This window comes from Drosophila hydei, unplaced genomic scaffold, assembly GCF_003285905.1.
Source record: "Drosophila hydei strain 15085-1641.00,03,60 unplaced genomic scaffold, DhydRS2 tig00000243-arrow-arrow-pilon, whole genome shotgun sequence".
NCBI classification, from domain to species: domain Eukaryota; kingdom Metazoa; phylum Arthropoda; class Insecta; order Diptera; family Drosophilidae; genus Drosophila; species Drosophila hydei.
This window is the reverse complement of record NW_022045693.1, coordinates 113,072-184,795: the sequence shown is the minus strand read 5'-3', so window position 1 is coordinate 184,795 and position 71,724 is coordinate 113,072. Positions and strand designations below refer to the sequence as shown.

The window sequence follows — 71,724 nt, the reverse complement described above, 5'->3', positions numbered from 1 at the left end:
TGTCAGTCATCTGTTAGAATTCAACAGAGAAGTAAAAAATAAATTCAAAGTTTATCAAAATTTATATTCAATTGAAAATTTTAAAACTTGTGCTAAACCGGCTGAATGTCTGAGGCAGAGGACGAAGAGGCTCCGGAAGGAGAGGATATCGAGGCAGCAGACGAAGGCGAAGGCGAAAAGGGGGATGTGGGAGCTGAAGAAGGAATTGTCGAGGACAAACTGGATGAGAGCGAAGAGGATCCGTTTGAGCTGCTTGACGAGTCGAGCGAGGATAATGAGGAAGAAAAGCTCATGTATCGGGAGTATCTCGATTTGACGAAAGAAATCGATTGCCAGAATGCAATTATAAACGATCTCAAGGAACAAACACGGGACCTGTGCGAAAATCCCTGTCGGACCCACCAGGACAAGGCCAACTTAAAGAAGATTCTCATCTGCCTCGATCAAGAGAAAATCAAACTGAAGACCATGATAAGACGCGCTATCCACCTGCAGAATAATGGATCGAAGAGGGCTTACGGAGATATAGAGCTGGCCACATCGTTCATAGAGGAAAACTTACTACAAACTTCCATTAGTTGCTCGAAGACCATCAAATATCCTTCACCCAAACGGAAGTCCCTAACCGCGCAGCAAATTTGCGATGCTTTAGAGGAAGCGGAATCCGAGTCGGAATCTGAAGCGGATTGCTGTTGACCAAAGCTGCAGTTGCTAATATGTCCTATTGGAAATGTGAAAGAGCTGTTCGCAAATTTAGACGTAGATGTACTTTTAATATGTTACAAATATTCCATGCTGAAATTAATTCTTAAAAGTTCAAATTATATCGCTATGAAAAGTTCCTTGAATTTGACGAACAAGAAAAGTTATTTAGAAATTGTTTCCCTTAGTAAAATAGATAATTCCATTATATCAAGAAAGGAATATTCCTGGAAAGTATCTGGAAATCTCTTTCCTCCAATAAACATACCTTAATTTAGTATTTCAATAGAATTTGTTCTTCCATAAGCTTTAAACAAGCATTCACAAAGATAATTCACATATTTTCTGTCCCATTTCACTTGAGAATCCCTACAAATGGGATGGTGGCAGGGGCTAGTTGAGGGAGCCTGAGGATGGGGCGCTGGCGTGGCGTCTGTTTGGGGGGAACCGCTCATTGAGCAATTCATTCAATCGACGAATTCAATAAAGTACAACTAATAAAAATCAAGCGAATGGCAATGAGAATGCGAATTGCCAGAGAAGGCTTTGGGGCCAAAGCGTAAGACACAAGGCACAAGATGAGGAGGAGGCAGGCGTGGAAGAGAATTACAATTTTCTCGCCATTTGTTTTTGTGCCACGCAACACGTTTTGCTGTCATAATTCGCCAGAGCGCAAGAAGAAGACACCCCAACGCAAAAACAACAAATAGCAAAACCGAGAGAAAAAAGGGCAGCAACAAGAAAATCGCGCGCATTTTGCAGAATGCGAATGCGAAGGGGAGTCTCAAAGCGACGTTAGTGGTCCATCAAATGCTTGTAAACAAAGCCAGCAAACGACAACGACAACGACAACGACAACGACAACGAGAACGAGAACGACAACGAGGAGAGAAGCGACAGCAGAAGAAGGAGAGGACGACAGGGCAATAACATGGCTCTGTCTGTGGCGGGCGAAGTGCATGCAATGGCAATGGGCACAAAAACAAAAGCAAAATTGCGAATGCGAACGGGAATGCCAGCCAGCCAGCCAGACAGAATAAGGGGATCAAAGCAAAACTCGCAAGACAAACACAAAACTGAAGGAGCGGCAATTCTGAAACGCTTCGCTTCTCGGGGGGAGGTTGGCTTAGGCCCAGGGGCAGTCGTCGATGCGAAGTGGTAATGGCAAATGGCAGCGAGTACAGCACAGTTGGCGTCTGGCCTGTGCTCCTGTCTCGTTGTTTTTTTTTTGCTTTTTTGCTGCCACGCCCATGCCCATGCCCATGTCCATGCCTATGGCCCTTTTGGCATCCACGTTTCACATTCACAACGTTTCGCTGGTGCGCGTGTCTCTCTCGCTCTCTCTTTCTCTGTCTCTCTCAAAACAAAGTCAACTCCTGAAAGGGGAACGTTTTTGGCGCGCAAATCCATAGTAAATGAAGCCAACATTCAACTGACGTTGACTGCAGCAGCGACGCGAGCAGCGAGCAGCAAGCAGCGACTGCGCTACGTCGCGTCACCTTGCGTCCATTCACCTCTCATAATGTGGGAAGGAACGAGCGAGTATTGTGCGGACAGTAGAGGAAGCGTAAGCGAGAGAGGGGGGAGTTGTGGGTTGGGTGCACAATTTCATTTCATGCGCTTCGATTCGATTCCATTTTCCATTTCGTTCTACACACTTTGGCTTGTTTGTATTATTGTCTGCGGCCTTCTCACGGCCAGGCATAGCGCCCCCTCTCTCCATCTCTCTCACTCACGCTCTCTGCTCCATCTGAGTATCTTGCAAATTCTTTCAGTTGCGATCTACGAGTAGCTCAGACATAATTATTGTCGATACATGAGCACAAGATATTTACAACGTAGAATCAGAAGTTGAAGTTCGATGCACCATGAACGGAAGATGCAGCACCCAGAGGCAAGCCACGCACACACACACACACACACACACAAATATATACCCAAGATACATTTGTAGATAGAGAGATATAGATACAGCTGCACATTGCCACAGAAACAAATGCGCATTGAGTAGATGGCAGCGTGTTGATGTTTTTATATCTATCAGATGCCGATGCCCCATTTGCCATTTGCCATTTGCTGATGTCGTCTTCGCCATTTGCTGGTTGCCACTTGCCACTTGCCGCATGCCGCATGCCACATGCCGCCACAGATCCAAGCGATGGCAAATTGTGGCCACCGAATGGGTCATTTGAGCTGTCAGTAGGGACACTTCTTGGCTAGGGGCATTTCCGTTGGGGCATTTACCATAAAACTTCTGCAACGAGGGTTTGGAATAGCTTAACGAAGATACAACTATAAATGCTTTAGTTGAGAGAGAACGAGAGACTAATATACCCTTGTAGATAAAAAGATGATGATTGACAAAAGAGACACGCGCAGAGATAAAGATACTGCTTTACTAAAAGTTACTCAAGATAAACACATCTTAAATATACGAAACTTTCTGGTTAGAAAAGATACTTTCATAGAAAAAGATACTTAAAGATCCTTTAGTGATGATGGATTAAGTAATATTTGGTCGTGAATACCAAAAAGATTCAAACCGAAATAAATATAAATATAAACTTAGAGAAAGGTTTACGTATTTTATCTTCTAGATTCAAGATTTAGGATACTTAAACGCTTCAGTCTTATAAAATATAAAACTCTGCCTCAGCTTCACACTCTTTTACCTTTCAGTTGGTAAGCTTTCCCCTCACATCTCTTATTTTGCTGTCTTTAATCCTAACACCTGTCACTTCACAAATAGTTTTATCTGTGTTGCTCATACGCAATGTCTGACACTTTGATTTTTTTTATATTTTGTAACTTAGTTTTGAGAACTTTTCACTTTTCGCTTGTCGCGCGTCTCTTCAAACTCTGACCTTTATGGTTTTCTAAGCCGCATTAACTGTAAACACATACTTATCAAGCTATGGCACACAGTTCCCCCTCCCTCAAAATAAGGGACTCTAAACAAACACCAACCCCAAGCCCAGACGCCTCACATCTGACCCCTTGGGCGTACACGTGAATTGTTCACATTTTCTGATTCCAAGAAAAAGTTTTCTAAATTAATTTCGCATAAAAAGTGCCAAGCAAACAGAGCAACAGCAACAGCAACAGCAACAGTCGCAATAACAACAGAAACAACAACAAATTCGAGCGCAGCATCCATAAAATTTGATGTGGCGCAGACGCGTCAACGCACGCACGAAAGGTCACGGGCGCCGCTCTTTGCAAGGGTCAAAGCTCAGAGACGCGTAAATTTTGACATTACGTAGACATAGACGAGGATGAAGCGCAAACAGGATAACAAGCAGAGGCAAACGTATTGCCTTCCAGCTTCAACTATAAGATATAGCAAATAGAATATATAGCAATTATCTTATTGAACTATAAGCTTTTAGTTATAGCAATTAGTTCTTCTAGAGGGTCTTCTCTTAGTGCATCCTTATACTAGTTCTACTCCTATTTCTAGTAGTTCTTCTCTTATTTATTGCAGTATTACTTTTAGTTCTACTTCTAGTTCAACAACTCGTTCTATCTTTTCTATTAGTTCAACTAGCTCAAGCTCTAAAATATAATCTCTGCCAAGCTGAGGCAAATCTTTAAGCTTAAGCGGCACAATTATCGGTTGAATCGATGCATTCAAATATTTATTTCACATACTCCCTAGCCCTGTATAAGTCATATAGGGCTATAGCTATACAGCTAAGTGTTTCAGGCATGCTTATGCTTCATCTGTGCCTATTCGAGTGTCGTCTCTGTTTTGAGACCTCATCTTTATCAGCTTTCATAAGCAATGCTCCGCATAGCTTATGGATCAGACATAAATTCGCAGACTAATCCAGAGCAATGGAGGCTTTTTCATGCATATTTATTTATTAGCTACCCATTGCTGAGCTGTGTATAAATTGTAGGCCTACGCCCCTGGCACCCATGCAACACCCTCCTGCCCCAACTGCCATCCCATGACACCCGCCCTCACGGCCATCATTCAAGCAGCCGCCGACGTCTGGAAAAGTTCTGTTTCTTTTTTTGGTCTTTGAGTCTCTACTTTGAACAACAAATCACTTGAAGTGGAATATTGTCGTCTGTGCTGATGTCTACGCACGAAAATCGGCAGCAGGCACTGACAACGGAGCCACCCTCGCGTACCATGGCAAAAGCTGCCTGCTCTGGCACTCACGTGCGCGCCACGTAAACTTTTATTTTGCTCTCATTTGCTTTAGCGATTTTTGAACAGCGACGGCGAATTCCATGTCTGTCTGACAGTCCTGGTCCTTTTGTCCGTCCCAGAGTCTTTGTTTGTTTTGTCTGCTGCTGATTTGGCATCGCATATGTTGGCAGCAGCCAACCCCCTGGCCCTCCTCCAGCCCACAGTCAGCCGGTTTCTCCAACCACTTTCTTGGACGCCTCTGCACAGACGAAGACGACATTTGGGATTGCTTTGCGATGTTTTATTTATCTAAAAATGAAAAGGCACACACACACAGACAGACCCGCAAATCTAAGGCGGTTACAGCCCCTGCCTAGAGTAAATACAAGTCGAGTGCCAGCGGGGGGGTGAGAGGGCTAGGGGAAGTTTAATGTCGCTTTGATTTGTGGCAATCGCGCGCTAAACGCCGCAATTTTTAAAGTGAAATTGCTCGAATTGTTCGTCGTCTGGAACTTAAAGAGAGAAAACACAGCTCCTGACAACGCCATGGACAATGGCAATAGCAATGACAATGACAATGGCAAAGTGACTAGATGTGTTTGCTATACACGCAGCGAAAAGTCATGCAGCTGGACTGAAAAAGGAAAAACTTTTCATCTATATATCAAACATATAGTGAAAGTCTTATAAATAGATCCTTAACCAAAAATAACTCAATTATGCCAAACTTCTTCCTAGACAACTTTAATCCAAGCGTACTTTTCAGACTTTGTTAATTTGAGCTCCGGTTTTTTGGTTTTTGATCTGGTTCCGGTGCGCACTCGTTTCCCTTTTCCTTGCCTTTTTGTTGTTTTGTGCCTCGCGAGCTGTTGTGCTTGTTCCTTGTTGCTTGTTCCTTTGGCTGTAAATAAACATGTTTGGCAATATGTCGCCCAGAGTCCTGCCAAAGAGGACCTCGACTACAACTTCGACTTGAACTGACAGCCAGTCAAAATGTTGCCCTTGCCGTGGAAGACGGCAGCCGACAGCCGACAGCCGACGGACATCTTCGAGCATTGTCAGTCAAGTTGTTGTTGCTGCAGTTGTCTCCATTGGCAAATGCAAAGTTTTGCATACAAATTGAAATAAATTAATGCCTCTGTTCATTTGCCAATCTCGGCTGGGGGAACCAATTTTGCCTATTTGACAGCTTGACACACAGCATTTTGAGAGGATCGAAGAAAAGCAACGAAACGAGCTGTGAATAGATAGGAATTTCAGTAAGAGGATGAGCTTTGAGAGAAATAAGGAGATTTGTAGGGTCGTAGAAGAAAGGAAGCTTAAGGAAAAGCATGTACGGAAAGACCCTTGGGGCAAAGTAGTGAATTAAAGGCTAAGTATTTGTGTGCTCCAAGTTTCTGACTTCAGAGAAACAGGAAAAATTTACTTGCTATCAATATCTAGTTCGCTTGTGGCTACTCCAAAGAGAGTTAAAATTTGTGATGTGCTTATAATGATTAGGAGTAGATATTGTCTACAATTAGTCATACTGTTTAGCTTCTTAAGGCAGTGAATGTCTGGCTTACTCTCCGCCCGCCTGAAGTGACAGGCGAGCAAGTCAATGATCTAAGAAATTCAAATTTCTAGTCGCCGACACTCTATTGATTATATCAACATGTGCAATTAACTCATAGAGAAGTAATTAGTTTTTATTAATTTTCAAACAATTAACCCGCATGCATGTGCATTTAACGAGACTACCCCAATGTTTTTAGCTGGTAAACCACTTACGAAGTCATTAAAGCGATGCGAGGGCCCCTCCGAGTTTAGCTCAATTTCGATTAATTTCCTCTGGCTGCGGCTCTGGCTAAAGTCGAATGCAATGCGATTCGAATTGCTGTGTGCAGCGGGCATTGAACTTTGCCCGTATGAAAACAAACATCAAAGCTCTGAACTCGCCGTTGCCAGGTGCAAATGGTCAGGGCAGGTGCAATTTTTGGCGACAACAGGGAGCTGAAGAAGCAAATGCTGCTAACTGGTCCAAAACAGACGAACAGCAAACAGAAATTCAATAAACATTGAGGACTGGACGTGAAGCAGCATTTAAATGTCGAGAGCAGAGGGCTGAGTGCAGTATTGGGGGATCTGGAGGGCTGGAGGATGGCAGGTTTGTAGCTGGGCAGAGAGATTCGCTAAATATTTAATAATGAAACGCATCATCTGGCAGGACGAGACGGAGGACAATGGAGGTTTCTGGCTACAAATCTGTTGGCTGAATTGTTCACTTTCGATGTGGCATGTGGGGGAGGCAAGCGCTGCAGACAGCATCCATCGAGCGGGGGGATCCGTCGCACAGAATTTAACGATTTGTTTTGTTTTGCGTCTGTTGCTCGTGAATTCGCAATGTCAATGACGCCGTCGACGTCGTCTGCTCCCATAAAAATCAACCCTCGGCCCGAAAAATAAATCGCAATAAATGCAAAGCAAAAGGCGCGGTGGGCGTGGCTGTGGCACGGGCTAGTCTGTTGCGAAAGGCAGCGGGCGGAGGAGGTTTAGGAGGTTTAATGGGCACTCGGACGCTCGACGTGCTGCAGATCATTGTCCTTGACGGAGTTCATTCACACGACGAGCTGCCGGCATTTCGTTGATGATTATTTTGTTTTTGGTTTCGGTTTCGGTTTCGAACTCGAATTTGCGAATTTCAATATTGGGGCGCAGTGACTAACCCTCCACGAACCGAGCGAGTCATAGTAGCGTGAGTAACCCTCTGTTGACGCTGACGGTCTGTCTGTCTGTCTGTCTGCCTGGCTGTCTGGTGGTGTAACCGACCTAGGACTTGCCATGTGGTATTGTCTGCTGCTGCTGCTGCTGTTGCTGTTGCTGTTGCTTCGTCTGCATTTGGCGGGAAAAACAAGGTTGGACTCGTCATCATCGTTGGTGGTAGGCAGAACGACAACAGAATTTATATAGCCAAAACAGAACATAAAATACGCCCAGACAGACCCCCCTCTCTCTTTCTCTGTCTCTCTGTCTCTCTCTCTCCCCGTCTGTCTGGCCTAGCCAAGCGCAGCGCTGGAGGCGCAAAATGCAAAAAACCAGAACGCGTTGAACAGGGGAGCAGCAACACAGGAACCTGAACCCGAATCCAAAATCCAAAAACCCGAAACGCAAAGTGCGTGTGTGTGTGTGTGTGTGTGTGAGTGAGTGTGTGCGTGTGTAGTTGATACAAAAGCAAAGCGAAAAAAGCGACGATTCCAAAGTGAAGCAACATCACATTACGTGCAATAATGAGGGGGAATTTTTCATGTCTGTCGCGGCGCAATAGATGCAAGGTGAACAGGCCTGAGAGGAGCAGTCAGCGTGCAGGAGAGAGGCTACGAGACTAGCCTACGCCTATGGATTGGGGCTCGGTGTGGCTCGTAAGCTGATATTGAGGTCGACGACTGCTAATTTGTGGATGCGTCGTCGTCGATTAAAGAAGAAGCGAGGAGCAGAAGAATCAGTAAGAAGAATGTGAGAGAAGAGAAGCCACAACAGCGTCAACATGTGAACCCCCAAGGCAACACGAGGTACAGTTTTGAGGCGTGGCAACTGAGCGAGAGAGAGAGAGGGGGAGAGAGGGATGGGTATGGCACATGATATTAAAGAAGGTAGAATGTGAAATAGTAAATATGAATATCAGGAGTTGATTGAGCCACTTAAGAATGTAAAATTGTTGGATTAAGAAAAGCGAAAAGCTTAGATTTACGAAATGTACCAAAGCTTAGAAAATCTTTTAGGCGAGGGTCGCCTGCAGAATCGTTGGTCTCTCAATAAGGATTGCATTGAAAGGGACTAGTTGGAGAGTATATGAGAGCTTTATAAATAAAGAATGTTATAGGAGAATTTATAATAAAGAATCAATTAAATATCACAAAACCGATCAATGTATATCTCTAACGAGGCGCCCTTGCTATACATGACTAGTCGAAAAAATGATTGATCTAACAGTAAAATATTTTCTTTGATTAAATTGAAAGTATCTTTCTCATCTTCAGCCTACCCTCAGCTTACTTTATTATCAACAACTTTATTTGTCTTTAATTTGTCCAATTTTTTCTGTCAACAATCTCTAATTTTGGGGTAATTCATAGACTTCCTCTCGCGCCTCGCTGTACGACAAAACATTTTACGTATCAAATATTTTTGTCCCTTGCTTCACTTCCTTTACAATCTGTACTTCATTCAAGTATCGCTATAGCCATGTCCACATATTTTTCTTAAATTATTTTTTAATTAAAATTTTCTTAGTGTCATACAGAACAATCCAACAAAACTGGACGTTAGGAGAGAGAAAAAACAATAACAAAGTGAATTTCCATATTAATATCAAATTTCCAGTGTGGTGAGGAGTTCGCTGACTGTCCGTAATTTATGGGGTCGACTCTTGAAGTCTTGTTCGCCTCCCCCTTGGTGCCCCGCCCCGCCCTGGCCCCTCCTCAACGCCCATGGCGGGCTAGGCAATTAAAAGCGTTTCGCAAGAAAATTTGAATTGAATGAAGAGCGCAGCGCCTTACGCACCAGGAAGTCCTTGCCCAAGCAGGTCTAGCAGCGAGTCCTTAAGCATAGGCATAGACCAGACAAGGGCCCGCACATGGTTTTGTGCTCGGGTTCTGGGTTTGGGTTTGAGTTTGGGTTTGGGTTTTGGGCTTGGCCTCGCTCTGGTGGTGGTTGCTTCAGGCGCTGCGCTCTATTGCCTGATCCCTGCTCGTCGCGCCGCCAGACGATACCCACAACCCGAAAAGAAGAAATGCGAGGACTTGAAAAGTGCGTTGATATTTTGTGCGTTGTGCGTTGTGCGTGGCCAGGAAGCGTAAGCGACAACAGCGTGTCGAGGTCCTGAAGCTGAGACGCAATTGGGCCGAAGGGCGGCAGCAGTCAGGCAGACGGACTGCAGACAGACACACAGAGGGAGAGACAAACAGGAGCAGTGGATTTTGCCTCAATATGTTGCACTGAGAGAAACGCTTGACAGACTTACTCTTCACTAAAAAAGTCCTGCCTTGAAATCTGCAAGACAAATTGCCAAGTCTCTCAGAAAAGAGCTAAAGAATTTTTTGATTATTAGAATTTCTCTTCAGCTTCCACTTGAATTTTCTCTCAGTGCATCGCAACAATGGTCGCTAGCGAGTTTAACGAACTTTAAGCGCTTCCTGCCTGACTGTTGAGGAACTCCTCCTCCTCCCCCCTGGCTTCTGCTCCTGCTCCCTCTGGCGCTGCGAACCCTGGTCAGCTTTCATTTCACATTTTGCTGGCGATTCAGCCTCATAAGCAATTTGCCAGCGTCCAGTTTCGGTTTCATTTCAACTTGGACACGTAACGAGCACATCCTGGGCACAAGCACAGGCACAGGCACAGGCACAGGAACCGTTATGTGCTCCGCACCCCGTCCAATAGTTGCTCCTTTTTTTGTGTTGTATTATTTGGTTGCCATTCTTTCGCCGTCTGCCTTACGTGATGTAACAATGCGGTAGGTTGGGAATTGCGGCGGCTGCTACTCTTGTTTGGCCGGAGCTAAATAAATTTGCAAATAATTTACTAGCGTCTTGTGTCTGTCTCTTGCTCCTGGCTACGCTCCTTGTTCATACAGCCTCGGCAGCCGCTTCCCGTTTGCCTGACTGAACGTCTCCAGACGTTCCCAGCGATCAAGGTCAATGTGCGTGCTGTGTCAGTAACCTTTGCCCATTGTCGCCTCCGCTAACGCTACAGCTACAGCTACAGCTACAGCAACCCAGACCTGGCACACCCCTCGATCTGCACATCCCCATGCCCAGCCGCTACCCTCCCCTCCACTCAGCTCCTCTGCCCGCCTGCCTTGCAGCCCTTGTCGTTTTTATTATATTTTGGCTTGTACTTACGCTGTGTGTGTGTTTGAGTGTTTCGCTTCTTTTTTTCGTGCCTTCTTGCTCGCATTTTGCGTCGTCTGGACGACAAAAAAAATTCTATATATTATTCGAACAGATGTGCAAAATGTTGGAAAGTCGCCTGCGCCTTCGTCTTGGCCCGCCAACTGCTGCCCAACTCCCAGTCTGTTCGTTCACGTTTCCATTGTGTTGTTGTTGTTGCTGCTGCTGCGGCTGCGGCTGCTGTTGACTCTCGAGCCAAAAGGCATTTGATTTGCCATAATCGCATATTAGTCGTTTGGCCCACGTTATGTATTTACTTTATGTGTCTGTGCTGGCCCACGTAATGGCCATCCAAATGTCTGTTGTTGTTCTGCTGCCGCTTCTTCGTGTTGTTGGCCCACAAACAAAAAATTGAAAGCTGGCTTATCACAAATCAGTTATCAACTCGGTCACATGGCAGCTGTACTTACGAGGGGGCGCATGCTTAAGATGATCAAATGGCCCATCAATTGAACAATTTGTAACTGAGTTGCAAACGTGGCGACTTTCTTGACACTGCAGATACTTTGGCATTAGCAGAAGATACTTCGATAAGATTACGCCTGAGCACAGATACTTAGTAAAGATATTTGTAGAAGTTAGAGGTTGGTGAGCTGAGAGTTGATCGGCAGGAATTTTGGCTTATCGATTAGACAAAAGCAAGAAAGATTCATTGATAGGCGGAAAGAAACTTTGTCAATGGTCAAATATTTTAAATCAAGGTTTTCAGATACTCTGAAATCTTATCAATTTTTAAATACAACATTAATATACTTTGAGAATGTGAAGAGAATTAGTCAAATACTAGACACCTGTAGCTTAATTCGAATCTATAAATCATTTTGCTAACAAAATCATTGCAAATTGAATAAATCGCTTCACAAACTGTTGCTTAATTCACTTTCTAACTTCCTTGGCCATAATTTAAGTTAGATCGTTGGCCTCTTTATCGCCTATCTATCACAGCGCGATGCAAATGCAAACTTTTTGGCTAATTAGCGCCCTGTCCTCTGCTTCGGTTTTACCCTCTCTGACAAATAGTTTGAATAATTGCGCTGCCAACTAGCTCAGTCAGCCAGCCAGGCAGCCAGGCAGCCAGCTGGTGGTTGCAGCCGCACACCCGCTGCCCCTCGTTTGGGGCAGCATATTAGAGTCAATATATCATTCATTATCCGCCATGAAAAATTAGCAATCGCATTTTGTCTGCCACGCTCGTTTAAATGCAAAGAGAAAAAAAAGTGGGAAAATAATTTTTGAAGAAAGTTTTATCAGTTTGCTGGCAGCCAAGAGACTGAGGCAACTGAGCCAGCTGAGGCAACTGGTGCAGCTCAAGAAATGTGCAACAAGAAGACGCTAGAGACAGGACAGGACCAACTTTTAAGTTTGCCGGCGACGGTTGGGCGCATAAAAATTAGGTAATAATGATGGCCATAAAATATGATTTGGACAGCCAGCCAGTAGCACTGGCTCTAGCTGGAGCAGCAGCTCCAGCAGTCAGCGTCAAAAGTTTTCCAATAAAATCAGACATACAGTGCGAGGTCAAATGCGATGCCAACATCGATCATCTGTCCGGAACAAGAAAGGTGGGGGAAGAAGCAGAGATGAGGAGTGCTCTGGAAATGTGTGCCAAAGTTGGCAAATGAATTAAAAAAGTTGACGTCTTGTTGGTAATTAACTGAAGGATGTGCAGCAGCAGCGGCTGCCAGGCCTGCATATAATTCATAATTATTGCAATGCGGCAAATTGGACGCCTAGCCAACATAAAATTGACAAATGTGTCTGTAAACTTGGCTAATAAAGGACATAGAGCGAGCAGAGACACAGCTCACAGACTCCTCCTGTCTATTGCTGTCATCGATGAGCGCCCTCCCACCCCTCGCTCCTGCTCTCTGACTCACCTAAGAGAGCGAGCGAGAGATTGGCATATTTATTTATGGCATAGGCCAGAAACGTCCTTTGACTCTTTGAAAACGTATTTTTTGGCGCAACTTCGGGCACAAGATTTATTGTATTCACAGCAAGCGAAGCAAGACAAAAAAAAACAAGTTAATGAAAATTTGATGATGGCATTTGATAAACACAAAAGCCCCATATATCAACAACACTCTGCGACTCGCACTGGCGGTCATTGCCATGCTGGGACTATTAGAAAGCTTAGGCGGGAGTCCCTCCAGTTCAAACCCCCAATTCTCAACCCCTCGACATTTGGATTTTAATGGGTTTTGCGCTGGGCAGCTCAAGAATTATGACAATGCGGCGAGATATTATCGCTAATCGAGACTACTTGAGAGTTCAGTTAACCGAGACCAATGGAGATTTAACTCTAACTCTGTGTGAGTGTTGGCCATAAAGCGCTGGGTAGCAGCTAACAGCTAGTAATTTATGGTTAGTATAAGTGCAGGCAAAAGACGAGGACGACAGCAGCAAAGGCGACGCTGGCCAAAGCGCTGTTGGCTGAGGAGCAGCGGAGGCGAGCAGCTGCTGAATATTAATATGAAACAAGTCTGAGTGTGGGTGTACTGTGTGTGTGTGTGTGTGTGTGTAGTAAACGAGCATATAATAGCATTCAGTTTAGGCTAATGCATGTGACCATCAAATTACATTTCACCCAGAGACTAACTTGATTGAAAGATTGCAATGAAAGCTGTCCTGGCTAAAGATAGACCGAGGTAAGACAGGACTTGGACTTGGATAGGACTTACACTCAGATGGAGAATCCTTTGCTGTGTCTTTATATATTATGGCTTGCTTTCAATTAGTCATACAAGGAATATCAACTTCTTTACAATATTCTCCCACGTCTAAGGATTTCTATGAAGTCATTTTCACATGTCCAGCTCTTATGTAGTTCTATAAGCTGCAGCTAATTGGTGGAAAATATGTATGAATATTAGTTCCCAGTAATACTTTGTCAAATTGTCCTTCAATCGTCTCCCCACATTTCATCTAGAATTTCCACAAAATTCATTTGCTCAATTTATCTGGAAAGAGCTGTGCATTCAGCAGTGCTGCTCATTAATTTCAAGCTGAGTATTTCTCAGAGCACATCCTTGACATATATCATTGACAAATCGTGTGATATTGATTAAGAGCGACGCTGCAGAATGGAGAGGGCGAGCGAGGGACGATCTAGCTGCAGGGACATTAATTTGTGAGATTAAATAGAACATATCCAAGTGAGGCAGACTTCTGAAATGACCGACGCAGTTCCAGGAATGCGACCAGGAGCCGTAAGAAAGGACACGGCGGACACAAGGCCCTGAGCTCTGGGCGTTAATGTGCGAAGTGTGTCTGAATGAATTTCAGCAGAATTTAGCTGGACTCTGTCCGTGTGTATCTGTATTTCTATCTGTCTATGCATTTGAATTTGGCTTCTCTCCCTCTGCTTCTCTCTCCCTCTCTCTCTGGCGGCATCTATTGAATGCGTTCAACTCGTTTCGCAAGGCGCATAGCAAAGGATAAAGGTAAATCACCTTTTGTTTGTTGCCCTCGAAATGACCGAGTTCATTGTCAAGTTCAGGTAACGTCTGCTCAAGTTTATGTGTGTAAATGCGTATGTGTGTGTGTGTGTGCTTTGAGAGTCTGTGAATTTGTTGCGCTTGCGTCAAAATTTGCTACTCAAGCAGCAGGCAGGCCTGGCCAAGCCAGGCGAGGCAAGGGCAAAGCTGGGAGCCTGAAGCCCAGCCTGCAGCTGAAGTGTGGCCATGTCTGCGGCTTTGGGTTTAGTTTTTGGCTCTGCTCTGGCTTCGGTTTTGTTTTGGTTTTGTTCGACTCGAACTCCGACTCCGACTCCGACTCTGACTCGACTCAGTCTCCAGCCATACATTTGGGATCCGGTTGCAAAAGGATGCTCCATAAAACAAAAAGCTATGCGAAAGTGACATTTATGTGTTTTTAATTCCTTCACAGAATATGTGTGTGTGTGTGTGTGTGTGTTGGGCTCTTGTTATGCCATTCTAAGGAATTTGCTGCCTTTCGTCTGAATTTACCTTGCAAAAGCGCATTGACCTGCAGCCCAGCAGCGAGCCGTAGCAAAACCAACAACTGGAAAATAGTTTCTTGTTGGCTTTGTTTTTTTTAACCTTTTTGTATTTTTGCATAGAGATGCTCGAAAATTTGAGCTTTTATTTCGGAAACTTAAAATTTGCTGCTGTTCATGCACTTGAGTGGGAGCTCTTGAAATTTTGAGTGTTTGCCCTCTACGAATTGATCAAAGTTGAAGTACTTAATATTGGCCATTAAATTTAATTAAACTTATTTCAAAAGGCCAAATGAAAGGCATTGAAAGCAATTTATTAATGCATATTTTTGAGAGCGCTGACTAAACCATTGAGTAATATTGTTAAGAGAAAATCAATTCATTTTGAAGTTGTTAAACTCTTAAATAAATTTTTGTGGGAAATATAAATCTTCATGAAAAATGCAATTAAATACTAAAGTCAATGTACTATTAAGTAATACTCAACAATTTAATTTTTTGCGAGTTCTTAAGGAGATAAATTCTCTTTCTCTTATTCTCAAAAAATGAGGATGAGAGCTTCAAGTAAACAATGGGATTTTTTAGTTCGAACATTTTTATCTGTAATATTGAATGTAGAAGCAAACTTCAGTTTAGGCAAGGCAAAAAGAGGTATTCCGTACGCCCAAATTGTTAGAGGTTTTAAACTTTTTTGAAGCTCGTATAACTTAAAAGAAGTATTTGATTTGATTAGATTAAAAAATATTAAAGCAAATAACAATTGTACAATAAATATGTATACAAAATGATATAAACAGAAATATTTATCTAGTGCCATAAAAAATCTTGCCATACACCAAATACCAAACGCTATACGAACGCAGCTTCAGCTTCTTCATTATCGCCCGATCAGTTCTTATGAATGCGCCAGCAACTTAATCTGCTCGATCCGATCATAAACAATCCAAGTTCGGCTAAAAACTCCAAACAGCCAAGTGAGCTGTGTGTGAGACGCCACTTAAAGGCCACTGAAATAGCCAAAAACGCGAAATTCCTCGTTCGTTTGTTTTGATCCTTTTGCACCTTTCGCCTGAGTTGGCTACCTGAGCTGGCAGCATTGGGTCATTGAATGCAACGCTTATCAAGTCTGCGTCCTGCACGTCCACATTGATTACAAACTGTTGAATGAATTCCATGCCACACGGCCGTGCCCCTTCTCCCCTCCACCGACCCCTACCCCGCCCCTCTCATTCAGCTTCTGCCCTTTTGCGAGCTGAGAATTTTCGGACTGCTCTTTTTGAGTTGAGCCGCCGTCGCTGTCTCGACCTGGTCAGAATTCCAAGAAGGACATCTTTCTTTTTTTATTGTTTGGCTTTGTTTTTGTAGTGGTTGTTTTTTTTTTATTTTTTATTTTTAATGCCGTTTTCATTTAAAGCATTTTATGGCATTTTGTTTTAGTCGCCGCTTCATTATGATTTTTATGGCCACTTTGACGCTGCGGCTGGCACTTGAACACTCCAAGTGGAGCTCAGGTGAGTGGCTGCGCCTACGCAGGCCAGCAGCCAGAACTCTGAAAGGCGTGAGGGGGGCCTGCTACCAAATGTTGCAGCATGCGGTGGTTTGTTTGAACACCGAAAACCGTTTTTAATGCTCGTTATAATTTTCGTCTTGGCTTTCGTTTTCCTTTTCTTTTTTCAGTTTCTTTTGCTTTTGCTTTTGCTTTTGGCTGATGGGATCCAATGTATGTAACACACATCGCCATCAGGGATCTTCTGCAGCTCTTTCTTCTTCTTTGTTAGCTTCTCTGTCTGCGTGTCTGCCGGCTGGCTGCGGGTGATTGCCCTTTTAAGCATGCCCCATGCGAGTTTCGCTTAGTATCCTTGGGGGCAAACGAAACTGTTTACCGTCTCCAGCTTCATCGATAACTGCGACAGCGACTGCATCTTATTTGGTTGTGTTTCGGCCAAAACGAGCAGAGCAAATTGAGTTGCTCGTCTCTAATTGGGATCCCTAATCAGTAAGCGTTGCGGTGCTTTAGCTTTCGTTGACATCTAATGAGATCATGGTGAAAATTAATGATTATGGCGAAGTTGTATATGTCAAAATATTGTCATAGCTATATCTTATTTTAAAAAGAGAATATTTTTAAAATTTTTTTAAAATAAATTTTTAAAATTTTATATTATTAAATTTTATATTTTATATGCCATGACTATATAGATATTCGATATATAAAGTTTGATATTTTATTGATGAAGACTTCACATGCTCTGCCTAAAGAAGGGATTCGATAAGAAAGATTAATTGTGAATAGTTGAATTGAATTGAAATTTGAAATGCAAAATCTGTAAAAGAAATCACAATGATAACAAAGATGACAATTAATTGTCTTGCTTTGTGAACACTTAAGGCCAGGCTTTTTTAAGAGTCTATTTTAATTTTCGTTTGTCTATGTATTTATACAACGTTTGCCTACTGAACGCAGCTTGTTATTAAGTAGCTCTCATTAAATTGAAGGCACTTACAGTGCTGACAAATGACATTTGACATGGGATCTTTGCCATCTGACGTCAGCAGCTGAATATAAAAAAACAGAAAAAAAACGGATATTAATTAAACTTGATAAAACACTCTAATTAATTTGTAACCTTCAAAATGTGTTTTTAGTATTTTTTTTTTGTTTTTTTAGGGCAGTTCGTTATGTTTTATGGCCGAACGTAATTTGAAGTTCGGTCGCAGTCATTCATAAAAAACGCATTGTACGCAAAATTAAAACAATATACAAGGAAGAAGCAGCAGCAGCAGCAGCTTGACCACGCCCAGTTAAGAGGGGGCAGTCCGTTAGCTGTAATTTACTTTTATGGGCAATAAAATGACAGAAAGCGTCCCATTAAAAAAAGACAACACAAATCGCATTTTATTTCGAAATTATGAATTGAAATTGGAATTTGAAGGCGGAGGCCTAATTGAAGGCGGGACGACGACGAGCTGCTCGAGTTGGGCGTGGCCGCACAGTGGGTAGCATCAACTGTTTAAAATGCCATTAAAGAAAAGCCAAGTAGAGGGAGTGCAACGCGAGCAACTACAGCTGCAGCTGCAACTGCAACTGAAACTGCATGTCTGCAATAAGGAAGCACAGCTCAGTTGCAGACCGTTGCAGCTTGCCGTATGCAACGGCGGCTCCAGTCAGTCAGAGAGTGAGAGCCAGTTAGTCAGTTGGTCAGTCGCTGGCGCCCGCCGACTCACTCAACTGTTTAGCGGAGCCACACGCAAATGCAAATATTACCATAATTATCGCACATGGCCCGCAGACCATGACTAAAGCAATCGCGCGTCCATCGCCGGACAAAGTCGCAATCGGAGTTGAAGTCGCAAGTCGAAGTCGGCGTTGGCGTCGGCGTCGGCGTCGGCATCGGCGGCGTCAGAGTTGGAATTGGAGTCCAGCAGCTGCCCCGCTAGAGGCATATGGCTCTCCCTCTTGCCATTAGAGAGCGACTGTGGCTACGGCTGCGGCAGCGGCTGTGGCTATGGCTGGGGATGGGGATGGGACTGGGTTTGAGGCACGCGGCATGCAATCGAAATCTATTACCATGCATTTGCCGACCCGGTGAAGAAAGCGGCTCATTACATGTTTATTATTGCTGTCGGTGCATACTCTATAAAGCAGTTGGGGTATGTTAGCTAAGTGGCCAGCTGTTCGCAGCTAAAGGCGCCGACTTTCTTTTGTATTTGTGACAGCTTGGCACTCGTATATGCTCTCAATCAATCAATCGAGGTCTTGACTCGTTTAGAAGTTGAATAAATAGAGCATTGAAATTGACAGTTGTTTCTATATTTGTTTAAATATAGATCTATACATCAATCAGGCAGTTGACTGATAAGAACAATAAGAAATGCATATGTCTCCAAATTAATGTATATTTATGCATACGATATTTATAGGAAACTATATCTGTAAACTCTCAATCAATCATTCCAACTTGATTGAAAGATGTTTATACTCGCTTAAGTAATCAGAGAATCAAGATTGTTATCTGTATGTATATTTGTTTGTATATGTATATAAAATATTTCTACCTCTAGCTACATCTGTATCGATCAATGAGCTTATATATCTAAATAAATTTTTTTAGATAAGAAACTTCTCATATTATCATAATCTATATAGGCGTATCTCAAGCTACTTCTATATATACTGTTTACTAGAGATTTCTTCAGCTACTTCTTTGAGAGAAAGAGAGCATTTTCCATTCGACTTTACTTAACTATAGGCTACTGCTTTGTTATTGTTGTTACCTGGCCAAGTGCGGCACTTGACTTTATTTTTGGTTACATGCCATGGGCCATGGCAATTTATTCTGGGTACCCAATAAAAGTCACTTGATTGGAACTGCAAGTGGCCGCTTTTATTGGTTTATTATGGCAACGCGCGAGGGTTCGCGGCCACCTGCCAACTGCCAACTGCCACTGCCAACTGGAATGGCGTAGCTGCTTCTAGCCTGCTATAGGCTGGCAATCAAATTTGATGGCCTTGTTGGCAGGCGGTCCAGCATAATGGCCGAGACTTCTGCACTGTGCCACATCTCTCGACACTCAATCAGCAACGGCAATGCAGCAAATGCCGCCTCATAAGTCAAAAAGAATGTCATTTAGCTTGAATGCGGCAATGGCTGCTGCGGCGGCTGCTGTTGCTGCTGCTCAAGTGTCGCCTCTTGGAGCTGCCTTCGCACATGCTCGACTGGCGTCTATCTTAGCGCTCGCATCTGACTGTCGCATGAGTTATATGCCAGGGCCAGGACCAAAGCCAAGCCAAGCCAGCCAACCCAGCCAGTCAGCCAGCCAGCCAGACCAAATATGATAATAATTTTATATGCTCGTAAAAGCATTAAAAATTACAAAAAGAAATATATATAAAGACACACACACACACACACACACATATACACAGCACGCGCAAATGGTCAAGAGATGAGGCCAGCGATTGGGCCACACAAACCGGCACAGTTTTTTTTTTATTGCCGTGACTTTGTTTGGCCAATTGGAAAATGCCTACTTATGACATTTACAACTCGCTCCTGCACCTCCGGAGGTAACCGTGGCCATAAAACCCAACAACAAATGCTGGCAAAACGCTGATCTTTGCCAGCTGCCGATTTTCCGAAGTGTGGGCATCGAGACGCAGTTCTTTGTGGGGTGCCGTTTTACGACTACCGAAATTGAGCTGTGGCAACATTTTAATTGACTCTCATCCATTTGCTGTATGAGCCATAAAACCATCAAGTTGAAACTCAGCTCTTGAGACTAAAAATATTTTTTTTGGAAATTTAGATTTTTGGATATGATATGAATTTCAATGAAAAAGGGCGTTTTTCTGGGAAGTAAAAGGCAGTAAAATTTGGGTAGAAATTAAGTAATTAAGGAAATTCCATAAGACAAAATTAAAGGAAAAAGAGTGCTCTTCTATGTGGTTCTCAAAACTTCATTTATTATTTAATATTTAAATATTTTGAGTTGAGTTTATTCCATGAAAATCTAACCCTGTGAGTGATAAAGGATAGCTGTTCTATGCGATTCTCAAAAATAAATTAATATTTTACAAATCAATATTTTCAGCCAAAGGTAAATGAAAATCGTATCTGACTTTAACGAGATAAAGGATTGCTCTTCTTTGTGATAAGATATTGTTGCTGCTTCTGCTGCCTTCACAGTTCTTGTGATACTTCCGAGCTGAGAAAAGCTTTTAATGTTCTGTGAAAAGCCATCAAAGAAACCAAAAGATATGACAGACTATTCCACTTAGCTAAACATTTAGCCCTCCATTGCACCATCCCTTCGCCACAACTAACTTACATATCCAATTAAATTCAGTTTCAGAAAGAGCTCTACATGGTATAAACTCTCTCTACTCGTATACCAAAATCAACCCTGGGAATTATGCCAAATGATGCGTATCCAATAAATATGTAAAAATAAAGAGAAAGCACACAAAAAAAAGAATGTTAAAATGGTTAAAATGTTCCATTTTACAGCTAAGCCCACGGAACCGCTCGAGACGAGCTGCTTCGCTTCACGTTGTAATTTGGGGCACTTTCCGAGCAAATATTCATTTCACTCCGGGTCAGAGGAGGGTTTCTTTCTTTTTACGATGATATGCCGTGCATTACACGGAATTTGAAACATGTTAAGCTTTATGGATAAGTTTTTCGGTTTCCCCACATATATTTTGTTATTCTGCAGTCGGAAACAATGGGACAACGGGACGTCGACGACGACGACGACGACGGCGACGGCGACATTCGAACTTCTTTTGCACGCAATTGACTATCAAAATTTGATGTTCGCTTTATTTGTTTGCTGTCTAAGCCGAGAGCAGCAACAGGGCAAGCCCAAAGCTAATGGCAGCTGGGAGAGTGGCATAAAACCCAATTTTATAATGCATATAAAGTTTTAATATGTCGCTATAGACCCAACTCGCTGGCCACCCACTGAACGAGAAGAGAGGAGGCAAAAATTTTATGCACCACTTTTATAGAAATTTTAGTAGGCCATCAAATTTTACGCGCTACCAACAAAAACTTGTGCATAAAATTTTACTTCCGAGTGACTCGGAAACGAGTCGTCCTGCGAGACTTTGACCAGCACCAGGACCACGGCCAATACGTGCAGGCATATTCATTAGGCCAGCCTAGACCTAAGCCGGCTGCCCGAAAATAAAAAAATCGTTTAGCTTGGACCGTCAACGGGCAGAGCACTTAAAATTAACGTGAAATTAGCTTGTTGACTCAACTCTATTGAACGGAAATGAGCCCGAACACAAACGGAACACGAGCAGGCGCCAGAGCAGCAGAAACTGCAGTAAGACTCATGAGGCATGAGCCAGCACTGGGTGCCATAAAATGCGGAAACAGGATATCAGCACATGAGGCTGACGTCGCACATGCTGGCACCAACATTTTCCTATATATATATATATGTTCTATGCATGTATGGCTAAGCACCTCCATTTACATAAAACTAAGGTTAGGGCACGCAGTACAGAGAGGGAGTGAGGAGAAGCGGGAGCGAGGCACAGGGAGGGAGACAGGCAACAACTTGTAGACAAATCATTTGTGAAGTCTATTAGCAACGCAGAACTATACAATGCGAGTGCACAGTGAGGCAAGGAGTGTGAAATTGGCACTAAATATAAGTGTTCCTTAATATATGAAAATACGTATTGAAGCTTCAATTATTAAAGCCCTAGCTATATTTGGAAGATTTAATACACCTGTAGTATATATCTGTAGTGAAGAGATGGCAACTCATATTGAGGCGCTAGCTCACAAGTACTCCACTCCCTTAGATATATTTCTAGCAACTTAGGATCATTCCTCTAATTCCCCTTAGGATCCTTTCTGCAATTCTATCAAATCTGTCATCTTTGAAGACTTAGAAGTACAGTGGTTCAGTGACTCAGATCATGACTAACATCTGCAGCTCAAGACTTGGCTCTTAAGCCTCGCTTTCCATAAGTACTATGCCCACATTTCAGCCTCCGCTGCTTCTGGAGTAAGCGCTGTAATCCACTTTCGATTCAATTCAACACGTCAACAAAGTTGCTCTTAAGACTAATCAATCATTTATTTAGTATTTAAAAAAACTGTAAACGAACAGCAATTATATTGTACTTCACCATTGTAATTCAGCCCAGCTTAGCTACCCGCCCGCGCTAGTGTAAACTTTGACAGGATATGAACGTTAGCATTAGGCATTAACATTAGCATTGACACTTAAGTGTGTGTGTGTGAGTGTGTGAGTGTATGTATCCTGAATTAGCCACAGACTGCTTTAATGACAGTTGGCGACAAAACGCTTACGTTACCATTTGAATGTCCAATAGAGAGTACGCCCGCAGCCCTCCACGCGAGTCTCAACCCCGCAGCAGGCGAGCAAACATATTGTACAAATGGATTGGGCCCGCAGAAGGGTTATTAATAAATTAAATGTTGATGTTGCTCGGCAGCATGCTTATGCATTAAGCCAGAGCCCCAGGCCTGGAGCACAAAATACACACAAGTGGCATGTAAAATGTAATTCAATACCTTAAAATTGCTTATTTGAATGGGACGAGGACAAGGCAAGGCATTGGGTCCCGTGCACAATTTTAATTAGCACTTACAGCTAATTCTGCGACCTGGCCGGGCCTGGTAATAAAGTCGCAGGCAAGGGTTTATTGGGTCAGACTGTCGTCCTGGTTGTGCGTTACCTTGGCATCGTTTTAGGCCTCACTTGGGCCATCTGCTATGCACTACCCCTTTCAGGCCAATTCCGAGGCCCAATGAAATGGGTATTCGTATGGTGCCTAGGTAATTGGCAGCAATTGTGGCCAGAGACATTGAACTTGCGGCCAAAACGAGCTGTTAAAACAGTAGCTGCTAACTGCTAACTGGTAGCTGCTAGCTGGTAGCTGGCAGCTACACGTGTGCAGTGTCTCGTCTCGTCTTGGCCTGGCTTGGCCTGGCCTGGCTTGGCTTCAACATAATTTAATTAAAAAATTCGACAATGATAAACACAGAAGATACATTAAAAAGCTAAACTTGATAATGAGCTGCCACAAAACGGGTGCGAGCGAGATAGCTAATCGACGGGTCTTAACATTTTTTCTGGGTTTTTCAGTAAACCAGAAGGGAGTTACTCGTGGGGTAGATTGGCTTCCCGTAATTGTGTGTCGAGTATTGGTTAAGAGTCTATAGACAATTGACCCAACAGTCTATCTGTCCATCTGTTTATCTACCTCTCAGATGGCCCGACATCAGCCTTTCTATTATCGATCAAATGATCAATCAATCAATCAATATCGACTATCCCATATCATCACAGTTCTCAGAGAAGCCTGCTCTTAATAGCCAATCGGAAATAACATCAAAAGAGCCAAAGCCCTGGAACAGTAAAGCAATACATCTGTTTGCAAATTACAGGGTATCTCGTAACAGAGGACTCTCAACAGAGAGCACTCTTACTTGCTTTTTCATGAAGTGTGTTGCAAAAGTGTTTGCTTTCAGTACTTGACTTGATTTCAGCAATGGTCGCGTCTGTCTTCGCCTGTGGCTCTACCCGGGCCCTGGGTAGAGGGGGTTCGGTTGTTCGAGGCGCGGCTGGGGGCTCGGCCGTGTATGTGCCTCGAACCACGCACACGGGCTACTTAAAGCGCTGAGCGCCAGTTTCAGTTTCGGCCATTTGAAGTTTATTACCCGCGCACGTGTGAACCGAAAATACCAAAACGTACAAAATTTTTACAATGAAACCAAACCGGAAATCGCTGAAACAGCAAAAAAAAAGAAAAACAAAAAGGCAGAAGAAATACTGAGACAAGTCCAAGGCATGATATCTATGCAGGTAGTCAGTGAACCAGACGCCGAGTTAGCCAACCATTCAGGCCGGCCCCAGTCGAACATGTTAGAAGCCTCAAATGCGGCAATGAAGACGTCTAAATGCGAAATTAAATATGACATTTTAGAGAAATTAAGTGGCCCATGTTGGACATGCTTTTAAATGGCCAAGATCGTAGACAAACTACTCGAGATATCGCGCGACCGCAACACCGCGACCATGTTCGCCTCGAAGGGTCTGCCTAGCATCAGGTTGCTAACTAGGTGGCTGCCAGCTAATGGACTCTGCGAGCGTAATACGGTAGCCGGCATGGCTTGGGAAAGCCAAATACCTTCAACTTACACAACTGGGGCAACTAGCATATGAATTTCATAAACTCAACTGAAGCGACGACTACCTTAAATTAGTTGCGAGCGCCAGTTGCCATTTGCGAGTTGAACAACTTGAAAATGTGTGCGAAATGTGGTTGGAGCTTGAAGAGATCTTCAAGAAACTTCGATTGTAGCTTCGCCTAGGATCAGCATTGAAATTAAACAGATCTTTGTGGTTTGGAAAATCGATTTTAATTCGAGTTATGTAAGAGGCGATTTATGTTGGATATGCTTTTATCAGCAACTGCTATACTTTATAACAGAAAAACATTATGAACATTGGTACAACAACTCAGAGTTGTGCCCCCAGCCATAGTCCACAATCTACCAGTCATACAAGCGGTTGCAGCGATCGTGTTAGCTTGATCTATTGACCAAGCTCCAGAGATCACCATTGCTGAGCTGATGATTCTAATGGGGTTGACGCATTTGGTCTTTGATGCTGACCCAGTGGCTGAACTGTACTTTATGTTGGCAGCTGGCATCACAGTAGATGGCCAGACCGAAACCATAATTGAGGCAGTGCTCTGCCCAGGTGTGGGCAATGCCAGCAGCTGCCCTTAATGCCCTTAATTTTAATTGAAAAAATCTTAAGGCACAAGAGCAAAGGAATATATCTCAATATCTTTTCTATATTAAATTATTTTTTTTCTGAAGTTTTTCATATAATTTTTAAAGCTTCTAAAACTAAATCTTAGACGTTTATAAATTAACATTTCCATTCCCAGCAATTCTCTTATTTAATTTACTTTTTCCCACAATCTCAGCAAAATACACAAAAAAGGCATTTAAAGACCAAGAGCTAAGAGTTCTGTATGCTTAGCTAAAGTCCGTATCACAGTTTGGCACACAAGATCGTATTATCCACATCCATTCGAATTTTTATTGTTTGTATTGACAATTTTGGCTTCGGGGGCTTTTGCTTTCGCTGCTGGTGCTGCTGCGGCTGCTGCTGTTGTTTCAGTTTCTGTTGCGTGCGTGTGTTGGCTCATTCATGAATTTTTGTAGATTTTTAGTCACAGATAATTTTGCGAAAATAAAACAGAGCCGAGGGCCACAGAAATGTTCATTCAAAACACGTACAGTGAACGCACCAACAGTCAGAAAACAAATGCAAAGCGACCACAGCAACAACAACAATCAGACAAAACAAATGTGAGGCTCGGATGAGGTGGGACAGCGGAGTCTGCCTCGGGATTGGTGTGAAGTGCAAACAGACGACGAACGAACGCGACAACAACAGCGACAGCAGCAACGACAGCAACAACAGCAACAACAACAGCGACAACAACGATGTCCGCAACGGAGTTCAATATTATCGACAACAATTGCGACTGCTTCATTCATGAAATGCTCGTGCGAAAACAACAATAAGCACAGCGACAACAACAAACAACAACAACAATAACAATAACAATAACAACCACAAACAACTTGGCAGATTTGTAAACTTCATTACATGTTCACTCATATTTTTATCGGAGCGTAGCTCGAACAATGTGTTTGCACTGCATTCGAACAGTATCTGATAGATACTTAATATCTTTCAGATACTCCATATCCCAGCCATATGCGCATCTGGGCTCCATCGATCGATCGATCGCTGGTTGAGGTCTTTGACTTGTCTCGAGATCTGCTGACTTGCGCACCCAAAGAGCGACTCAATTTTGATTAGTCATCGTATTTGTAGCTCCTTTAAGTTGTTGTTGTTGTTGCTGCTGCTGCTGCTGTTGTTTGGTTAATCGTATCTAAATATTTTTGTGTATTTATCTCACGTTGTTGGCCACTTATCGTTTGCTTGGCCCGGCTTCGCTTCGAAAATCACGAACTTCGTGGCGCATACAAAAAGGGAAATTCGTTGTTTTGTTTTGTTTTTTGTTTTTGTTTCGGACAACACACAAAATCAGCAACAGCAACGGCAACGGCAACTGCAAACCAGTTGCCTGATTAAAAGGTGAATGAATTCGCCAATCCGCAAATCGCATTCACAAAAAAAAATTAAAATTAACCGAACAAAAATTTTTGTAAACATATTTTTTTTATATGCCAAATTTTGGGGTAAAGGTTTGTTTACAATCAAAAACTACATTCAAACAACATGAAAGAAAAATTTTAAATTATAAAAACCCAAAAGAAAGAAATTTATAAAAATATGTGAAGAATAAGGTTAAAAAATACGCTTAAATTTAAAATAATTAAATAAATTAATATTAAATAAAATATTAGAAAATAAATAATGAGAAAATAAATCTTAAAAAATATGGCAAATAAAATATATTTTTAAAACTTGTTTCAATTTTTTGAGTTTTAATTTCTTATAGTTTAATTTAAAATATATGCAAAAAAAAAATAAAAAAATATGAAAACTTAAAAAAATGTATTACAATATTTTTTTTAAAACTTGATATTAACTAAATACTATAAAAACTTGATGATTTCTCAGTTGATTTTCTGTTCCCACGCTTTTGCAGGGTATTTGAAGCTGCGGCTAAGCCGTCTAAAAGCTTTGCCTTTAATTTAAAATGTTTTCTTCTTTTTTGGTTATTCATTATGATTTATATGAAAGTTGCTTAACAGCCGTGGCGAATGTCAATGCATGCATCCATCAGATACAAATGACCGACGCATATTTTGGTCATTTTACGGGCATGCGATTCGGGCTCTCCCGCTCGCACATGACGTCAATTGGGTATTGTTTAGGAGATGGCTTTAAAAATAAAACCAAAACCAAAATTCATTTCATATGTACTTATTTGAAAGCCACATAAACCAGCTCACACTAATGAGCATTGCAAACACAACAACAACAACAAGCAGAACCAGAGCAACAGTGACAAAGAAAAAAAAAATAAAGACGCGGTAACCAAATTCCAAACTCTAATGGAAATTTACCCAGTTGGCACGTTTTTGTGCACTCGATCATTTATTTTGTTTTTATTTATTTTATTTTTTATTTTTATTTATTTATTTTTTGTTTGCTTCCTCGTGTAGTTTTCCTTCGAGTGTTACAATTTGCTTAGGCCATGGCCTTACGTGCAGCAGCTGCATTAGTAGTGGTAGCCGCGGGAGTGTGTGTGTGTGTGTGTGTGAGCTTCTCATTTCGCATGAATGAAACGATTTCTGGAATATTTTTCGTTCCATGGAAAGATTTCGAAAAGTTTCCATTACAATTTGTAAACAAAACTCCAAGGGCCCTCCCACTGAAAGACGCAAAGAGACGCAAACAATTCAACAAGTGACTGCAGCTTGACTCTCCGCGGGGTCAATCAGCAGCCAACCGACTGTGCACACACATACACACGTATATACTTAGTTATAGTGACAATGATGTGTGGCGAGCATGAGCATTGAGACTGAGCAGTGATAATCCCCCAACAGGGGCATAGCTGGAGCGTCTAGCAAAAGGTAAAGTCAAAGTCGACTGATTATCGATTTAATTGGAATGCGTTGCTAGTGACATAATCACATCATATTAACCCACTTGTGTGCATGATACGAGTGGAAAAAACCCCAAAGAACTCAGCTATGTGGACATAGCACTGCTACATAATTACAGCACTTTGTCAGGCTATATCAACTGATTGTTAGCTTCAGATAGCTAAATAATATATTTCTCAATCACTCGATATCTCTATTCTACTTAAAGTTAATAAGAAGACTATGAAAAATGATTAAAGTAACTCAGGCTGAGTATATTTAAGCAATGGCCATGGCAACTTCAATGTCTTCAGACAGATTTCTGGCACTCGAAATATCTGTTCTCCCGTTGAGTATTCAAATTGCTTAACAGGTAATTACTTACTTCACATCCTAGAATCGCTTCTCTCATTAAGCAAATTCCACAATTCAGTTGCATTTTTGTTTGACCACCCAAAGCTGTGGGTTTCCCACGTTAACCTAAGGCTTGAGGCTATATAGTATATGAGTTTAGCTATAAATACCAGAGTCATCACCTTGACGTGCCCAGATTTGGTACCGAATCCAAGTGCAAGTCCAAGTCCACGTTCACATCCACGTCCACGTCCAAGTCGAAGTCCATTGTGCAACGCCATATTCTGTTCACAAATTTGCGCACGCGCAATGCCAACCCAAATACCAGAGGTCCAATGCTCGTATTCCAGCAATAGGCTTTTAACTTGCGGTACTAAAACGCAATTCCAAGAATCATCAGTGACAACAACAACAGCAGTTGCCCGCCCGCTCATTGGCATTTTTTAGCGTTGCGAAATATGAAGGAATGCAGTCGAAGTCGGAGTTGTAAACGAAGTGGAAGAATCAGCTCTTAGTTCCCAGTTGCAGTCGCAGTCGCAGTCGCAGTCGCAGTCGAAGTGCCAGTCCCATTGCCAGACAGAACCAGAACCAGTGCCAATGGCACTAGTGAATGCCGGCACTGTAATCGAACTGTCAGCTCGTCTGGGCAAAGACAGAAAGAGAGAGACACATAGAGAGAGAGAGAGAGAGAACAGTTGAGCTTGGCAGGTTGTCTTGGATATCTTCGATCTGCGCTTTGGGTTCCTAACTGAAGCAGTCAGAGAGAGTGTGCGACTGCAGTGCGGAATTTCATTTTGTTTACTCTCGCATGCCATGCCCCTGCGCTCCGCTGCATACGCTACTTATTCCACATGCTGCATGCGACTGCGTGTCTCGTTGGGCTTTTTGTGTGTGCGAAATTGTTGTCATTCTGTTCTGGGCTCCAGGTCTTTGTGCTCCGTTCGTTGGTTCTTTATGGCCTCTGCTGCATCAATCGTTGAGTGACTGGAACTAAAACATGGAGCTGCAGCTCCACTCACTTTTAATGACTTCTTGCGTGCCACATGCAGCACTGCGCGATAGAGAGACACAAAGAGAGGGAGATGCAGATATTTGTTCCCCAGTTATTTGAAATATTTGTATTTAAATGTAATAAGAAGAAGCCGAATTGCAACTCTCACTCTATACTAAATGAACTTCCTTGTTTCCCTTCTATAATAATGTTGTTGTACAGTAATCCTCACGAGCTGTTGACATGGCGTGACCAAATGCTACAGCGGGAACTCTGAGTACGCACACAGACATGTGATGGGGTCACAAACCTCTTCAGCTTTCGGCAAGACTAAAGGGATTGGCCGGAGAGCGCGATGCACAGTTAAATTAAGGTCTCTGAGTTGAAAGTCGAGTGATTCGATTCTTTTTCACATATCTGACTCTAATCAGGAGGTTTCAGCAAACAAATAGAAGTTGACTTGACTCTCTCTCTCCCTCTATCTCCACATCTCTCTCCCTCTCCCTCACTTGAAATCGTGATTGTTTCAAATAGTTTCGACCGCTTGTCCACTTCAGATGTCAGTCCTGGTATGCATTTTGCTTGCTTTCTGCTCTGAGCGTCATTGAGGACGAAAGTTGCGAACTCTGCTAGGGGTACGGCTAGAGGGTAGGTGCCACATGCAACTTGCTACATTTGCTATTCGCCATTTGGTATTTTGTGAGCTCATGTCTTCATTTTGTTTGGCCAAAAATCAGTTGGGCGATGGCGCGTGGACAGCAGCTGAAACTGTAGCTTTAGCACTAACTCCATACCTAATGCACACGAAATTTTGTGCTGGCATGTGGCATGTGGCATGCGGCATGCGGCATGCGGCATGTGCCGCTGACAATGCCAGTCGCAGCTCTCGCGCTGCATGCGCGTCAACTTGTGTCAAAAACCAACCAAGTGCCATTTTGCGGTAGTTGTGGCAATGACCATGGCTAACATGCAGCAATAGCAGCAACAAGCAGCAACAGTTGCAGCCAACACAATGGCACATTGGTTCTATTACAACCTTTTCATCTGTAATCGTTAATCGATAAGTGTCAAGGCAACATTAATGATTGCTTTTCTTCTATGTTCTTCAGAAAGGTTTTTAGTATTCTTGAAATATTTTCAGCTCTATCAGAGAGAGAGAGAGAGAGAGAGAGAGAGAGAGAGAGAGAGAGAGAGAGATCTAGTTGTGAACCCATCTCAACATGAGTGCTTCAGCATTATTTTGACTATCCAGTTCGGATCTGGTAACCTTTACAATCGATAATTTCCTACTACAATCGATCATCAATAAATATCTACAGCGAATTTTAGATGTCTATTCTTATCTCTCAGCTGATCAGAGCTCACAATGTTTGCAAACAAAGTCATACCTACTAGAGCTCTATATATAGTATGCACATCTTCTATTTTACTGTCCTTCTCGTGTTGTTTGGAATCAGAGTGCAATGCCTTAAGCGAACCGCACTGCAGCGTAAATAGGTGGACGCATGCCCAGACTCGCAGTTTCCAGTTCCCCGTTTCTAGGGCCCAGTCGCTCAGTTGGCAGAGTTCAAGCCCCCCTCTCCATCTGAACTTTGTCGCGGCTGTAGGGAAAAACGTGGCCACCCACGTGGCTGCTGCTGTTGCACTTGCTGCTGATTCCCCCGTCAACCCGTCAAGCGTTTTGATTGAAATGTGTTTGTTTGGCTGCGGCTTTGGTTGTTTCCCTGACACCTAAGCCCCCTCCACCAATGGCATTCCAGCTCTGCATGCACATCAAAAACTCACAAAATAAAAACACATCAACCGACAATAAATGCGAGAGGAAGCAGGAATTTTGTGCGAAACAAACGATGGAAAATCCAACATGACCATGGCAACACCATAGCCCACCGGCAAACCCAACGCAAACCCACTGCACAGCTAAATGCGGCGGGCAATCGCTTTGGCATGAACACAATATGCCATCGGAACACGGATGGACACGGACACGGACACGACCGAACCATCCCAGAGGGCAGAAGGGAAGAGGCAGCGGAGCAGGGACTGAGTAAATGCGCTCTGATGCTACGGCAGTAGTTGGCTTCTGACTCCGTTGGCCGACAGCTTTGTTGACGTTTTGAAGCATTGAGTGGTGCATCCACAAGCCAAGCAGCAACAGTAATTGTAGCATCCATACATATATCTGGACGGAACTCGACAAACAGCAAAAGTTTTCCCTTTCCGCAAACCTGAAGTATGGCCAAATATAGCCGTCTCTAGTAATATCTTTATCAATAAATTATCGATTTAGCATATCTTTAATAAGACTAACTAATGAATTCTTCATATGACCTATCGATAATTGATCGGTTTATTAGTTTTGCTATCATTTGCTTGAAACGATATTATTTTGCAAGATTCAACAAAATGTAAGTTAAAGCACCTCTAGCGTGCCTCGATCAGACTTTAACAATGGTTAGTTCATAAAATATTGAAAAGCTACTCTGTTATCGATTACTGCACTAAATTCTTTTAAGCTTATTCAATGATCAATCTGAGCAACTTAGTTCTTTCTATGCTTAGCGAGTGATTCAATTGATACTAACGAGAACAAACTCTCAAAACTCCACTTATCTATATCGTTAAGAGCTCTTTAATCGATAAATGCATCAATTTATGCGAGCTGAACTTCGAGCAGCTTCAATTTTCCCCAGCTTAAGCTAAATGCATATCGAGTGCTAATCAAATTAAAACTACAAATGCTATGCGAGTCCCCGAAGCCTCTGCGAATTGAACAACTGTCGCTCTAGGCATGGTATTATCCGAAACCAAACCAGAACTCAGTGTGTCGACAATTTTGTCCGCCAGGGGGCGTCTGCGTTCGCATTCACAACAAACTGCAAACAGCACACGGCGTCACAAGCTGTTTCGGTTAGTCTTTTCACTTTGGCTGTTTGGGGCAAAACCAAGTCATCAGTGGGCTACGCCCCTCTCCTGTAGCCCTCGCCCCAGCTAGACCCCCGTAGTCCCGTAGTGCAGTAGTCCCGCACCGCTAGCAGCGCCCCTCTCGCCGGCATGTTTGGCAGTTCCCATCGCACGCCCCGTTGAGTTTTGGGCAACTTTCAGTGCAGAAAATTTGCTTGGCTTTCGTTTTAATTTATTTTATTGCGAAATGCATTTTCGGTTTTTGTGTTTTGTGTTTTGCGCTGATTTCTTGGCCCCCAAACCCAAAATGTGTCGCGTTGACTTTCTGTCGGGCCAAAATGAAAACAAATTTAATTTAAGTGTCAGTTACGCTTTTCACGAGGTTGCAAACTCTCAGTCGAGAACGTCGCAACATCGCAACGTCGCAACGCCGCAACGCCGCCGTGGAGGAAGTTTCTTTCCACTTCTTCTTCTTCTTCTTCTTCTTCTTCTGCTGCTGCTGCCTGTTGTTTTTTCATTTCTCTTCAGTTTTTTCCTCTCCGCCGTTATTGTTGCTCCTGTTGCAAATTTAGTTGGTTATCATTGCGGTGGCCAAAACGACACGCAACACCATTATTTGCCACATACTGACAGCCGGCATTTCCGTCCTGTCCATGTCCGTAGCCCCAGCTAGCTCGTTCCTAGCCCAATTCCTAGTGCATATGGTTGAGTCGTTCTGGTCGCCCCATTGTCCTTCAAGTGTTACTTGAAACAACTTGAACTAAACGGCTGAAAGCCATGCACTTGCACTCCACATAGTGCGACCCTTCCACAGTTTTGGCTGCAACTGCTGCCACTTCACCTGCAGCTCAACCTCTACCTCAACCTCAACCTCAACCTCAACAGTTCACTCTTCATTTTGGCTCTGGCTCTGGCTCTGACAAACTTTTGCCAATGCGAATACGTGTCGAAAGACTTTTAAGCGCACAAGGACACTTCACTCTCTGACCTGCCCATGTCCCTAACGGCACAAAAAACATCTATATATATAAACGAACTGTCCATGGCCTTAAAGCTGACATTACGTGTCCTCGAATCGCAGGAGCTGACTTTAATGAGCTTGCAACACGGCTATAATGCCACAGCGGGCAGATAAGCAACACGCACATGCTGCAACTGTCCAGCAAATTAGCTTAATAAAAAACTCATTAAAAAGCACAAGTTTCCCCCATTAAAAGATAAGCTGAAGAATTTGTAATTGTAAATGATTGCAGATCTCGCTGACAAACACCTGCTGTAATTGCCAAAGACGGAGAGAGAGAAAGAGTTTTCAGCATTGGCCAAAAAATTAATTAAGAAACTCATTAATATTATTTTGATAAACTGAAGATCAATGATAGTCAGAGTTAAGCATTCGAAAGGTCTGTCAAGTGATCATGGAAAAGAAGTTTATGAATTTCAATAAGCCAGAATGGAACTATAATTTGAATCAAATATTAAACAGATTCCTAGAACACTACGTCATATTTGAAGTACCTGAAAACTCTACTCTTTCCCTCGACGAGAGACTGATCTTCAATAGATTTGTAGAATTGTTTAATCCATCAATACATTGTCTACTATGAGTTATAAATAAACAATTTCATTTAATGACAGATCAGTTCATTAGGGAATGATCTCAAACGATCTACATTTCATTAAGTAATTGTTCTTGATCTCTGTGTTAGTCTAGCTTTTAATTTAGCTATAATTAAACAATTGATGCTGTGAAAGTGAAGCGATCATGGAAATATAAATAGTTATTAAGCTTAGCTATTGATCTCTGTTGTGAGTGCAGCAAAGATCATGATCTTTGCTCAATATAGCTTGCTCCCAAGCTGATCTCATTTCAGAAATAAGCTTTTAGTTTGGACAATCGATTGCATGATATATCAGGCAACAGACAACTAATTCATCATAACTTACTATTATGACAGACTAGTTTTGTTGATCAATGCAATTAACAACTCGAAAAAATATATTTGTGAGTGCAGCTACAAAAGATTTATGAGCTCATTGGCAGCCAAGATCAATGCAAGATCTTTGACTGACCAAGGCATTCTGAGATCCTCACTTTCTATATATTTAGAGTTGCAATTAACAGTTTCATAAGAATAACATCCGCAGATAGTTGATCGTTGATCGCTGATCGTTGATCGAACCCATGAGCTCACTCCGAAGGGTTGTGTAAACTGTTCTCACTCTCTATAATTGCAATTGAGTAATAGGCCCTGTGGGGTGGTATCTGATGTCAGCTTTGGCTGTTGACTATGAGATGACGTATACGCAGCGTATTACCTGCTTAAATAAATGACGTCAACGGCTCGGAACTTGCATCTGGCGCGTGCGATGTCGCGTCATTGCATGTGTCATCGATTGCCATCTGTGTATGTGCCAATCGACGATTGCATCACGATCCCAGCTGCATCTATAGAGCTGCGCGTCTGTGTGAGTAAGATACATATAGCCTACGTTCATCTGTTTTTGGCGGCAGCTGTGTGACTAATAGAATCAAATGTGCACCAAATGTGGGTCAGGCATGAATTTGCGTTTGCTTAGCGACGACGATGGTGGCGGCGGCGGCTTCTATTTTTGGCCAGTCGGCAGATACAAATTATAATATTTTTTTTGTCGGTCATAAAAATCGGCGACAACATTGTGAATTAATCATATAACTCGAGTGTGCCGCTGTGCCAGGCGAAGGCGAAGGCGAAATAAACCACACAGTTGAAGTTTGGCCCCAAAATCAATTGACATGATTTCTATAATGGCAACAAGCAGTAACAACAACAACAGAAGCAACAACGACTGGCTGGTATTTGGGGCGTGGTACGAATACGCAAAACGAATGCATCGATCAAACAGCTGTTGGGTTGGCCGGGCAACAGTCGAGGACAACAGCCGCCACTAACCTAAGCCAAGTTGAAAGACGAAGCGTTGGCCAGAAATCAGTTCAGCCAAAGGCAGCAACGAGCTAGGACGACCACTGGACTGGCAATTGGAATAGAAACGGAGCAAGAGGAAGTGGAAGAGGAAGAGGAATAGGAAAAAGCAAATTCAAATATAAGTTCCGCTATTGACAATTAGAGACGGACAGAGATCCTGGCAAGATGTGCGACTGCGGCTGTTACTCGTATTGCTTGCACGACACGACGTCCTGCTACAGCCATTACCATTCCCATTCGCATTCGCACCATTGCTGCGCTGGCTATAAGTATCTGAAGTGCCTGTGTCGCTATTACCGCCATGTGCACTGCACCTGCTCCTGTTGGCGCCGAAAATGTTACCTGCTCTAAAGCCCAATCGAGACACATTTGACATTGACAGCCTGACAGGATGGAGGATGCGAGCAGCGAATCCCAGCACCATTAAAAATCACAACTCAAACAATGCAAACAAAAAACAGAAACTAGCAAAAAGCAAATGATAAAGTCCTTTAAGTAGTTGCATAACACTTGGCTGCATCGTTGGAGGAGCTGCCAGCGTCTCTAATGGATGATTGGGGGTGCGATTGCGACGATAGCAACTAGCGTGCATACAGGTCGTATGTGCAACGTTTTCAGTTGACTGGGTGAGTGCGAGTGTGACTGCGAGTGAGAGAGACAGAGACAGAGACAGAGACAGAGAGCGAGGGAGCGAAAGAGATGGAGCGAGCGATGTGGCCAACTTGTTATGGATCAACTATACTTGGTGCAGAGTATCTCGCGCAAACGAATTCCATTTAACTAACTCACCATGTATAATCCAACATACTAACTAGTTAATATATAAAGCAAATGTCACACACACAAACACCTTTACACACACACTTACACCAATAAGTTTAGTGCATAAGTTTATCTTCCAAGCACAAGATAGATATTTGTTATCGATAAATGTTAGTTGTAGTTATCGATTCTACTGATCATCATGTTGATGATAATTTGCCATATTTGTAACGATTCAAACAACAAATCAATAAAGTTTTATTCCAACACCAACACAAAGAAATAAGAGCTTAACATGTAATGCAATCTCTTCTAGGGGAACATCCTTGAAAAAGGAGAAAGTCTAACGGCGTAAATAATAGTTAGCTAAATAATGAAGTTAATGCATTACTTAGTTTGGAATAGGCCACAAATGACCTGGCAAGCAACTGGTATAGACTAATCGATTACTAAGACTAAATAGGTCAAAGAAAGAAGAGACTCAGACAGACATAGCTGTTATAGAGATTTGAAGAAAATAATAATAAATAATAAGTCATAGATCAAAGCTTTAGGAAGCAGGGAAAGAATATCTAAGGATTTTCACATGGAATTGGCCTTAATTGGCCAAAATGCCGTAGCTGGCAGCCAGCCTTCTATAGACTTAAGCTTAAGAATTGGTCAATAAATCCGTCAGTATTATGAGCTAAATTTAAACATAATTTATACGTTCTTCGCTCTATAAAAATACTTTTAATTATTCATAAATTATGAATTCAAAACTTGCAAAATGTGTAAATGAACTGCTCAGAGACTCATCAAACAGAATGCGTCAGCTAGGCATAAACATAATTACAGTTCGCTGAGCTCCTTTTAGGCAGCTTCAACACATCTTATAGCCCATATACTTAGCCAGTTTATTAGGGTTAGAATTGAAAGGGCTTTAAAGGCTGGCTGGCTGTGGCTGTGGCTGTGGCTGTGGCTGGTTGGCTGTGGCTGGCGCTGCGGCTGTGGTTATAGCAGATGCCATATGATAAATTCTTATGACTAAGCAAATTACTGCTGTTCAAATAGACACTTAATTTAGAAGGACTAACGTATGTAATGAGCCTGTCCATAAGCATAATTCGTAATCATTGGATTCTTGGCTGACTTCAAGGACGTCAACAACAACAACAACGAGCACGACGACGACTTCTTGTCAGCTTTGCCCAATTGGCCGTATGCAAATGGCAGGCAAAGCCGCCGCACTCGAAAATGCTTTGGCTGCCAAAAAAAGAAAAGAAACGAAAAAAAACGAAAAGCTCCTTCAGCAACAGCTGCCAAAATTCCACTTTGTGGGTGGCCAGAGCCAGGGCCAGGGTGGGTGTATTTGAAATTGTCCAAAAATGAAAATGTTGTCATTTTGTGCATTGAATTACGTTTATTTGATGGCTGGCTGGCTGGCTGGCAGGATGGCTGGCGGGCGGGTGAGCTAGGCGACTCGCTGATTATCCGGCGTAACGACTGCGATTGCCTCAAGGGAGAGGGCAGCAATGCCTGCCCGTGACGCCCCCCATTATAGGTGTTCCGGCCGACAAACAAGGTGATTATGACGCGACCTGGCCCCTCGGACGCGTTAATGGACTTAAAATATGCTCCGCTCCATAGCAAAGGAAAAAAGCAGCAGGAATTCGAAAAAGAAATGTTATTTAAATTTTCCTTTATGTGAGTACCGAGGCGTCGAAGGACGTGCGCGCAGCTAGGACTCATGAATAGCTGATGGGGCAGCTAACGTTGTGGCAGCTACAAATCAGCTTCAATATTGGTTTTTGATTATCGGACGAGTGGGCGTCTGGGCGTGTCAGGCATGTACTGCATATTATCTTGTGACATTTTAATTAACATTTTTTTGCGCAGATTAAAATAAATTAATTCTGTGCAGTCTACATGCCTTCCGGTCTGCCCTTGACAGCACTCACGCCCCCGCCTCGACCCTTATCTATGGGTAGCGCCTACAAATTTGTGCAGCTGACTAAATTTATATTGCGCATGCAAATCGTTTGCATAGCTGAAGCGGAAGCAACTGTTGCCGCTGCAGTTGCAACATTGTTGCGGCTGCGGCTGCGGCTGTGGCTGTGGCTGCTGCATAATTGTCTTCTGGCAATCCACAGCAACAAAAGACATAAAAAACTGCTGCACAAATTGTGAATTGTTTGGCTTTTATTTATTTATATTTTTTTCGTGCTAGCAGTGAATGGGAGGCGTGTCTTATGGCGACTGCCTGTGTGGTCCGTGGACCAGTTTATCGATAAAAACGAAACACGTAAAACGAACAACTAAAAGCGAAAAACGTGGAAAATCAACAAAATTTTTGGTAAAAGTTTGAATGTTTTATATGACAGGAGAAAGAGAAAGAGCAAGAGCTAGAGCTAGAGCTAGAGAGGCTGAGCCAGAGCAGCGCAGCTGCTATAAATCAAACTTTATGAAATATATAGAAAACGAGTAAGAGTGGCCAGTCGGGAGTGCTAGACTTGGAGATACCCTGAACAGTGCGCTGAGCTACAGTTGCATTGATTCAATGCCCTGGGGGAAATCTGGCGCTTGCTCAAGGCAGAACTTTATTTAGTTCGAAGTCTCTAAATGGGGAAGGCTTGGTCTGGCTAGGTTATTCTAGATCAGCACTTCAGATATCGAAGCAATAGGATAAAGCTGTACTTTGTAGGGCTTACTAGCTTTTGGAGGGCTACTCGATAGCTGACGCAGCTCGTCAACCACTCCCCTTGCTCTGTGTTACATACATTTGCACTAAGCCCATATAGCCCGAATTCCCAGTAAAAATACCAGCCACAAATACTCTGCGCGAGTTCAAAGTTGAGCAGAGTTCGCCATATATAATTTCTAGTCTGCCTATAGTACACATCGTTTCTGAACTTCGCTAAAATAATTTAACAGTTGCTCAATCCGAGTGGTGAGCCAAGAGTTATTTATGAAATACTTCTGCGAGCTCTCAATTAGCATTATTTCAAAGCCTTAAGTGCTCGTCCCTTTGGCAATTATCATAAACAACATTCGCTTGAGAGAAATTTAAAAAAATGGGAGAAAACATAAAGCAAAAGTAAGTAAAGCCTTTCAAAAGGAAGCCGAATCCAGTGAAGCTCAACACAAATCAAATTAGCAGAGAAGAAGAAGAACTTGAACTCTTGACTGTCTACTGTCTCCCTCTATCTGTGTGTCTGACAGTTCGTCCGATGTTTGCGTCAGTTAGTTCACACTGTTTGGCTGATCTATTAACAGCCGCTTGGCATGCACAGAAAACAGATAACAGGCCGTCGCCCCTCCGGCGGGATCCCTGCTTTGGTCGGCGTTCATTATGTCTGCCCCATGCAACAATGTTGCAGTTGAGAAATGCTCGAGAGGCGGAGGAACAAACAACTTAAACGCTTAACTTGAAGTTGAAGTTTTTATTTATTTTAAGTCTGTGGCTCCCCGCTTCCTGCCACCAGGGACGAGAAACGCAAAATGCGAGAGACGAGCCCGAAGACTTAATGATGCTCTTAACGACCTTCTCACTCGCACTCGCAACTCGCAACTCGCTGTGCAAATACATGTTGCACGTCTATTTGCAACAGTTGGCAGTTCCTCAAGCCCCGCAACGAGTCGTCAGCAGCCGCAAATTACAAACGGAAAGTAGCTGAATAATCGCCGAGCCATTAGCCAAGAAATTGCAGTCAGGCAAGGACTATTGTGTTGCATTCCAGCTATATATCTACTACTCTCTCTCTCTCTCTCTCTCTCTCTCTCTCTGTCTCTCTTTTAGACTCTCTTTATCTAAAAGAGACATATCAAAAGAAAGTGACTGATATGAGCGAGACAAAGGGAAAGAGAAAGATAGAGCAAAGTAAAGTTAAAGAGAGATAGAAGAAAGGTAGAGAAAGAGAATAACCGAGGAAGCGAGAGGGATAAAGCAGAAGACAAAAAGAAGAAGAGAGTGGGGGAAAGATAAAAAAGGAGAACAAAAATTGAGAGAGAAAGCAGAAGAGTGAAAGAGCGCGACAGAGAAAGAGAGAACGAACCTCTAGGCGAGGAGCTCTCGATCTGACCGTCTTTCTCTAAAGAGTTAAAAGCCTAACCCGCAGAGAAAGAAATGAAAATTACGCATTCCGCTCAACCTCAAGAGAAAGTCTAAAGTACATACTAAAGATAGAGAGAGAGAGAGAGAGAGAGAGAGAGAGAGGAGAAAGAGGAATAGGTCTTACTGCTTGAAAATAAAAAATGTTTGTGTCCTATTTATAGTGTAAAATGTAAAAAAGTGTTAAAAAAGAGAATTTAACAAGCATTAGCTAACAATCCAGATTTATTTTAGCACTCGGCAATACCCAGCGCCCATGGGCAGTCATGGCCCCCACTTCCAACTGCACCCACTTCCTGCCCTCATTCTCTGCTACAATGTGTGTCTGCTGCTCATCTTTCAACTTTAAGCGCAACTTAGTCTGCGCTTTATATACAAGTACAGATATGTATATATAAATATATTTGTGTTTTAGCTGTGCGCGCACTTGAAAAGTGAAATATTTTTGCATAGCCACAGCAGCAACAACACCAACAGCAACAGTTCCTGTTGTGGCAAATATTGCCAGCTCACGCTCTCATTGCAAAATCCCCACTCTTACTCGCTCTCTCTCTCTCTCTCTTGCTGTGGCATTCACGATCTTCTTTCACTTTCTGCATGCCGCCGTCGCACTTGTTGTTGTTGCTGCTGCTGCTGTTGCTGTTGCAATTGTCATTGTTGTTGTTAATGTGTCTGTGGCGCGGCCTCGACAAGTCTCGTCTGGGCGCGTTATTAATGCAATTCATCCGTTTCCACTGCTGCAGCGGTGTCTGCAACAATGTTGCAAATGTTGTGTACACAACGGCCAAACAACACACTTTGCCAGACACGATTGTTGTTGTCATTGTTGTTGCTGTTGTTGCTGGCCTGTCAACATTTTTTGCCACTTTGTTATTTTTAGCGCTTTTCAGTCACTTGGTCGCCTCCTGCTCTCTCTCCCGCTCAACTCGCCCTCGCCCTCGTCCGACAGCAGCTCATTTTCCACGTGTTGCCCCTTTAAACGTTGTCTGTCGTTGCTTTTTACTTAGTTATTGTTTGTTTCGCTGCTTGTAGTACGGCAACAACTTTGGATTTCAATTGTTTTTGACGCGCGTTGACTCCTTTTTGCAATAAATAAGCAACAAATTATTCGTACTCCGCGTGAAACGCGCTCTCAATATACAAAACAAAAAACAATTTCCATTTATTGTTTTCTCGAAATTTGTTGTTACACTCGTTCGCAAGCCTAAAAAGAGTATATTGGTTTCGGCTGTCAAATCAAATCAAGGCAAAGTATTTCGCATTCACTCAATGACTTTTGGGGCTGTGATGCTCAGTGGAGCACGTCCAGTGATAAGGGCGAGTATTTTGCTGTCGGCTATGCCCGATTGTACCGTTGTTTATTTATGTTTTTGCTGTTGTAGCTTTTAAATTTTGGCAATGGCAACGGCAACGGCAACGGCTAAATGAGTCAAAGAAAAAACGCAGAAAATTGCGAATTTGACCTTCTGACCGCCCACGTAGATGCTAATAATGCTAATGATGCTAATGATAATGATGATGATGATGATGATGATGATGATGATGATGATGACATTTGGTGACTGTCACGAATAGATGTTGTCAATTGGCTAACAATTTGTCAGCTGTTATTGTTGTCATTGCCCTTGTTATTGTTGTTGTTTTGTTGTTCGTTGTACGTTGCGTACAGCGAAAGCGGGCAAAATCAACAATAATAACAACAAATGTGCAGATAAAAACAGAGACTGCGAAAAACCACACACAGATTCACACACACAGACACAGACACACAGACAGACACACACACTTCAAACTGAACATGAAACTCAAGTGAAAACAGCAACAGCAACGTTCACGGTGAGCGTCAACTAACTGTGAACTAAATGCCACAAAAAACTGACAGCTACAACAACGACGACAACAACAACGTTGTTATGTGTGTCAAAGTAAAACGCAATTTATGGAATTTATTACGTGAGCCATTCGCAAATTTTTTAAACTTTTTTTTGTTGCGCCAGCCAAATGAACGGCAGCTAGGGGGCGTGGCCGCCAAGCAGAAAAAAATTAAAAAATTAAAAAAAAAATAAATAAATACATAAATAGTAAAAAAAACTACGAAAAGCTTCAGCAACAACAGAAGTAGACAAAATTAATGAAACGTTTTAGGAAATTTCATTTTTTATGCAAGCCAAAAAGAAAAAAAAAACCAAAACGAAATAGTAAAAAATGAAACAAAGAAAACTTTATAAATAACCAGAGAGCATTAAAAACAAAACCAAGATAAAAACGACATGGGTGAAAATTTTTGCAATCACGAAATGTGGAATTATGGGAAAGCCCCCTCTCTACCCCTCTACCCTCTCTAGCCAAGCGCGGCAGGAATGTAGAGAAACGCAGCTTAAGAAACAGCAGCAACAACAGCAACAACAACAACAACAGCAACATTAGCAACAACTGTGAAAGTTAAGCATGGAGAAAAGAGCTTCAAAACTTTAAAACTGAAAGCAATTATTAACACGGTTTTGGGGCTCATTTCGTTACAAATATGAAACCAGTAAGAATGTCGGGCACCACCGACTGCATGGCAAATCTTGAGGTCGATGTAATGTTAACCCATTATTAATAATTGAGCAAAAAGGGTCACATAAACTGACTATTTTTAGCTCTGACTGAACTATTCTTAGCAACGTTTATCAGGGGCTTAGTTGTAGTAAGCTTAGAGGTATGTAGCAAAGGCGGTTATAGGATTGTTCAAATTGTATAGGGGTAGATAGCCTGATCGAGGAATCAATAATAATGTGAAGTTATTTTTCTATATTCTAATATATCATCTAAAATAGCTTGTATCTTCTATCTACCATATTCAATCTTTCGTCTTCTACATCGGAATTTTGGATGCCGTCTTGGAAAGTTATTGATTTGCTGCATCGATTTGTATTTGCTGCTCAGGTAATATTTGCCGGATATTCGTCTCAAATATAGTCATAAGAAGTGCGACTATTAATAGACCCTCAAAGTTCTCTCGCTTCAATGGCTTATCACAAATGTTTTTCCGATTTATCAGACACATTTTATACATATCCTTATTAACAGAGCTATAGAGCAAGGCAATAGAAATTTAGTCGTTAAAGCTGTCACTTACGATGAAAGTTCTTCTTGATTTGCTAAATGTCTGGCATGAGTTGTCTGTAAGTTTTCGTTCTACAAGAAATAGTATTTAATGATTTAACATATTGGCAAAATCTTTAGTAGTGGCATGTATGATAAGCCATACATTTCTTTCGAGCCCAATCAAACACGATGAATTATAAGTCAGTTGGATTTTTAATTAGATTTAATTTAACAGAAAATTTCAAAATTTCAGAATTTCAAAATTTTTGTGTCCGAATTTTCCGTCAGCAATGTTGATGCCTCTGTCAGCGATACTAACGATTCATACCATCTTATTGTGCCAATTAACATTGGCAGATATCGGTAAGCCATAGCAATAACAGTAGTATGCTTACGAGTAACAGCGATGGTCGGAAGTGGCCGACTAAAACCTACCGTGAACCCCTCCGATCGGCGCTTGCAAACATATTATATGACTTGTGACATCAAGCACTTCCAGTTACACTTCTACTCGCACATATATGTATATTTATGTGTGTGTAGATAAGTAAAAATGTAACACCAAAAACTTTAAATAATTTTTGATCAAATAATTACAACTCCGCCTTGAATCAAACCGGAGTATGGCCTCTACCTTCCCACCTTCATTATTTCTCTGAGGCTCGGAGATTCTATTCTATCAGCTGTCAATATATTTACAAATAGTTCATACATATGGTTTACGTATACATCTTTGATTATTCTTTCAAACTGTAGGTAATGAAACCAGAATTATAAACGGGTTTGATTGCGACATTGAAGAGGTTCCATATCAGGTCTCTCTGCGTCGACTCCGTCAAGAGCGCTACCGACGGGGCAGTGGCCATTTCTGTGGTGGGAGTATTCTTAGCCGTCGAGTGATTGTGACAGCAGCCCATTGCTTAAAGAATGTATATTTGAGTGAATCTTTAGCTGTTCTAATATTATTATCTGCAGGGGGGAAAGGCCAAGAGGGGTAGTAGTTGTAATAGGGAACCGGTACCTTAACGAAAGAAGTTCAACCATGAAGGAGCTCCGAGTCTCGAAATGGCGTAGCCATTACAACTATCGTCGAGTTAAAAACGATATTGCATTGATACTGACTGCTGGCGAAATGCATCCTGTTCATGGAGCTGTTGCATATCTCCCCATAAACAGGGGGTGGGAACGCCCAGGTACCACCTGTCTAGTGTCCGGCTGGGGTCAAACTGATAAGGTAAACGAATTAATTATTTAATCCAATTTATTGGAAATTCTACATTATTAAAATTTCTGCTACTTGTGTATCGATAACAAGATTAATCGATTATTCCTTACTTAAGGTCACTTCACGTCCATCGATTAAATTGCGGGCGGCATTTGTACCGATTATCAGAGCCGATACTTGCTACATGCTCTATAATATTCCTGGCACCGTGTGCGCCGGATATACAACAACGACCGGGCCCAGCTTTGGTGATTCAGGTGGGCCCCTTAGATGTGGCAACAAACTGACAGGTATCGTCTCCGTGGGAAGAGCTGCGGGAGGTCCAAGCGCGTATTCAAGTATGCGGTATCATGCGAATTGGATAAACAAACAGAGTAATTCCTTGTACAATGGAATATTGTCGCTTCGATCGTTTTGCATCCAGAGAGAAGTTATCTTGGCTTTCATCATCTATGTGACCTCTAGCTACTAGTTGGCTAACGCTTAAGACGTGAAAGTGTCTTATTCGTATTTATGATTTTTATTCACTCGGTAAGTGTCTGCTTTTAAGATATTTTCATGCCGTGAACACATTAAAAATGGGAAATCAAATATACTAGTTTTGCTAAAATGTATTTAACATGCGGATGGAGGCGTAATAGACCCCATAAGGTAAATATCTTATTTATTAGGACGACAAACCGGACCAGACCGTCCGTCCGTCCGCCTGTGAGTCCGTCCGTCCGACAAGCTTTCGTTTACATTTACATTTTTTCGAACTCAACGCAAATCAATAGTTAGCTTTTTCAAAAATTTCAAAATTTCAGAATTTCAAAATTTTTGTGCCCGAATTTTCCGTCAGCAATGTTGATGCTCCTGTCAGCGATACTAATAATTCATATTATCTTATTGTTCCCATTAACATTGGCATATATCGGTAAGCCATAGCAATAGCAGTAGTATGTTTACGAGTATAGCAGCGATGGTCGGAAGTGGCCGACTAAGACCTACCGTGAACCCCTCAAGCACTTCCAGTTACACTTCTACTCGTATATATACATGTATTTATGTGTGTAGATAAGTAAAAATGTAACACCAATAACTTTGAATCAAACCGGAGTATAGCCTCTACCTTCTCACCTTCATTATTTCTCTGAGGCTCGGAGATTCTATTCTATCAGCTGTCAATATATTTATAAATAGTTCATACATATGGTTTACGTACTCCTCTTTGATTATTCTTTCCAACTGTAGGTAATGAAACCAGAATTATAAACGGGTTTGATTGCGACCTTGAGCAGGTTCCATATCAGGCCTCTCTGCGTCGACTCAGTCATGATCGCAAGAGATTGGGCAGTGGCCATTACTGTGGTGGGAGTATTCTTAGCCGTCGAGTGATTGTCACAGCAGCCCATTGCATAAAGAAGGTATATTTGAGTTAATTTTTAGCTGTTCTAATATTATTTTCTGCAGGGGGGAAAATCCTAAAACGACATTGGTTGTAATAGGGAACAAGTACCTTAACCTCAGAAGTCGAACAATGAAGGTGTTCAAAATCTCACAATGGCTCAGCCATAAGGAGTATCATCGATATAGAAACGATATTGGATTGATCTTCACTGCTGGCGATATGGAACCCGAATATGGAGCTGTTGCATTTCTGCCTCTCAACACGGAGCAGTTACACGAGGGTACCCGCTGTCTACTGTCCGGCTGGGGTCGATCTGATCACGTAAGTAAATTAATTATTTTATCCAATTTAGTGGAACTTCTATAATAGTATAATTTTTGCTACTTGTGTATCGATAACAAGATTAATTGATTGCCATTCCTCACTTAAGTTTATTGCAAGTTCTACGAATTCTCTGCAAGGATTAATCGTACCGATTATCAATGCCGAGACTTGTGACAAGCTTTTTCATATACCTGGTACCATTTGCGCCGGATTTGATACGACGACTGGGCCCAGCTTTGGTGATTCAGGTGGACCCTTGAGATGCGATGATAAACTGGCGGCTGTCGTCTCCGTGGGAAGAGTTAGTGGTGGTCCAAGCGCGTATTCAAGTATGCAGTATCATGCGAATTGGATAAACGAACAGAGTAATTCCTTGTACAATGGAATATTGTCGCTTCGATCGTTTTGCATCCAGAGAGAAGTTGTGTTGGCTTTCATCATCTATGTGGCTTTTATCTAAGTCGGCTAACACTTAAGACGTGAAAGTGTCTTTTTCTTATTTATGTGTTTGAGTCAATCGGTAAGTGTCTCGGCTTTTAAGATATTTTCATACCGTGAACACATTAAAAATGGGAAATCAAATATACTAGTTTTGCTAAAATGTATTTAACATGCGGATGGATGCGTAATAGACCCCATAAGGTAAATATCTTATTTATTACGACAAACCCGACAAGACAGACCGCCCGCCCGCATGCCTGTTTGTCCGTCCGTCCGTCTGTTCATCCGTCCATCGGCCTGTCCGACAAGCTTTCATTTACATTTACATTTTTTCGAACTCAACACAAATCAATAGTTAGCTTTTTAATGTGATTCAATTTTTTAGCAGTAATTTCAAAATTTCAATTTCAGAATTTTTATGTGCGAATTTTCCGTCAGCAATGTTGATGCTCCTGTCAGCGATACTAACGATTCATACCATCTTATTGTGCCCATTAACATTGGCATATATCGGTAAGCCATAGCAATAGCAGTAGTATGTTTACGAGTATAGCAGCGATGGTCGGAAGTGGCCGACTAAAACCTACCGTGAACCCCTCCGATCGGCGCTTGCAAACATATTATATTGTGACAACAAGCACTTCCAGTTACACTTCTACTCGCACATATATGTATATTTATGTATGTGTAGATAAGTAAAAATGTAACACCAAAAACTTTAAATAATTTTTGATCAAATAATTACAACTCCGCCTTGAATGAAGCCGGAGTATGGCCTCCACCATCTTCCCACCTTCATTATTTCTCTGAGGCTCGGAGATTCTATTCTATCAGCTGTCAATATATTTATAAATAGTTCATACATATGGTTTACGTACTCCTCTTTGATTATTCTTTCAAACTGTAGGTAATGAAACCAAAATTGTAAACGGGTTGATTGCGACCTTGAAGAGGTTCCATATCAGGTCTCTCTGCGTCGACTTCATCAAGAGCTGGAGCAATTGGGCAGTGGCCATTTTTGTGGTGGGAATATTCTTAGCCGTCGAGTGATTGTCACAGCAGGCCATTGCATAAAGAAGGTATATTTGAGGGGGAAGAGATAACAAATACATTGGTTGTAATAGGGAACAAGTACCTTAACAAAAGAAGTCCAACAATGATTATGTTCAAAGTCTTAAAATGGCGCACCCATAAAGACTCTGATGAATTTACTAACGATATTGCATTGATCTTCCCTGCTGGCTATATGGAACCCGAATATGGAGGTATTGCATTTCTGCCTCTCAACAAGGAACAGTTACATGAGGGTACCCTGTGTCTAGTGTGCGGCTGGGGTCATTCTCATCACGTAAGTAAATTAATTATTTTATCCAATTTAGTGGAACTTCTATAATAGTATAATTTTTGCTACTTGTGTATCGATAACAAGATTAATTGATTGCCATTCTATACTTAAGTCTGCTTCACGTGATACGAATTCCCTGCAAGGATTATACGTACCGATTATCAATGCCGAGACTTGTGACAAGCTTTTTCATATACCTGGTACCATTTGCGCCGGACTTGAAACGATGGCTGGGCCCAGCATTGGTGATTCAGGTGGACCCTTGAGATGCGATAATAAACTGGCGGGTGTCGTCTCCTTGTGATCAACTACGGGTGGTCCAAGCGTGTATTCAAGTATACAGTTTCATGCGGATTGGATGAACAGGAAGAGTTTTTCTTCGTACAATGGGATATTGTCGCTTCGATCGTTTAGCATCCAGATAGAAGTTGTCTTGGCTTTCATCATCTATGTGGCTTTTAGCTACTAGTTGGCTGACGCTTAAGACGTGAAAGTGTTTTATTTGTATTTATGATTTTGATTCAATCGGTAAGTTTTCACAGCTTAGCTTAATAAGTAAAGATATAGTGGGTAAGTTACCTAGAGTTCTCACAATTCTAGGCCCCTATCATATGGAATACCAGAATTTTCTGCTAGAAAAAGAGAAGTTTTCCATTTATTTAATCCCGACTTAAAATTATTTATAATTATTTTTATATTATCTTATTCAGGTTCTATGTAACACGATGCCAGGAAAAGTTGAAGTTTAGGTATGTAAAAAAGCAGATTAAAATGACTAATTGCAAAAGTTAATATACATTTTCGCATAATTAGAATCGATTTCTTAAGATACTCTGAGTAATATTAGAATAAAAATTAAATAGATCAAGCTACACCCAGTGGTAAGCCCTTTGATAAGTTGAAAAAGCTTTCCAAAAACCGTGTTTTTTTTAAGCAAACTAAATAGTTTGTTATGCGGGCGCAGTGGGCGTGGCTAGCGTATTAATAATCCTCAGGCTAATTCGAAAGGTGTCCTAAGTTTTTCTTACACCCAATGCATTGTTAATGATCCATTGTTGTCTTTGGGTCTCTTTGATTATATATATTCATTTTTAGTCTTAGATTTTTTTCTGCACTTTTGCTTCGTTGCAAATCGTTCATGCAACCTGGCAACATGCAGCAACAACTCTTGTTTCCATTTCACTCGCTCTGCCTCTCTCTAATTTCTGTCTCTTTCGCACCCTCCTTGTAGACCGCAACAATTTCACATTAGCAAAATTGACTTTGGTAACGCAAAATTTTTTGTTGTTAGCATTAAAGACCAAAATGAAAACGCAACTTACACACACACACACATGCACATTCATTGAGCCGCTGCTGCCGTTGATGGCGTCTGAGTCGTTGTTGCGTTTTGTTTACAAAAGAACAGCAACAGCAACAATAACAAGGCAACGCTTTTTCCAGGTCAAATTTGTTTACATTCCGCTTGGAAACTGGGTCATTGTGAGCGCGTGCAAGCGAGATGGCATAACAATGTTGTTATGCGATTGTTCGCCGCTGGGACACAGCTTGAAATCGCCAGCAACTCGATGGCAACGTGGGGCATGCCCCACCACCGGCGATAACAACAACAAGCCCAAAGATAATAACAAAAATCAAAACAAAACACAGCAAAAAAATTGCTTAACGTTAAAATGATCTTACTATTCCGAGGGAAATATTAAACAAATAAAGTCCACGAAAAAAAAACAAAAATAAATATTTATATTAATAATCAAAATAAATAATTAAAACTATTAAGCAGACAATTTTTTATTACTTCATTAAAAAATAAAAAGAAATAATAAATTTAATGAAATAATATAATATATAATATAATAATATATCTTACATATTTTTTTTAAATACATGCATCATAAAAAAAATGAATTTCTTTAATATATCAATTTTTTAATTGAATTATTACAAAAAATGTTAATTTTAAATAATAACTTAATAAATTAATCATTTAATTCAGTTCTATTGAATTTTACGTAATTTTATTTTATATTCGCAACATTTTATATATTTTTTTAAAATATATTTTTAATTTATTTTTAATTTTCATGTTTTCCATATTTTTTAGTTGATTGATTACCCCAGGCCCATTGAGAAAACTCTAAATGAAACGTAGAATAATTGAAAAAGCGGCGCTGCGCAGAGTTCAGGGTATGATCTAGTCGGACCCTTACGACTAGAGCACTCTTTCTTGCACATATTTTATATAGATATTTCTTTCAGATTTGTGTTTATGAATGATTGCTCTCTACATACTTACCAACTTTTTAGTTTCTCATAGTTAATATACCCTACTTAGTTAGAGCATTTCAAGCAGCGAGAGTGGGTCTCTGATCTCTGTTTTGTTTGTGTTTGTTTGGCTGTATTTGGGAATTTCCGCTGAGAACGTCGTCAGTTGCAGCAGTTGCTGCACAACAGCAACAACAATTACATACCTCTCCCAGCACACACTCACACACACGCGCACACCCCGGCTGTCTCGTGCCTAGCTGTGTATGCAATTTGAAAGCTATTTGTGTCAATGACAAATGATTCGAATTTATCGAAAAGTTGCAATTTGCCAAATGGCCGCTAAGCAAGCCAGCAAGCCAGCCAGCCAGCTGTCCAGGTGCAACAGAGAGCGAGAAAGAAACAGATAAATACGGAGTAAGAGAGATGGCTAGACAGATCGAGTATAGAGCGAGACAGATTGCCAGTGGCTTGACTGACGGAGACCCACTGAGGCGGATCTGGCCAGGCAGCCTTGAATGGAATGCGAACAAATGACGGATTACACAGCAGCAACAACAACAGCTGCAGCAGCAGCAGCAGCAGCAGCTATGGGTCCCCTCTCTGCACCACTCAGGCCCCACTCAAGCTCCACTCTGTCGTTCGCTACTTAGTTTTAGTTTAACTTTTAGTTTTAGTTTCAGTCGCAATTCTCCACTCCGCTCCACTCGGTCTGTAGCTGGTTGCCCGTCTGACATTTTTGATTGTCAGCTGACATGTGGACGCTTGGCCTAGCGGACCGGCGGGTGGCTTATAGTCTTACCCCCCTGTTAACCCAAAAATGCATGAAAAAAAAAAACAATTTATTAAATGTAACTTTGCAATTTGACAGACGAAAATGCATTTGGCTTCTAGTTGAAATCATAATTGACTAAATATTTATATATATAGATGTCTGACTGACTATATAGGGGGCTGGCACAGTTACAGCATGCTCCTAATATGCAATTGTTAAAGCACATTTATTTTTCATAAATTCCAATTTTGACAGCAATCGAAAATATTCATTGCCATTTTTGTGCAAATAGTTTGGCACATCATTAATTAACACATTTTGGTTGTTGTTTTTTGTTTGATCAAAATAGCTGAAATAATTCTCTATAATTAAACTTTGTTTTGCTGGCAATTGCAAACGTTTTACTGCCTGCAATTGAGCTCAACCTTAACATCAGCTTAATTGATTTGTAAGAGTTGCTAATTTTGTTTAGAAATTAATGTCAATCACAATCAATAATCGACATCAAGCAATCATTAAGAATCATTGAGTTTGGTTTCCAGTTGCCTTTATGGTGTCAATCAATCACTATCAATCATTTGACAACAATTGAAATTTTCCATATTTAACTAGCTGCAATGTAGGTATGCCTCAAGCTTATAGCTGTTATTTGAGTTATCCATCGAACAGTAAATCTCAGTTTTGACATCAATGGCAACTCATAATCAATCACTATCAATCAGTATAAAATGATATTTTGTAAAACCTTTAACTTAATTCCAATTACAATTTTCACACACTTTAGTTGTGTTGACTATAAACAAGAGTTTTTCTGCTACTACGATCAATGTCAATCGATAATCAATCTTTATCAATCAACCAAAGAAACATAAATAATTTGTGTACGCTTTGGCTTGCAATTAGAATTTCTCATGCCACAACAATAACAGACGCGCATTGCTCATGATTACCTTGCCTTATAGATATGCCACGCACACAAACCAAACATTAATCATGTCAACTACGCCCCGAGCCGTCTCTGCCCCTGTCTACCCAGTCGCCGCCCCTTTGGGGTACATTATTAATGATTGCAACATCAACAATCATCGGCCATGGCTAATTTTTTGCAATTGCTCGCAAAATTTTATTAATTTCTCTGACTGCCAAAACAGCTAAGCTGTGGCCCCAGTTGCATAGCTCTCTCTCTCTCTCACTCACTCTCAGTCTGGGGCATTGGCTGTGCTCCATGGCGATTCACACCGCGCTCGGATGGACATTTCAGTTGTGCATCTCCCTGCTGCCAAGTTTGACCCAAATAGTTTCGTTCCGGCAGCTGTTGCTCTCTTCCTGTCTGTCAGTTGGGCCAGCCACTGCCTCTCTCCGTTGCCCTCTCTCCTTTACTTGCCCTCTTTGGGTTGCCTTCAGGTGGCGTCGCATCAATCTTGAAGCTGCGTGGTTGACTGATGCGACACGAGGCGCGCAAAAGTTTTCGGCTCCCCGGTTCTAAGCAGGCGACGACATGCAACAGTTGACACCCCCTCGGAAAAAGGCGAGAATGCCTGTGGCGCCCCGCCCAGAGCAGCTTCCCTGTCACCCTACGAAGCGGGCCTGACGAGCTCACGTGTTCTATTTTTGTATAATTAGCATGTAATGCAGCAACAAATCCGGGAGCATAACATCCAAATTAGTAATTCCCGTCGAGTCAGACGACCAAAATAGACGATAGACGTTAGACGACGCAGCCAAGAGGAACACACAATGTCTGCAATGCTGACGTCGTTGTTAATACTCTATGTATATATCTACATATACCCTGTTAAGCGAGCAAAAAATTCGAGGTAGTTTGTCAAAGCATAGTTGTCAAAGCTCTCTACATACCCTGTTAAGGTGGAAACCCAGCTGGAACTTAATATAGAGACCCTTTAAGCTAGGTTGGTTGGAGGAACTTACTCAGTATACCCTGTAAATGGAGAGTACAGAGAGTGGCCAAGATGATATGACCTATATACCCTGTACTTATAGCATAAAAAGAGGCAATTATATCATAGATAGCCTCTAAAATAAGTTTCTTCCAGAATTCAAAATTTCTCTATTTCAAATTTTCTCTTACGTATTTCTTATAGGGTATCTGCATAGCTGCATAGTTGCGTACATAGCCACAGTTGCTCTTTGTACTCTTTTGGACCAGTATCTAGAAAATTTCATTTGGCAAATTGAATTTGGCCAACCTGCGTTTTGCTTTTTTAAGCCAACCCAGAAATCTAGCCAAAGCAACTTAACAACTTGGCCCCAATCCAAGCCAAGGCGCTGCAGCAGTAGGCGTGGCAACAAGAAAACGTAAACTAGTCTAGTCTAAGGGCGAAATCTGCTGCCGCATAATGTGATAATAAAAATCTTTTATTTGCCATTGTCATAGCTCGTCCCTGGCCTCCTTCTCCTTAGCCCAGCTACTGCTCCGCGCTCATTTGGCTCAGCTTGGCCCTTGCCTTCGCCGCTCCTTCCTTTCGCCAGCTGCTGATGCCACATAAATCTTGTCAACGTACAGTTGCTCACATTTGACAAATACACACACTCGCACACACTCGCACACACACGTCATCAGGTCACATACCCATTGGCCACTCAGTGAGGCGCCTAATTCCCAGCTCCAAGCTTCCCATTCACATTTTCAGCTGTAATTCGTCGCGTGCCTCAATTTTCTTGTATTTTCACTTAACGCAACGCACGATCTCAGCTTAGCTACATGCCACATGCCACATGCCGCATGCCGGCTGTCGCATGCCCTCCTCTGCCTGTGTACGAGCTGTCAACGCTTAACTCTGCCCAACTTTAATTTCTGGCTCTCTACCATTGAAGGGTGACTTATGGCCAGCACGGACCTCCATTCAACGCCCCCCAAATGGAGTTGTCATCGACCAGCCGCTAGCTCCAATTGCAAGCCCACCAACCCCCGCACCATCTATTGGGGCTGACCAGCAATGCTGCCTGCTGTCATTGGGTTATCCACTCACGTTTTGCAAAGGATGAGCAGCAGCAGCTCGTAATGGATATTTGCAGCAAGAAATCTTCATTTAAAGAGGAGCTTATATAAATTTCCCTTTTCTCTCTCTGTCTCCCTCTTTCTCAGCGGTTGCCCCAAAAACTTTCTCCAACGAAATTTTCATTTCATTTTGAAATACTTTTTTATCTATTTATTTTAAATACATTTCTGCTCAAATCCCAGCTAAGCCCAAGCATTCCTAATGAGCGTTCTAATAATAATCATTCTCTTAATCCATACACACACGCACACACGCACACTCGCACACACACTCACGTCAAGTTTTACGAGTGTTGCTTGGATTATAAACCAATTGGGTTAGTACATAAGTATCGCTTGTTTACTTTGCCGCACATTAAATTTAAGAATATATTTCAAAAAAACTTTTCCCAAACGTAAAATTTATTTTTACGACCATAATACCCTGTAGCTATTAGAGCATTGGGAGTAGATGCGTTTAAAGTTCGTCAGCAAGTGCAGTTGAAAATCTGCTGCAATCACATCTTCATCATTTTTTCTGAATCATTCTTCATTTCGATATTAAGGCTGCAATTCTCCCACCAGCTACAGGGCATCTCTTAGTCGAGCACTTGCTTTGCAGCTCTCTTAAATGTTATTTATATGCCTTTAATATTTTGGCTCACAAATACGCAAGAAAGTTTGTGTGCGGCTTTATCCGCGTGATTAGCTAAAAATACAAGGTACAAAAACCAATCGTGGACCCCCCAGGCCCCACCGCATCCCCGTAGCTCCCGCTCTATGCAATGCTCTCGTCATCGTGTCCACGGCAAGGCTACAGCAGAGATAAATATAAAAAATAGGCAAAATGAAAATGAAAAAAGAAATCATTCAAAAGGCTTTCGCATTTCCGGCGCCAGCTAAAAATATTTTTACGTCTTTAGAGCGCCTGCAGCAACAGCAACAACAACAAGAGGAAGATGAAGAAGAAGAAGAACAACTAGAGCAACATTACGAACTATAATTGTATACAATAAGAGCTTTCATATGCCAATTGCAATACCAACAAAATGGGCTCTCACAATCCAGACTACGCTCGTCTCGTGCAGCTTGACTTGGGTCATGCCTAAGTTACCCTTTCCCTTTCCCTTAGCCTTACCCCTTCCTTGACCCACAACTTACCCCAATTTGGCTTGGTTTCATAGAAAGTTTCAATATTTGTATGCCTTTTTTATTATTTATTAATTTTTAATTTATTTATTACAGCTGAAATTGGAGATTATGACAAGATGTGTTTAGTATTATTTAGTATTTATTATATAGCACGATCAAATGCCCTAGCCAAAGTTGTATTCTAAAAGAGCCAAGTTCTTCATATACCCTATAAAAAACACTTAGGCATAATGCGTCTGAGTCCCAACGTTTGACGTTCGTTTTGCAACCACAAAAAAACGAGAAAAGGAAAAGAAAATTGTATTCGCGACAGTGTCTGAGTGCGTGGTTAGACCAGAGACGGGGGCAAGTGGCTGGGCGTGGGGTGGGGTGGTGTGGGGCAACGTGGCACTGGTGGCAACATCATAAAAAATAGTCCAATGCTGTGCTCGGCTGTGCGTCATTGTTGGCCTAAATCTCAACAACAGCAACAGCAACAGCAACAGCAAAGACGTTAACAAGAACAAGAGAAGCCTTCGTCGGGGCATCACAACTAATTGACTTTGTATGCGAGGCTTTGTGATGCGTGTGTGGGAGGTGCATGAGAGTAGGTGGGGCCCACTGGAGGCGGAGGCGGAGGCGGAGGCGGGAGCGGCAGCAAACGTGACTTCTTTGCTGTGATGGATGGGGGGGCTGTCAGGGAACAGGGGGCGTTGTCGCCTCACCAAAATGAGTGATTGTTGGCAGCGCGTGAGTAAAATATTCATACGATTTCGCAACAGCGCCCCAAAAAGCTGAAGTGGGCAGAAAGTGCGCGGGGAGCATCAGAACAAGCAGCACAAGACTCGTAATTCATTCATTTTCCCACTTGTTTCCACAATTTACCCTCTGTGGAGAGAACCAGCGTCATATTATTGGCCACTTTTACTTTTTGCCACCTGCTAAGCCTATCCGAATGGCCCGGAATTATCTATATATATGCTACCAAATGACTTTTCAGCTATCGCATTGCGAAATAGTTTTGTTTCGTTTTGTTTGTCTATTGACTTATAGAGTATATTAATTATATTATAGGTTTCGGGCTATGGCCAAATTTAGCATTTGTTGCTTTTAGTGTTGTGCAAAAATCTTTTAGTCACATGCTCGAAACTTAATGACGAAAAAGTTTCTCTGCTAATATTAGCCTATTTACATGCCCTGCACTGATTGGAGAATGGGTATAACAGATTTCCTTGCTTCTAACGCAAGTCGGCTTTTTCCTCTCACCTGTCTATGCGTAACTGCCTGCATCCGGCAGTTCTTCGGCCCATCCGTACTTAACTCCGACCTCCAATCCCTTCATCATTCGTATGTCCGCCTATCTATTCGTCTGTTCATCAGTCTATACGTCTATACATTTCGTCCGTCCGTCAGTCCATCCGTGTATCGAACAGTAACTCTTCCCATTCCTCCGACTGTCCTCCGTCGTCACTCCGTTCTGGCAGTTCCTCTATCTGTCCCTTCGTCCTTCTTTCCATCTGTTCTCCCAACCATCTGTTTGTCCGTTCATCTGAACGCCATCCATTCGCTCGTTCGCATATCTTAAGATCGAGTAATGACTGATATATAATCTCGAGACAGACTTCGGAGACTCGGCCTTCACATCTGCTAGGCTATCGATATCTTCAACCATTCTAGAATCTAAATTCATAAAGGATTTCCCCAACATTTCTATTTTATACTCAGGGTATTTCCAAGTCAGTCACTAATTGTTATTGCTTTAATTTAACATTTTTTTAAGGTTTTCGTGACGTTTGTTGCGAATTTTTTTTGCATTTTTGTTTTGCGTTTTGCGAGCGCTCAAATTGATTGATTGTTTGCTTTTTTGTGTGTTGTTTTTGTTATTGTTTTTTGCAGCCAAAGTTGGGTAGCAATGTGAATAAAAATACATTCATTGAATTTCACATTCACAATTTGAGGTTGAGTCATTTTTTGGGCTGTTGGCCAGGAAGCGAATTAGTCAATAATGCAATTGAAGGCCTCTATACTAGACTAGACTAACGATATGAATGAAATGCTAGAAATATACCAAATGACATCATGATATCGTGTTCACAAATATAATTATAATGTTTTCTTCATAGATCGTTGACTATTTGTGTGTCGAACTGATTCAGCGGAAGGAATTCAAGCTGTGAGTGCCATCAAATGGAACTCAAAAATATCTCAAAGATACCTATTATAGAGATACATTTTGAATATCGCATTAGATTAGGCATTTGGGGCATGCCTGAAACGGGTGTTGCCTGAAGCGGTTTACTAAATCTTATCTAATGGAATTTACTAAGAGCTAAATAGGTTTCTTTTAATAATGACTTTTGGGCTTTAATGCTACTCAGTTCCTATGCTTGCTCTACCTCTCTCAGGTATTCTTTCTTTTCCTGATATACACAACAATTCGACAGCATAATTATTTTGTGATTCGAAGTGTTTTGCATGAGTTACGACTGCAACAATTGTTGTTTTCATATTGTGATTGACTCGACTCGACTCGACTCGACTCGAGTGACTTATTAAATTGGAATGCGGAAGCGCCCAATGTTTCTGTCATTGTTTGGGCAACATTGTTGCTGGCGTGCGCTCAGCGTGCAACATTCCAAGCGCTGAAAAGCCAAATCACAAATGGCAGCAACAGCAACAATAGCAAAAGCACAACTTGAGCAACACGCCAAAGTGCAATCAATTCCCCCGCTCAGCCGCCCTTTATTGTTGGCTTGGCTGACTGGCTGCTTGGCTCGTTGCAGCCAACGACATTTATTGCCGCAAATGAGTTATAACGAAGCAGCGCAGCTAATTGGCTAGGCCTACCAGAAATGAGCTGAGTTTTCCTTTTAAGCAGACACAATCACAACTAGCAGCAACAATAACACGCGACAGCAGCAGCAGCAGCAACAACAAAGGGACAGGTGCAACACGCGGCGGCGCTTGAGTCTCGACCATGCCACAGCTTTGACTTTATCCTTGTGGCCTTTCGGTCTGCAGCTCTTCTTTATAATTGCCAAATGCGTTTGCTGTTGCTGCCTTTGCCTGTCAGCGTCTGGCAGCAGCTGCAACAACAGCAACAGCAACAGCAGAACAAAAGCAGCAGCTGCAAGACGTCAAGGTAGTAGCTGCCACACCTGCCACGTGTTGCATTTACAAGCAACAGCTGGACACGTACAGCAGAGTCCCTCAACGCACTCTCTGCTCGCTTCTCTCTCTCTTTGTCTCTCTCTCCCTCTCATTTTCCCTTGAGTTCATTGCATCCCTTTTAGGCAGCAGGCAACAGTCAAATTACATGGCTGCAACCTGGCCAATGTTTGCTTCCACTTTGTTTGCGCTGACAAGCTTGAGGACGAATCAAAGAGTGATAGACTAGAATGATGCGCTGTATAAGGCAGCTGTGAGAGTGCTCCACTTGTAGATCTATAAATAAAATATTAGATTTTCTATACGTTATCTAAGGCAACTCGTCAAGCTCTTTACGAGCTAGAGCTCTCCTACTCAAGACTCTATTACACATTCATGCATTACCCAAATCTTAGACAGGGCAATCGATCAATCATATACCCTGAATTCTTATCATTTACAGGGTACAAACTAACCATTCGGCTGTTTAGGTATATCTCGCTTCGATTTGTCTTCAATTCCCGACTCGGTAAACAACCAAATTTCGCGCACCTGCCACAACTTTCTGCACTTAATGTTGTTGTTGTTCCTGTTTTCGCTCTTTTTCGTGTGCCTCTTCTTGTGGCTGTTGTTATTGTCCTTGTTGCGCCTGTGGTGGTCGCACATCTGTCTACCTGAGCGCAGTGAGATGCAGCTGCAATTATGTAAGCAGCGGCATGAACCTCAGAGTTGGCAAAAAGATTCGCCCTGAGCTGTCAATGAATAGACGCAAGAGATTCTAAGACCCACTGTAAAAGGTCTTAAGAACCTCCTGGAGGGGAGACACTGCATCTTATTATAATGCCAAAGGAAGTATGTGCGGGGTATGAGGAGTCACAGTCAAACGATCGAGAAGGAGAAGCTGATCAAGGATTTTATGATATTTGAAAGAATCACAAAATTCGCGATACATTTTGAACACACCTCGTACACAGAAAAGAATCAAAACAAATTTGATAATAATACAAAACATTAATGACTAATGGATCTAAATAATTAGCTATAAATAGACCAATGTCAGTTCAAATCGCATTTAGAAAATCGACGAAAATAGCTAATCGCTATATTTATAGCTGTTAATGTTCAGTTTTATGGGGCATATAAAAACGCGATATATAAATAGCAAAATGTTCTGCGAGATCTTTATGAGCATGCCCACAGTGAAGCAAGGAGACGTTTTGGATGGATGGATGGAGATGGATGGATCTTGGGAATGAAGTCCGGAGCCCATTTGATTAATTGCCTCGATAAGCAGCATAATACGGTTTATTGAACCCATAACAAATTGGCAATATTTTCATATGTATAGCCCACTGATCGCGTGTATATATATTTATCATTGTCAATATATATCGTATTTGGTGATTATTTATGGGAGCGTAGCGCCCGAGGGCCCAATGCATCCAACTTGTTTTCGAGACTCTCAAATTGTTTACAAACAAAATCGTTTTATATATATACGTATTTTTGCACTGTTTTTTATTTGGGTTCTCTTACAAATTTTATTTTTGGTCGCGCATTACAACTGAGGGGGTCCACAGTGCAGCAAGGAGCATGGGGATAGGGGGCTGTTGGGGCCTCCGTTGACAGCAGCAGCAGCAGCAGCAGCAGACAGTTGAGGTGTTTGTTGTGGCATTTTCTGCCTCCGGCTATTTTCTCTCTCTCCCTTTCTCTATCTCTGTCTCATGCTTTTTACCACTCATTGTGACTCATTGAGGTCGTGTGCGAATTTTTGGAATTGCTTTTATTTATTTATGCATTTGTTATTGTATTTGCGTTGAATGTAAATTTACTTATTTATTGCGCGTTGCGCGACAAAAACAAATAAACTCATCGTATCGCTATTCGCCGAAGCAACAATAACCTCCCTTTGGGGCAAGTGATCGCTGAGCACATACCCTGCAATTAGTAACGAACAAACACTCGACTTATCCGAACTAATATGGTCAAAAAACCAGTTAACCTTTAACCTGGAAGAGAAGTGATTCGATCTAAATTTCATGTCTCGAAATTTGACTCCCACACGGGTTAAGTATTGAAGTACAGTAATCCATCATTTATTGTGGACTCAAAACTCCTTTCTTTAACATAGCCTTGCACCAGCCTACTATACCCTGTCGAACCAGTTCTTAAAGGTTACACGGTATGCAAATAAAAATCACTTGTCGAACGAAAAATTCCCCAACAATGTGAAAACTGCTAAACAACACAACAACAAGTAGGGAGTGCTACACTAGAAAATACCCTCAACCCCAGGTAGAGTTGTTATTCCAATCGCTTGCTTCTGGCTCATGTGCACACACTCACACTGAGCTGATTGGGATTCCATGGGCTTTACCATGGAGCTTACTATGAACTGAATCCCAAGCCAGCAATAAAAGCAAGCAAAACTATTTCAATCAAATTTTCGCAGTTCAAACTGCGATATTTTCGCGCCCCACAAATAACGTTGAGTCATCTAACGCGGCGATCATAGGAAATAATACACATATAGTTGTCACTTCTAAAATACCCTCTAACCATCAAAAGCGAACAGAGGGTGGCACAACTGGCATGTGCTAATGCAGAGTGAGAAGAAAGCAAAGGGATTTTCAATTCAATTCTATAGAGAATCGGAAGCAGCATATAACGTAAGAGGAAAAGTGCGAGGAAATTTGAATTATAGACAGGAATTTGCAAATCAATCAGTCAATTTTTATTCTTTAGAATGATTTCACCCATAGTCGATAAATATCGATCATCGAGAATAAAAGACCCATAGAGAAGAGAGACGAAGGACTTATGATTGTGCCTAAGCAATTATAGTTCACAGCCATTTACAGAGTAGCACATGGCCCCTCTTCTGCTAAAGCCCAATCACTGGTTGTCTCTGCAGCGATCACGTTAATTACGTGTGTAAAAACTATTGGGCAAACAATTTGATTAGTGTCCGCGTGTGAATTAGCCAAGTCCGCGTCCGAATCCGAGTCGAAATGCGGCACGCGCTTTGCTTCTACCAGCAATCAGTCAACTCATCAGATTTCGTACGATTTCGAGTTACGATTTCATTTTCGTAGTTTTCCACGAATTTCAAAGAGCTCTCTCGGCCACGTTAATGACATGTTAAGTCGTAAACAACAAACAGCAATATCCGTTTGTCTATAGCTTTGCTAACTGATTTTTGCGACTTGACTTTTTTATTTTTGCGAGCGCTCATGGGAACTCCAGATACTGACACACTCCCCAGCCCCGACCACCCCCTATCAGTGGGAAGTACGAGCTACGAGTTGTTGTTGATGCCTTCATCTATTTTTAACGAACTGAGCCAATTGTGATAAACAAACGCAATGCCACAAATAGAGTTAACCTTTTGCCAACATTTCCAATTGACATTGCTCACAGATATGGTGCAAACTCAGACGCTCTCAATCAATCAATCAATAATTGTGTCACTAAATGTGTATGGTGGGAACGGGGGAGCTACGTGTATATAGGTGTGAGATCCGCTTAAATATTTCATTCCATTAAATTAGTCACTGAAGGTGTCTAAGGGAGTCCAACATATTCGAAGATATTCAGAGATTCAGATCTAAAGATACTAAGATACTAAGATACTAAGATACTAAGATACTAAGATACTAAGATACTAAGATACTAAGATACTAAGATACTAAGATACTAAGATACTAAGATACTAAGATACTAAGATACTAAGATACTAAGATACTAAGATACTAAGATACTAAGATACTAAGATACTAAGATACTAAGATACTAAGATACTAAGATACTAAGATACTAAGATACTAAGATACTAAGATACTAAGATACTAAGATACTAAGATACTAAGATACTAAGATACTAAGATACTAAGATACTAAGATACTAAGATACTAAGATACTAAGATACTAAGATACTAAGATACTAAGATACTAAGATACTAAGATACTAAGATACTAAGATACTAAGATACTAAGATACTAAGATACTAAGATACTAAGATACTAAGATACTAAGATACTAAGATACTAAGATACTAAGATACTAAGATACTAAGATACTAAGATACTAAGATACTAAGATACTAAGATACTAAGATACTAAGATACTAAGATACTAAGATACTAAGATACTAAGATACTAAGATACTAAGATACTAAGATACTAAGATACTAAGATACTAAGATACTAAGATACTAAGATACTAAGATACTAAGATACTAAGATACTAAGATACTAAGATACTAAGATACTAAGATACTAAGATACTAAGATAGATACTAAGATACTGAGATACTAAGATACTAAGATACTAAGATACTAAGATACTAAGATACTAAGATACTAAGATACTAAGATACTAAGATACTAAGATACTAAGATACTAAGATACTAAGATACTAAGATACTAAGATACTAAGATACTAAGATACTAAGATACTAAGATACTAAGATACTAAGATACTAAGATACTAAGATACTAAGATACTAAGATACTAAGATACTAAGATACTAAGATACTAAGATACTAAGATACTAAGATACTAAGATATTAAGATACTAAGATACTAAGATACTAAGATACTACGATACTAAGATACTAAGATACTAAGATACTAAGATACTAAGATACTAAGATACTAAGATACTAAGATACTAAGATACTAAGATACTAAGATATTAAGATACTAAGATACTAAGATACTAAGATACTACGATACTAAGATACTAAGATACTAAGATACTAAGATACTAAGATACTAAGATACTAAGATACTAAGATACTAAGATACTAAGATATTAAGATACTAAGATACTAAGATACTAAGAAAAAGTACTGAGATAGATACTGAAATAGATACTGAGATAGATATTGATTGAGATAGATTTTGAGATAGATACTGAGAGAGACCCTGAGATACTTGACTGTATGACTAAAGATAGTCAGACAAGTCTGAGAGTATATTCTCAACCATAATCATAAACTATTTAGAGAACACTATGTTTCAATCTGCAGCATATTGAGGCTATATCGACTAATCAATATAAATTAAGGTTTTGTCAGCGTTAAAGAATCGTGCTCCATTTACAAGGGAGATTCCACTATACACACCAGGGGAATTACTTTAAAAACATTCCCGACTATCATAACCCATATATAGTTATATATCTTGCCCAATCCAGGCGCGATAACTGGGCGTTTGGCTTTGAACATTCCCATTCCAGCTGACTCATAAATGAGCTCATGTTCGATGTGGACGCAATTCTTGGAAGCAAAGTCTCGGCTCAAAGTCAATAACCCTTAGAGCTTTGTATCTCTCTCACAATAAATATTCATGTGTGTATTACGCATACGCAGCGTGGGCCCAGGTACATCTGTGGCTCTTTAGATCTGCAGATCGAGTAATATATCTAGCTATATGACACCTTGAAACGTACAATTCAAGAAAACTAACGAAATTTCAATTTCTGGCACGTTCCACAGATCGGCTAAAGAATGCGGCGAAGACTGGGAGAGAAAAAGTGAGCGCGAGAGAAGTAGCTTGCTGTGAGCCCAGCTCGTGTAAGATTATTGGCCCCAAAACAAACGGCCAAGAGGAACAGCAGAGAAAACAGAAACAAAAACAGAAACAGAAACTGCGCAGTGCAAAGTCTGCCAAATATTTCATCATTAACTTTTTGGCGCTTTTCATTACAAAAACAAGAAACCGAAAACAGAAAACCAAAAACAGAAAAAAGCCGAAATACAATTTAAATAAATTTCGCAAAATCAGCAAAAAAAAACACGAATTGACGAATTGGTTGGAGCAGGGGTGTAAGGTATTAAGGGGGCGGGGCTGAGAGGGGCTGGACGGGGTGAGCTCAGAACTTGGCAAAGTTCAATAAAACCTGAAGCGTCGTCGACGTAGTTGACTCCACTTCTTCTTCAACACACGCTTTGTCTAACTGTCCCTGTCTCTGTCGCTCGCGCTCTATGTTTTCATACTTCAGGTTAAGTCGCAATAGCCCAGTTAAAATGGGAACAGGCCACATAAACCGGGAACTAGCCAAAATAGATAATCGTGAAGAGCAACAACTACATAAAAAGCGTACATTGCCATAGCAAACGAAAAAAAAACTGGAATATACGAAGCCAAGTGCTAATTGAGTGTTGGTTAATCATATATAAGTGAAATACAGTGTTGGTAAGGGCTAAAGAGAGAGATAGAGATAGAGATAAAGAAAGAGATACAGATACAGATACAGATACAGATACAGATACAGATACAGATACAGATACAGATACAGATACAGATACAGATACAGATACAGATACAGATACAGATACAGATACAGATACAGATACAGATACAGATAAAGATACAGATACAGATACAGATACAGATACAGATACAGATACAGATACAGATACAGATACAGATACAGATACAGATACAGATACAGATACAGATACAGATAAAGATACAGATACAGATACAGATACAGATACAGATACAGATACAGATACAGATACAGATACAGATACAGATACAGATACAGATACAGATACAGATACAGATACAGATACAGATACAGATACAGATACAGATACAGATACAGATACAGATACAGATACAGATACAGATACAGATACAGATACAGATACAGATACAGATACAGATACAGATACAGATACAGATACAGATACAGATACAGATACAGATACAGATACAGATACAGATACAGATACAGATACAGATACAGATACAGATACAGATACAGATACAGATACAGATACAGATACAGATACAGATACAGATACAGATACAGATACAGATACAGATACAGATACAGATACAGATACAGATACAGATACAGATACAGATACAGATACAGATACAGATACAGATACAGATACAGATACAGATACAGATACAGCTGCCCTTCCGATAATCCCTTCCCAATGTAGGGTATTTGGATAAAGAGTTATGCCTGACAATTTTCAAGAATTTTATTAGCACAACATTTGGTTAGGGAGGCGGGTGAAAGATTGGACTTGTCGAACAGGTTCTTCATAAGGGTCTGTTGTGCAAGCGGGACAGCAAAACGCTGGGAAAGAGAGAGAGAGATAGAGGGAGAGAGATAGGGCAGTTGAGGCGCTGAGAGCGTGGGCTAGAAACTTTTGCTGAAGACTGCGACGACGACAACAACAAAGACAGCATTGAATACACTTTTTGTTTCACTTTGCCTTTTTGGTTGTTGTGGTGGTTGTTGTTGTTGTTGTTGTTGTGGTTGTTATTGTTGTAATTCGCTTTGTTGCTGCTTCGTTTTTATGGGTAGTTATTGTTGTTGCTGCTGTGACTTCAGTTCGTTGTTTATAGTTGTTGTTCTGGATGTCATTAACCCGGCACTTGGCGCTGGGAACGCGCACTTTTTGCTGTTGTTGTTGCTGCTGCTGCTGCTGCTGCTGCTGTGGTTCTCGAGCCAAAAAATCGACAACCAAAAATTTTCGCTTTTTTTCGCACGTATTTCCCCATATTCTGTTTTTATTTGCGCCCGTTTTGTTTTGGCTTCACATTCGGGCCTCCTCAAGCTGTGGTTGTTGCTGCTGTTGTTGTTTGCAACTGGGCGCTGGAGGAGGCATGGCGGAAAGAGCTGGCGGCGGCGTTAGCACGCAGTTACACAGCACATTCCCCGATTCATGCGCCGCGGTTCATGTGCGGTCAAAAAGCGAACGCCGATCGTCGGCAGAGCTGCCGTATCGCCGCGAAGGTGGCAAATTCCACAAACGTTCGCTTACCCCATTAAAAGGGGCCAGGTCTTCTCCACCTCCTCGGCCATTTGGGCCCCACTGGCAACACCACCCGCCGCCGCCGCTGCTGCTGCTGCTACTGCTGCTGCTCCCATTTGCGAGTCGCTTTTCGGCGCCCAAGTCAATAAACTCGACAGCAAGAACAACAATAAGAGTGAGTAGCTAGCGAAAGGAAAAAAATCAAAACACGAGCCGGCAACAACAACAATAACAACAACGATAACAGCAACAAATAAAACTACAACAATGCGAACGCTGTGCGATGAATCGCCGACCAAAATTTGGCGCCAAAAATGTTGAGGCAATGAACTTTGACGCTGCTCGATCCGCCCTGTGCCCGGGCACATGAAGCCGGAGCTGGCGCTGTTTATTGTGTAACAAAAGGAAGCGGAAATACCACGTGTAAGAATATCTTGGGGAAACAGCTATTTAGGGGCTTGTGCGAGGCTGGCAAAATAGATGAAGTGACGGGCCGAGAGGCAATAAAGGGGAGGTGGAGTGAACAATCAGAGGGTACCGAGAGCTTGAGATGATGCGAGAGAGAGAGAGAAACATTGAGTAGGAGATACAATGACTAAATGAGACAGAGAGAGATAGCGAGAGAGACTTAGAGAGAGAGAGATAGGCATGAAGTTATAGAACAAGAGATAAAAAATCATGAAGAATTTAGAATTCAAAGAGATGCAACGAGCTTAGCAAGTCAAAGGGTAACTCTGAGTCGATCAACTATTCAAACTACTTTCAATTGCAATTTATTATGCATTTGAGCTCGTTGTCAGTGCATTTGACAGCAGCCCTCGCCGCTTCACTTTTCCCACGCCTTTTCTGTGCACCTGCCCAAATATTGCGTATACGTAATTTATGTGCGCGCTTATCTCTTGGGCTCTTTAACGGCCATTAGCATTTGGGGGCATTGCATAATGAGCGAGCGCGAAATGGGGCTTAGTTTGTTTGCCCCTTCCCAGTCACAAGATCGGCGCCTCGACTCGTGATAACAGACGCCTTCACATGCCAGGTGAGAGCGTGATTATCTGGCTGTGAACTACCTGAGCGCACACCTACACAGATATGGTCGCCCATGCAGCGCCCACTGCAGCCCCCTTCTCCAAGCCCCATCAATTTGCCGCCATAATAAATATTTGCCGTGTGGTAAGCACCAAAGCCGCGAGCCAAATGGCCAAGCACCACTTCATAGCTAGTCAACCACCCAAACCACCCACTTATTACCTACCTTGCCCACTCTCTCTCTCTCCCACTTCTTTACGCTGTCTGCTTTTCACCCACTTTGCAATCAACGATTTCATTTTGTTTAGGTTTTTATCGAGTGCAATTAAAAGCTGCCAGGAACATTCGCTATGCTCCTAATACCCTACCCGAAGGGGCATAATGAGCTGGCTAATGCAGCTTGTAATGCTCTGAAATTCTGAGGGGTAGCAGTTGGCAGACGAAGTTAGAGTAGAAAGTGACAGAAATGAAAGATTTGAAAAAGAAACCGAGTCCTCTATAAGTTTAAGAATATTACTATAAAAAAGATTAAATAAATATTTCTAAACTAATTATATTTTTTAATTAATTATGTTTATATATTGTAAAGGTATTGAAGTATAGGTTATATACATATATACATATATATATATTTTTTTATATTTTTAAATATTTTATTTAATAAAGTTTTCCTACATCCTATTCCTTAATTTTTTCGTAGTCACCGCTTCATGTAGAGGAGTTCATATTAGCTAAGCTGCCTCGCAGTTAGTTTATTTGCTATTTGTTTATGTTTGTGCTTTAGTTCTAATTTCTTTCATTAATACGCTCTACACACACAGATACATACATGTATATATTTATATTATTCTTGTTTTTTTTTTGTATTCCATTTACTATGCTCTTTATTTTACTATATAGTTTTTGCGCATTTTTAGCTAGCTGGCTGGCACGCTTATTGGTAGCGGGGGTCGCTCATGTGGTCTAAACTACAATATTACGAAGTCGTTTTTTGCACTGCTCGTAACCCTGACCGCACCCTTTACATAACGCCTGCCTGCGCTGCGCCCGTTACGCCCCTGGCGTGTTGCCTGCGTGCCGAGCGACGATTTTTTTGTTTTGGTTATCAAAATGAGGTTAACAAACGTTCCCAAGGCCATTTACTACACAAGCGTGCAAGTGAGTCGGCTGTAATGCTCTCCCACTCACACTCACACAAACACACACAGTCATTCACTCGCTTACTGATTCGCACTTGACATTTACTTTGTAGTAAAAAAAAATAGCGTAAAAACTACAAAAAGAACAACTGCAGGAACCAAAAACAATTTAGTTGAAAATGGGCCCCGCTCTGGACAGCGCTGGGTGCGCGCTCTCTCTATCTCGCTGTATGCTCTCTTCCCTACTCCCGCGCTCACGCTCTCTCCTTAATAGTTGCCATTTGCCATTATCGTAGTTTTGTTTTCATGCTCTTTTCTATGTGTGTGTGTATGTTTGTCTTCTCTTCTTCTTCTTTTGCGCGCTGCTCGTAAAACAAAAAAAAGAGGCGCGTGTTTTTGGCTGGAGAGCGAGGGAGAGCAGTGTGCAGGAGCGGAGCGGAGGCAATACTTTGGGCAGATCATGTTGGCTTGGGTGGTGGGGGGAAAGCGCTGCATTTGCTACTGCGCGTGTAGACAACTCAAGTGCTTTGAGGCGTCTCGAGTGCATGCATAACAATAAACACACACACACACACACACGCACACTTTCACATATATACACTAAACGAGCTTCACATGTTGTAAATTGTTCATAGTTTATTTGCAATCAATTCTGCAATTGCATTTACTACGACATTAACTAGAACTGTATATACAGATATATATATGTATATATATATATATATATAAATATATGGAATATATAATAACATTATTTACGATCAGCAACCTGTGCTTCAACTTATCCACATTGTTAATTTCGTCTAATAAACCATTGACATTGGGACTTTGTTAAGAATCATTGAACTATTCTTATCAAAGGTCATCAGGGCTTTAGTTGCATTAGATTGACAGTATGTGGCCAATAGGGTTATTGGATTATTCAAATAGAGATAGACAGCCTTATCGAGGAATCAACTATTTCAGATTGCAAAAATTTGAATGATGTGAGGTGATTTCTCTATATTCAAATATATTGTAAGATGTTTAGACTCAATCAGAGGAAAGCCTTTTCTATCTTCTAACATATTTCCATCTTGTTCTTGCATCTTCCATCTTTTATCTCCTCCTCTTAGCCTTGTTCTTTTCCAAGTATACATTTTTGCATTTATAGTGCACCTTAACCTTCACCCTGATTTTCTACCCTTACGCTTTCTGCCACCCTACCCCCATCCCTTCCCCTTACCACTTCATCCCTTCTCCTCCATTCCTTCTGCACTTTTGCCTCTTCTGGTCCATTCGCTTATTTATTTCTTTTATTACACTTTGAGGGATTCTTGAGGGTGTTGGGGCTTGGGGCTTGGGGACTGGGTGATTGACGGGTGCAGAGGTAGCTCGAGCCCTGCTTCCATTTGGAAACTCGTTAAAATTGCTCGCTCGTTATTTGTCGCGTCGACTGCTAGGCTGGCGCCAGAGGCGCCTCCAGCTGCCGTCGCGCATACGCCGCGTTGCATTTCTTTTTTTACGGATTCTTTACGGCTTTGCAGCCGGCGACAATGTTTGTGCCCCAAACAACAACAGAGCCAACCAACAGGGAAGTCATTGAATGCCACAGCTAAAGGCACAAAATGTTGCAACAACAATGTTAACGCGTCGCATGTGGCAAGATGGCCGCTGCTAGGCAGGCAGGCAGCTGCTGCTTCTTCCTTACAAATTCCCACATTGCATTCGACAATCAGCATGTGCAAGCATACCCTGTAAATGAGAGGGATAGGGAGAGACGGGGTCAGAGATGGGGGCAGATGATAGAAGGCTCAGCTCGTTATGTATTGAATGATATGATTGAAGCTGATTGAGCATAGATCGATATACCAGAATCCAAAGACTGATTGAGACCTATTCATAAAGCTTCTCTAAGTAATTCGGAAAGCTGATTGAGCAAGTCCGTTGATTGAAGTTGATTGACGAGAAGGTACAAACAAGATATGACTAGAAGAACTCTATGCCACAGCTAGCTTAAGTCATATATAGAGTCTTTTAATCAGCTTAAATGATTGAAGAGCCCAACTAGAAGAGCTAGATATCTCAAAGTTCATTGAAGTTTCCTGGCGTAAAACAAAGCAAACGGGAAAATGTGAAAATGGCTGAAAATCGAATATTATTAGTTATTTTGATGTCTCCCGAATATAGCAGGACATCACAGAAGTAGGTTGATTATGCTATTACAGGGTATTACGAGGCTCAGACGAATTTGCAGTCGAAGTGCAATTATTTCGTTGACACGGGGCGTATGCGTAACGCGCGTTTATTTAGCGGCCAAGTCGAAGCAGCCAGCAGCTGAGCAGCAGAAGTGGCATGTGGCATGTGGCAAGTGTCCGTTAAGTGTCTGGCGAATGTCACGTGGCGCACGCTGCAAAGGGCGAGAGAGAGAGGCAGATGGAAAATGGAAAATGGAAAGAAAAGCGCAACAATTCACGCAAAACACTTTGTAAAAATCACTTATGACAGAGGAGCGAAGAGGGTGGTGGGTTGGGGGGGCAGGGCCAGAAGCATGCCTCGACACTCAAAATCGCAGTCGGCGACAAGTGTCAAATGTGAAGGAGATAAGAAGAGAGGGGGAGGGAGGGAAAGTGGGGCGAGTGCTGCACTTGCTTACAATTGAATCATCAAACGAGGAGAGAGTGAGCGAGATGGAGTGAGGGTGGGGCAGAGGGTGGCAGAAAGAGATAAGCTGGCAGCCCGCATGGATCCTTTTGCCACTCTTTCGCCTGCCATGTGACAGCAATTAACACCAAAGCCAAAATGGGCTGAGCAGAGGCGTAGACACAAAGGGGGCACTGGAAAGTAGGAAGGGGACGTAGAGCAGGGGCTGCTGCTGCGACAATGTGTGAATCGTTTTGGACTTTTGAGGTCTTGAGGATTTTAGTGGCAGCTCGTTGTTACACTGAGCGAAAAGATGTAGAAAAGATTTGGTATTTTTTTAAAATACTGCATTTATTGTGCGTTATCTTGGATGAAAAAATTAGATAAATTATAGAGAAATTCAACGGTAGATAACTGTGATACACTGAGCCAAAGATTAGAAAATATTTTTAAGAAATTTGGTATTTTTTAAAAAAATACTCAATTTAGTTGTAAGTTTTAAAAAATTATTTAAATAATATCGATGAGCTACAGATAAATGAAATAGGTTAGAAGAATACACTGAGCGAAATGTTGCGAGATAGTTTTGAATTCGGTATTTATTGCCAACTGCTATGCAATTTCGCTCAGTGCACAGACTTTTGCTGTTGTTTTTGCGTTTGCGGAAATTGAATTTGCGACAATCCTACGCCGCAGAACAGCCCCGCCCTCTGCCCCTGTTGCTGTCACTTAATAGCTGACATTTGTGGGCGCAGGCAACAAGCGAGAAAGAGACAGAGACAGAGACGGAGAGAGAGGAAGTGGGAGAGGCAGAGGCGCTTGCAACTTGTTCATTTGGTTTTTGCAACTTTGTTGCATTTTCCAAGTAATTGGTCATCAATGTGCCACGCCTCAAATTGTTGACAGCTAAGAGGGAATAGGGGCAGTGGGTGTAGGGACTGTGGGGCACTGTGGGCGACTGTAGGGGCTTCCCCTTTCAGCTGAAGGTGCCGCTTTCTCGCTTCTAGCTATTTTCGTTTATATTTTGACTTGCGCTAGCCCTTCGCCTGTCAAATTCGCATGTCAAATAGCTCATGTCAAATAACTCATG

General features: G+C 41.7%; 4 protein-coding genes across 13 annotated transcripts in view; all 4 read left to right on the top strand.

Moving 5' to 3' along the window:
- LOC111595742 overlaps positions 1 to 848 on the top strand; it is an 854-nt gene extending 6 nt beyond the window's left edge. Inside the window, exon 1 of the mRNA XM_023309596.2 lies at positions 1 to 848. This exon is cut by the window's left edge and continues 6 nt beyond it. Within this exon, the coding sequence (XP_023165364.2) occupies positions 106 to 696 (591 nt within the window). The 5' untranslated portion in view covers positions 1 to 105 and the 3' untranslated portion in view covers positions 697 to 848.
- A 34,221-nt stretch (positions 849 to 35,069) lies between these two features.
- LOC111595745 lies at positions 35,070 to 36,104 on the top strand. Its single transcript, XM_023309598.2, has one exon. It carries the CDS (start codon positions 35,239 to 35,241, stop codon positions 35,422 to 35,424), a length of 186 nt encoding a protein of 61 aa, XP_023165366.1. The 5' UTR covers positions 35,070 to 35,238; the 3' UTR covers positions 35,425 to 36,104.
- A 7,109-nt stretch (positions 36,105 to 43,213) lies between these two features.
- Positions 43,214 to 47,489, top strand: LOC111595746 (hypodermin-B-like). 8 transcript variants are annotated; one of them, XM_023309604.2, is made up of 7 exons: positions 44,982 to 45,156; positions 45,474 to 45,642; positions 45,693 to 45,951; positions 46,061 to 46,474; positions 46,545 to 46,596; positions 46,807 to 46,908; positions 47,303 to 47,489. In XM_023309604.2, exons 1-4 carry the CDS (start codon positions 45,084 to 45,086, stop codon positions 46,412 to 46,414), a joined length of 855 nt encoding a protein of 284 aa, XP_023165372.2. In that variant the 5' UTR covers positions 44,982 to 45,083; the 3' UTR covers positions 46,415 to 46,474; positions 46,545 to 46,596; positions 46,807 to 46,908; positions 47,303 to 47,489. The 8 variants fall into 8 exon arrangements, with proteins under 8 accessions (XP_023165369.2, XP_023165367.2, XP_023165370.2 ...); XM_023309601.2 differs by lacking the exons at positions 44,982 to 45,156; positions 45,474 to 45,642; positions 46,061 to 46,474; ... (1 more) ...; positions 46,807 to 46,908; positions 47,303 to 47,489 and adding exons at positions 43,214 to 43,378; positions 43,772 to 43,940; positions 43,991 to 44,249; positions 44,356 to 44,771; positions 44,840 to 44,891 and having other exon boundaries at positions 45,693 to 45,769; XM_023309599.2 differs by lacking the exons at positions 44,982 to 45,156; positions 45,693 to 45,951; positions 46,061 to 46,474; ... (1 more) ...; positions 46,807 to 46,908; positions 47,303 to 47,489 and adding exons at positions 43,214 to 43,378; positions 43,772 to 43,940; positions 43,991 to 44,249; positions 44,356 to 44,771; positions 44,840 to 44,891 and having other exon boundaries at positions 45,474 to 45,550.
- A 5-nt stretch (positions 47,490 to 47,494) lies between these two features.
- On the top strand, positions 47,495 to 49,456 carry LOC111595747 (trypsin-1-like). Of its 3 annotated transcripts, none has more exons than XR_002751210.2 (4): positions 47,495 to 47,743; positions 47,853 to 48,268; positions 48,451 to 48,489; positions 49,184 to 49,456. XR_002751210.2 is itself a non-coding variant. In XM_023309607.2 (3 exons), exons 1-2 carry the CDS (start codon positions 47,552 to 47,554, stop codon positions 48,042 to 48,044), a joined length of 384 nt encoding a protein of 127 aa, XP_023165375.2. In that variant the 5' UTR covers positions 47,495 to 47,551; the 3' UTR covers positions 48,045 to 48,268; positions 49,184 to 49,456. The 3 variants fall into 3 exon arrangements, 1 of the variants encoding a protein (XP_023165375.2); XR_002751211.2 differs by having other exon boundaries at positions 47,825 to 48,268; XM_023309607.2 differs by lacking the exon at positions 48,451 to 48,489.
- The last annotated feature ends 22,268 nt before the right edge of the window (positions 49,457 to 71,724 follow it).

What these genes read in the sequence shown, in the direction of transcription:
- LOC111595745 (XM_023309598.2), top strand. Translation starts at nt 35,239, where the DNA reads ATGTGCGACTGCGGCTGTTACTCGTATTGCTTGCACGACACGACGTCC.
- LOC111595746 (XM_023309601.2), top strand. Translation starts at nt 43,306, where the DNA reads ATGTTGATGCCTCTGTCAGCGATACTAACGATTCATACCATCTTATTG. An exon ending in ATTAACATTGGCAGATATCG is followed by an intron (nt 43,379 to 43,771) that starts GTAAGCCATAGC and finishes TTCAAACTGTAG; the next exon opens with GTAATGAAACCAGAATTATA. An exon ending in ACAGCAGCCCATTGCTTAAA is followed by an intron (nt 43,941 to 43,990) that starts GAATGTATATTT and finishes TATTATCTGCAG; the next exon opens with GGGGGAAAGGCCAAGAGGGG.
- LOC111595747 (XM_023309607.2), top strand. Translation starts at nt 47,552, where the DNA reads ATGATTATGTTCAAAGTCTTAAAATGGCGCACCCATAAAGACTCTGAT. An exon ending in GCTGGGGTCATTCTCATCAC is followed by an intron (nt 47,744 to 47,852) that starts GTAAGTAAATTA and finishes TCTATACTTAAG; the next exon opens with TCTGCTTCACGTGATACGAA.